Raw genomic sequence first — 72,089 nt, 5'->3', positions numbered from 1 at the left:
TTGTATATTGATCAAAGGATATGTATAGAAAAGACTGAAACATACACCGAGAGGGGTAGCCAAAGCTCCCAAACAAATCTGTACTTCATCTACACGTCCTTGACCAATAGATTATAGCACTCATTTCTGAGTACACCTAAGTTCCACCAAAACAAACATAGGCTTCTCTATGGTCTTTAGCCAATTACTCTTCTATTTTCCCAATCCAAAAACTATAATGCAATATTCAGCTAATCTAAATTGATGTCGTACCAGAATATGTGTGTGTGTGTGTGCGCGTGTGTGTCTATATATATATATATATATATATTTTCATTATACTGCCTTATCTATGTACCTCTCTTTGCTGAAATTCTTATCCGAGCTTACCAAAAATTGGATAGAATGGAGGGATTGCAGAAAGCACTCACCAATTGTACAGCCCCATTTCTATTTGTGCCTTCACCATTGCAGATAACATCCACAGTTGCCGCCTTGGAGATCAGGCACGGAAACATTTCCTTCCATTGATTCTAAACCACAAACCAAAAAATTATAAGGAAAATCCTCCATCAGAACACTGTCTCATCTATGCTTCTCTAATGCATCAATTAAAATTACAGTTCCCAGCAATTAATTTATCTTAATTACCACATCCATGAAACTTTGAATTAATCGTGGGAGATCCACAAACACAACTGCAGTCTCTCTCGATGCCTCAATTGCTCGCTTCGGTTGCCTGCTGCTGCCTTTGCTGGAATTCCGATGATCACTAGCAAACTCCTTCATATACTCATCATAGTTGAGAATCTCCCTACCAGTCTCCACACTTCTGACCCAAAGTGGCTCCCCTGCTGCAGTAGCCATCCTCTTGAGCTCTTCTGTCGCTTGATTAACCATCTCCATTATTCTTGGCTTCTCAAGCCCAAATATCCCTGTGTAAAAATCCAAAGAGCTTCTGTTCTCTTGGTTGTTTCCGGCTGAGCATGAAGAGCTTGGCGATGCTGTTCCAGGAGGGTGTTTACCTGCAGCAGCTCGGAGTTTTTCAACCTGCACAAGAAGTGATATATATCAACCTGCAGAGTTTCAGTGTGCACACGTATGCAAGTGCATATCTATGTATATGTATAGATTTTGATTTGAACCTCTGCTTTGAGTCTGGCATTTTCAATTCTGAGATGTTGTTCTTCAGTTGTGAGGGAACCGTCTCGGGTGGTGGTAGCAAAGCCACAGTTGGGACAACAAGCCTTTTGAATAGTTTCTCTCATTGCTTTGTTTTCCTCTCTTAGTTTTTCCATTTCAGATTTTAGTAGAGAATTTTCGTGGCGCTCCTGTATGGCCTGCAAAACCCCATGCATGTATATATCCCCCTCATTCACATTAACAATCCAGTAAATGAAAAAAAGGAGTGTTCAAGATCTCTCCCTCTCACACACAGTCTCTTCTTAGTCAACCAAACCATGCTTACTTATTTTCATGCTGTCCTATATTAAAATACTATACACAGTATATACCACATAATATCAAAAAAAAATACAGAAGCAAGAACTTTCATTGACTGACTAGCTAGGTATATATTACCTATGGTTGAAAATGCTTATACGCACGCATGCATACAGACAAATAGAAAAATAAATTAAGTACCTTGATTTGGGTACGGCGGTTTTGAAACCAGAACTTGACTTGCCTAGGAGCAAGGCCTAATTGTTTGCTCAGTTGCTGTCTTTGCTTCTCATCTGGATGGGGTGACTCTTTAAACAGCCTGTTCTATATTTAAACATTCCCCACGTAAATAATTAATTAATTAGTTAATTAGGAATCTAGGATGAAACATTTTAGTTATATTGAGACGATGCATGGGGTTCAACAATGACACACTTGCAGCTAGCTTTTCATCTAAAAAAAAAAAAATTAAGCAAGCTGCATGCGGAGATGATTATACATACATGTGAATATGTATGTGTATATGTTTATGTATATTTATGTGTGTATCGTCTGATATAAGCATACATGGAACTAATTTTTGAAAGGAAAAAAAAAGAAAAAGAAGTTGTGATAAGAAATTTTCAAGGTGCTTTTAGCTTTTTAATTAACCAATCTTTGTCTTCCTTTGTTTCGTAGTGTGCCATCAGTTAAGTTTCTTAAAACTTTGGACCGAAGACAACACGATAAAGCTCTCGCCTCCATTAGGTTGATAAATGACAAACACAAACAACCCATTCCTCATTAAACAGCCAATTAATTGATCTCCCCACCAAACTCATAGTGATCTTACCATTACCCCAAGTTTAACGTTGATCCCTTAAAATATATATATATATATATATATATATATAGAGAGAGAGAGAGAGAGAGAGAGAGAGAAGCCCAATATGACTTTTTTCTGAGACCATTTCTTTTCCATGCACCAACCGCACATTAATGAATGTACTTCCACTGTTCTTCACGTGCACTGCTCATCCTATGGATTGAGTCAGGTCGGCTGTTATTCTGGGTTAACCCAGTATGCAACTAGAGAGAGAGAGAGAGAGAGAGGAGAGAGTTTCCGTACGCTTCCATTTCTCTGATTTGCTCAGCAGTGTGCCTGTGATACTTCTTCCTCTTCTTCTTCTTGCTCTTATCACCATCCCCATCCTCGTCATTCTCTCCTTCACCATCAAAATCATCGTCCGACCTCGATCTCGCAGGCCCAGAGTTCTCGCTGCTAATCTCCACAGTATCTTCTCGCCGGCCACCGCCTCCGCCTCCGCCTCCGCCGCTTCCTTCATCCCCTTCCTCCACCTCTGTGCTGGTGGCCGCAGCTGCTGCCGCCGCCCCGGCATCCCGAAAAATACCAGCCTTCCATCAGAAACAAGATTGACATAAAAAAACATTAGCATATGAACAAAACCCATAAGGATACGCCAGAAAATGAAGATATAGAAAGAGTAATACGAGACTGAGGGAGAGAGCAGGTGAAGCGAAGAAGTCTTTGGTGCGGGAATCTGGAGTAGGGTTCGACATGTCGACGCCCATGGCAGTTTGGAGCCTTTCCACCACGCTGAGGCTGTGCTTGTTTTAAGGCACACCTCTTCCTCCTCTCTTAGAGAGAGAGAGAGAGAGAGAGAGAGAGTGGGGTCGGCTTGATTTAAGGATATAAAACAAACGATGCAACTCTATTGTTTTTGTGCGTATAGCAGAGAGAGAGAGAGAGAGAGAGAGAGAGAGGAGGAGGAAGCTAAAAGGGCTGGTAGGAGTTGACTGTTAGATATTAGGGAACAGATGGGGGAATTCGAAGACTCAACTAACTTTTAGAATTACAAGTTGACTCTCTCTCTCTCTCTCTCTCTGTGCTTTTCTAGCTCTTCCTCACAACGGTTTTTTCAGTTCTGGAGCTAAAATGGCGCGCAGCTGGATTAGCCAGGGTTCAGCAGAGCCTAAACATGGCTAGCTAGCGGCTGGCTTGCCTCATAAAAGGCTCAATTGCAGAGTAGCTGGCTAGCTAGCTAGAGTGTGTTTGGGGGCACCTACTTTTTTTGTGCATTAATTATATTGCGGTTATGGCAATTAGTATTTAGAGCCAAGGTGACCGTTTGTCCATTAAACAATGACTTTGGGAGAGACTTGGGTGGGTGGGGTTGATATTCTCAATTTGTAATTTTACCTTTCGTTAATTAGTAAAACTATAAACATGCCCTACACTGTTCAGTGAGATCCAGAATTGGATTAGCACTTTTTGCAGAGGAACATGCATGGTTTCTTCTTGATTCAGTCCCTAGTCTGGGGAAGCCACCCAACCTCATCCCACATAAAACCACAAAGACTTCCCCCTCCATATTATGATCCGCTTATTAAATGGACGGGTTTGAGTTTATATGTTAGTTACCCGTTATTAAAAGAATCAATTCGAACCAAAACCCGTTTAACCCCACCTGTTTATGACCCGCTCAAACCTAACGTGTTAACCCGTTTTTCCACACCTATTATTAACTTACAAAAGATGAAGTAGTTTTCGATATGCAACTTTTTGTCATATTGCTCTTAAAATACCATTATTAATGGATAAATTAGTAAATTAATATTCCTTAAAAATTACGTATAGTTTCTTTATTATTTCCCAAAAGTAGTAAATTAAGGTAGTATAGTGTACATAATGTGCATGTACAACTAGTGTTTATCTATAGGAGCTTGTTATTGAAAGTGGCATCCTACTTCACTAAAGTAAGTAGACTCTCAATTAAATATTATTTATTATAACTAAAGATATTCAGGTATCTGCATAATACGATATGCTGACGTATAATCGCATGTGAATGCGTAAAAATTATGTAATAAGTTTCCTTTCTAAATAATAAAATATAATAAATGGTATAATCTCTAGAACCTTTTTAGACCTATAAAACATATTCAAATTACTTTTAATTAGTCTATGTATATTTGTCTTGCCCTACACGTGACATTGTCCATTGCATGTAGCTACCTTCTAGATTTTTACATTTCACAATACCCTTTACAAGATTATTGATTTTGTTGTTCCTTACATACTTGACATTATACAATGTACTTATCTTTTTACCCCTCCTTGATTGTTGGCATTTCCCTAAGTATCCTACTACAAGATAATATAAATCTCCTTTGTCTTGAAAAATATCGATGTAAGTCAATGGATGTCTACAAACTTTTCTACATTGGTTTTAAAATTTGAATAATATTAGTTATAATTAATTTAGCTATAAATGAAAGTGGGAATGTTCGTCTCTTTCTTATTTTCATTGAACTATAAATGAGAGCGGCTTAAATCTCAATACCCTTTGAATCAAAATAGTGGTGATTTTATGGATGACTATGGGTGTCTAGTTTTGTTCATTATATAACGCAAGTCTTGACCTAATAATAAATATTATAGTTGCATTGGGAAGCATGAATTTCAGACCTTCGATTTCGATTTGAGTAGATTTAGACAAATTTTAATGCAATTTTATATTACATCTTATCAAAATCCAATACAAATCCAAATCTAAGGTCTCTCAAACATAGGATATGCGCTTTTCAAATCCTAATATGGTGTAAGAGTTGTGTGCTGGTTGTTTAATATCACAATTCTCTCAAGCACATTAATTAAAATACAATATTAAGAGTAGTTCATTGGTTGTACTTATCCTATATTTTTTGAAGAAGTGTTGAATTTGAATTTTTATTGAATTTAAATAAGATGTAATATAAAGTTATATTAAAATTTGTTCAGATCTGCCTAAATCTAAATTCAAGATCTAAAATTCATACTCCTAAACATAGTGTTAATATATTTACATAGATTAAAAAACCTATATATATATATATATATATATATATATATGACTATTTTTTTCTCTCTACCTATGTGTGAATTCCTTTTTTGCACTATTTAAATGTTCTTTTATATATATATATATATATATATATATATATATATATATATATATATATATGACTATTTTTTTCTCTCTACCTATGTGTGAATTCCTTTTTTGTACTATTTAAATGTTCTTAGTTATATAGGACAACTATTCTCTCTCTCTCTCTCCCTATATGTGAATTCCCCCTTTTCTTTTACACTTTCTAAATGTCCTTAATTATCCTTCATAATTATCCTATAAGATAATTAAGAACATAAATAACTCTATTTTAACAATATGATAACGTAATATCGATTTTTATTATCAATCATAAATTTTTATAAAATCTCTACTTTTTCTTTATAAGATTGAAAAGCTCGTACTAAACTTAAACTATATGTCAGGAAGTAATTCACCCACTATATCATTTTCCTTTCCTTTTCTACCCCTCTTAAGATTCAAATTAATATGTTAACTTGCTAGAAAAAGAAAAAAAAAAAAAAAGTAAAAACATTATCTTTTCTTATTTTAATTATTTATTTTCAAATCATTTTAATATAACTATATACTTAATATACAAATGTTCATCATATGTGAATCTCACTGTTTTTTTTATAAAAAAAAAAAAAAAATTTAATAATTTTTGGAACTAAAATTAGGGGAAATCGGCTAGGCTTAGCTAGCGAAGTCATCCTCCAAGAGATGGAAGGAAAGGTCAAACCGTACGGTCAAGAGAGAGAGAGAGAGATCAAACATGATAATGTGAAAATGAGAAATATCACTCCGCTGCAATCCCACTTTTATCTTATTATATATATATTACTTGTAATTGTGTGTGTCTTTATATCATTTAAAGGATTGAAATTAAGAAAGTGAATGCAAATGCAATTAATGCATTTGCCTCCAAGTTTTTTCCCAAAATTTCAAAACAATTTTTTCAAAACCCTAAACACTCATTTTCACCCTTTTTGACTATTTCATGCAAGAGTTAGGGATTTGGATTCAATTCAATCAACATTGACATCAATCAATGACAAGCTAATTTATCATAGATAAATATACTCTTATGCTGTGTTTGGAAGTATGAATATCATATCTTTTATTTGAATTTGGATAAATTTGAATACATTTTAATATAATTTTATATTTCATCTTGTCTAAATTCAATACAAATTCAAAATCAAAATCTCTCAACACGGGGTAACTCAATACTGGGAGTTTGGATTTTAAATAATAATTTGAATTTATGTAGAATTTTTTTTTAAAAAAAAAATTAATATAGGATTATACTAAATTGCATATAAATTCACACAAGGGTGTGACTTTGATAGTAAATTCAAGATTCTCCTTGTTAAATGGGTAGAATTCGAGTTTTGCGGTTATGACTTTCAATTTGAGAAGATACCTTAGCAATTAGGTAGACAAGAGTAGAGGAACAGACCCATTATTTCGATGGATTAGTCCAGCATACAAAAGACTTCAGACATCGTTTTTTAAAATAAAAAATTCACACAAATACAAATTCAACTGGTGAAATTTATGCTTTCAAGCACAATATTAGTAAAATTGTAGTAATAATAATAATAATAATAATAATAATAATAATAATAATAATTTTTAAAAAAAAAACAAAAAAAAAATATGGAGAAAAATCAGCCAGCCTAATAGGCTAACACTATGTAAATGTGCTACAAATCAATTATGTCTACATCAAATGTAGACTTAGAATTTAGGATTTCGATATTTACAGTCTCGAGTTCAAATTTAAAAATAAAAAAATTAAAATTAAAATTAGAAAGATAAAATAAAATAAAAGGAGATGGTTCACCTCTGATTGTATAATCCAGAGCCAATGAGCCTTGGGTAGGAAAAAAGAAAAAGAAAATCATGATACTTTGAAGAAAATAGCATTTAACTAATCTTCTCCTTAACCAGCACCACTAATTATTATTAATTGAGAAGCTGGCAACCCAGCCAATGATTTCACACTACTGTTAGTATTGGCAAGGACGCATTTGGGTGTGCCAAAAAGCATTGATTAGGGCTTAGAAAGCAACGTTCGTCTTGCCTACCCCAGAAAAGAAAAATGCAATGGGTTTTCCATATGAACCAAAGGGTTTGATTGGGGAAATGTTGCTCTCAACGTATGAGGAATGGTAAACCCCTTCTCACTCGTTCCTTTCATTCAAAGTATTCCAAAGCTTATGTAAATTCAAAAATTTAGATCACAGTTGATTTGCGAAATATATGTTCTCAGGAATAGATTAATTGCGATTACTTGTACATTAAATTATGTTGTTACTATAAAATAGATAACAATATGAAACATTTTATGAGTATTTAATAAGGGATAGATAAGAAATCATTATTCCCAAATTTCATTATGGAAATGTCTATTCTTTTCTTTTTATATGTTGAATGAAATAATTAGGAATATATAATAACAACTATTCAGGAGTGAACGTCATGGTGATGCATCAATATAGGGAAGTCAATAGTGCGGCTGATTTTCTTACTAAAGAAGGAGAAATGAGAAACAATGTTCTACCACGTTAACTGAAAGGTATTCTCCGGATGGATAGGTTGTAACGACCTGCTTATATACTCATATAATATAAGCATAATAAATAAAATAGTCAACCCGAACCCGTGGGTAACAAGGACACATGTCATTGACAGCGGAAACTTAAGCAGCAGTAAATATAAATCACATTCTCAAAACCATAAAATACATAATACTAAAGTTAATTATAATTCATCACGTTCTGCATTTATATACAATCTCCAAAATACCCAAAAACACCAAAAAGTATTTCCTAGAATCCTACAATAAAAATCATTGATCCTAACACAACACTTGCCCTCCGAGCGGGTAACTCAATAAACTCAACGGCGGCCACGACCCGCTGGTCCTTCTGCGTTTCCTGAAAATCATTTAATATTCGGGGGTGAGACACTTCTCAATAAGGAAAAATAAACTAAATATAGAAGTGTGGCAACATGAATACTTAATGATAATATAAATATACAGTACAATCTTCATACCAGAAATCATTCATCATTTAATAACTACAAAAACGTATACTTTCATATTTCTAATAAATCATACTAATCATAACTGTCTGATATAACTAATAATACTAAAAACATACCCAAGATAAATAGTTAGCTGATGTCATATATTACCCTCCATGACGGATTGTGCAGCCCGAAGGCGGAACTCGACAATGGCTGGCCGACCACTACCGAGTCAAAAATGTCTGTAAGTACGATGGGCCTGTTGCACCCTGGTCTGGACTACTAGGTGGACGTCTACACTCTACACTGAAAGCCACATCGATTATCCATCTCTCACCCCCTCGTGGGGTGGTTAGCACCAATTTGATCATAGGTATCTGATCTATAAGCTACGGTACCGTACTCCTGAAACTGAACTAAACTAATATCCGGATTCTGACAACATATAGTACATGATAATATAACATTTAACATAAATAGATTGATAGCATTTGTATAATTTCATAAATACGGCCTCGCGCCCAAATTATACGTAAAACATGGCCTCGCGCCAGCTATCAATCACGGCCTTGCGCCGAATATCTCATACATATCATTCTGAATAATAAATCAATTATCATGTATTTTCAACATCATTTTGTACTGTAATATTTCATATTCCTGAAAACATGCTTCATTCATAACATAATCATATCATAATACTTCTCACGTAAAGTAATATTCATGTCATACATTTGCTGCATAAAATCATACTTTATATTCTAAAATCATAATTTTTGACATCTCATACATATATATACATTTCAACATAATAGCAGTATTTTCCCTAAATGTGTATTTCCTTCATAATATACAAATATAAAACATGTTTTCCTGAAAATAAATTTACTGATAAATAATAATAATTTGTATGGAAAATAATTGCTTTAGTTTATTCCCTTACCTAATACTGAAAAGAAACCCCCCCTAAAAATCTACTCATTCTGCACCCGCAGGGTTCCCCGAGCAACACTCTGAAACCAACAATTCACAAAACTAAATTTCAATATTTTTACGTAAGTATCATTTCCTATAACTACGAAAAGATCAAATTTGACATAAAAAGTTTTACCTCAACCTAGGGATGAATTTCAACTCGCTTCCACTAACGATCCGCTTTGACAGATTTGGAGAGAACTTCCCTAAGAGCATCGTGGTGGCTTCAGATCATTGATCCGACGAACAACGGAATCGAAATTGAGGAGAGGGGAGAGAAAAATCGAAGGGAGAGAGAGAGGGAGTGATTTTTCTTAATTTCTGCGTTTAAATCTGAGTTTTGGGTTATTTATACGACTAGATTCGTCGACGAGACACGTCATCTCATCAATGAGTCCTATAGAAAGTTCGTCGACGAACCTACACCTTTGACGACGAATTTCAGATTTCCCCAAAATCTTCTCTCGATATCTTCTCGTTGACGAAACTTGTCTTCGTCGACGAGACCCTCTTATATCCTCGTCGACGAATCCCCTGTGTTCATCGACGAGGACCTGATAAATTTTCTTGGTCATTACATCTCAAAATGCAACGACGTCGATGAATGCGAAGCGTTCATCAACGAAGTCTGCTGCCTCCTTCTGTTACATTTTCCATTTCCCTTCCTCTCTATTATTTAAATATCATTATTCTTCGAATCATTACATAGGTGGAGTCTCATTTCCATTCGTCATTAGTCCAACTCTAGAGTTTTGTTTGGTGAATTTTGATTTGTTTTTAGTTGTGCTTATGTTTTTGTCTTCTTTGTTAGTAATATTTAGTTTTGTTGTCCTTACTTGGTTGGTTGCTAGTGTTGTTTTTTGGAAGGTTTTGTTTTATTTTTCTGTAATCTCCCTTTTACTTATCTTGTAACCACGGTATTCCTCCGCCAAAAGTGAGGGTATATTAATAAATAAATAGAGGTACCACCCTTTTTAGCAAAAAAAAAACCTATTCTCTTGATTTACAAAATTTAAACTATATTTTATCTTATTTTAATGAATAACTATTCTACCGAACCAAACAAGTCATAAAATTGTACGACTTACATGTCTCGGGTATTTATTATCTTTACTAAAATTGTGTCACATAAATAAGTAACATCACACAAACTCAGATGGCAAAAACATGACATCACACAAACTCACATGATATGATTTTCGCAACAACAAAAAATATACACACACGCAGAGATCATCGAAACTTTTTTAAAAAAAAAATAGACTAACTTTGTGTGTTTTTTATTTAACAGTTTGAATTTGTGTTCAATTTAATAGTTTAAAAGGTTACAATTAAAATTTTAACAATTTAATTTGGACTATATTGGAAACTTTAACAAATATTAGAAAAAATGAAAATAGACCAAATTAAAAAATTTTAAGTTTAATTATTAAAAAAAAAGTGAAAAGATTAAAATATATCGAATATCAATAAATAAATAAAAAATCAATTTTAGAGGTCATTAACTTTTTTTTCATTTTTAGTCATATTAAAAAAATTATTTTTATATTTAATAGCATTTTATATAGAGAAAAATGTCAAGTTTATTTTTATTTTCTTTTTCTTAAAAGAAAATCATTGATCCAAATGGAGGTTAAGCATTTAATGAATGTTAATTTGTGTTTGGTATCGGTTTTGCAAATACCCTTAAAAACAAAAAATTAAATTAAATTGAACTTTACAGATTGCAAAAATCAACTATATACAAATGATTTAAAATTGTGTTTGAGAGCATGAATTTCGAACCTTAAATATAAACTTGTGTAAATTTTAATAAATTTCAACACAATTTTATATTGTATCTTATCCAAATTCAATACAAATCTAAATTCAAGTCCTTGTTGCATTTTCTTTTCACCGTAATCTCTTTTCAACCACAACGTCCAACTGCATTAATAACTGCGAACTACGACAATAAGCACATGCTACACTACCAAAAATGCCATGTGTGGAAAAAATAACTACGACACGAGCAGCACAAATTGACTCTAAAGGATAAGAGACGGCGAGGGAAAATTATTTTTCTAAAAAAAATTGGAGAAGATAATACACATATCATTAATTGGTACTAGTACGATTCAACTCCATCCATGATTCAATTTCTGATGCCATTTACAAAGCTTCTATACGACTCAATTTCTTTTCCCATGTGTGGGTTCTTATTTTTAAGAAATGGTAGTTAGGAATGGTAGATAATATGGAGCCATCACATGAATTCTTCAGCAAGCAAAAAACTGAATTTATTTATTTGCATTTCCTTGTGGATATGTCTCGCCACTTCTATCATTTCTTTCACCCTGCATTCCATATACCTTTTAGAATATCATTTGAAGAAAGCAAAATAAAGGGAAACCAAGAAATCTGCAAGAAGAAAGAGGTATCTTGCTTTATTTTCAAGTCTTTTCTTCTTTCTTATGGAAGAAGGTTTTTTTGGGTCCCGTAACCTCGAAAATAAAATTAATAATAATAATAAATAAATAAAAATTGGGCAGGAGTTTAGTAGAAGGTGAGAAAATTTTGAAGGTTTTAAGGAGTGAATTAAGGGTCAAAATTGTGGTGATCAAAAAGGCTACAGAGAAAAGTTGGGCAACCTCAAAAGAAAAGAGAGGGGGGAAAAGGGGGGGAGGTGTTAAAAACCATAACTTTAAACAAAATGGTGTAGACAGAAAGTAAAAAAGGTGAAGACTGCAATCAGCCATCATGTTAGAATTGGAAAATTGACCATGCATAAGCACATTTGCAAAAAGCAGAATTTAGAATAAAGGATACATCAAAGTTTTATCAAACATACAATAGCATAAGTGCATAACAACACTCTTCTAATCTTTTATAAATTTGTATTGTGTTTCTTCTATTATGTCCATACACAGATAAATGCAAATCTGAATACAACGTCCGAAATTTGGGTTTCCAAAACACAACCTTAATCTATTTCCTTAATCTTTTTACAAATCACATAATTAATTTGCTGTCCAGCTTTTTGTTCTTTTTAGGTGGTCTAATTTTCCTATTTTGTTACTTTCCTTTTGTAAGAACAGAAAGCATGAAAAGTGATTGCAATAGAGATTATTAATTTAATGAATTAAGCATCTTAAGGTCATTTGTTTCTGTGGTTGCTTCTCATTGTAAATGGGTAACAGTAAAGGTAGAATTACTCAAAGAAGAGCATAAGCAGACCAGATTATGTAAAGAAATGGAAAAGGATAAATGGCAGACATGCCATGACCCCACCACTGGATCTTTAATTTAACCACATTAAAGCTTTACACAGAAAATCATGCTGTTTTGATCATCAGAATCTAACTTGGAAATCCTAATGTAAGCCACCAAACTGAATGCTAAAGGCAATCTCATGAAGCAAAAGAAATTAATTTCTGGTCCATTTCTAAAATCTTCAAAATATCATACATTATGAATGAACATATTTCAATACTGCAATTGGATAGGCTAATATGATAATTAATTAGATATTTCAACAAATAAATCCCAACACGAAAGGCAACCAACATGGAAACTTAGTGCCAGATGGTCCGTTCAACCAATGACATGTGGAAAAATCATACACTTAGCAGTGTCTAAAATTAACACGAGCCTCGTAGGATCATATTTTTGAGGAACGGGGTCCGAGTTCTTATCCAATTCTGGGAGACTGTTAGCTGTTGAAGAGCAGATGAGATGGTTGTTTTGGTAGTCAGGTGAAAAGCTACCACCAAACAAACCTTAATAATGAAATGAAATAAATGCAAATGAATTTTTATGGAGGAGGTTCTTCAAAAGAGACTTAATGAGTATCTGTACACTTTTATGTCACTCATTCATGAATGCCAATTGCTTTACACTGAGGTCCTGTAAGTTACATAGTGGGAATAGATTCTCCACCTCTCTTTGTCCATTCCTAGTAATTGAACTAATTAAGAAATTTAGATTCCCCCTCCCTCTCTCCCTCTCTCAAAGTGAACACGATTAGACCTAGAGAGAGAGAGAGAGAGAGAGAGAGAGAGAGAGAGAGAGAGAGCCCTACAAATAAGAAAATAACTAATCACAAGGCTCTGTATATTAGTCACATTATACTAAGACACAACACATGGAAACTTTACAAATTGCAACACATCTCAGCAAATTAAAACTCATTTTTATGCCAAACCCAAAATATTTCATATTTCAACAATCGTAAGTAAAAGAAATATCCATGACAAATGCAATCATCTTTGTTGTATGCATAGATTTCAGAGTAAATGTTGGCTGCAGCCCAACCTTTTGACAGTTCAAACGACGACCAAAGAGGCATGCAGAACACATCCACCAGTCCACAACTAACTCTCTTTTCCATGCCCGCGTGTCCTACACATTTCCTAAATCAGATAATTCTAATTGCATAAGGAACACAAATTTGTTTCCTTTTTAATGAGTATATTCTTTCTATTTAAACACTGCTATTATTTAAGGTGACAAATCACCAACCCATAATTTTATCCCCACAAACAAAATCTTAGTATAAAACAGTAACTTAAATATAAGAGGAGAGAGAACTGTAAACATCACAAAAAGAATTTTATTTGAAAGGCAACTACAACAGCTCACGGTGGATGATCAGATATCTCAACTGTGCATAGGTATTAATAAAAAACAATAACAAATTAGCGTAACATCAACATATAGATAACCACAGTTGCTAGATAGACTAGAAAACCAGTATCACCATGCCTAGATTTGAAAAAGGTGTCAATTGAAAAAAAAATTTTGAGATTAATACACAGCAAAATTCACCTCAAATCCAGTACAAATTACCCACTCCCTCCTATGTAATTTAGCAACTAAAGTCATTGATTTTACAGAGTCACAACCATAGATTTTATAGTTTTGCATGCCTTCCCAATTTAACCAAGAGTTACCAAAAAGCATTAATACCCTAGCAATCTCCACTTCCAAAAAGATATTTTCAAAAAATAGTTCCAAAAAAAAAGACTTTTCTTCTTTGTTCCCATCCAAAAAAATAGCACTTGTAGATTTCGATATCTTGGATTTATTATGTAAGCTAAAGGAGAAATTGAAGATGATGTAATGCATAGAGTTAAAGTAGGTAGGGTAAAATGGAGAAATGCTTCAAGTGTGCTTTGTGATCGTAGAAGACCCTTAAAATTAAAAGGGAAGCTTTATAGAACAGCTATAAGACTAGCTATGCTATATGGATCAATATGTTGGGCGGTGAAGAAACTATATATCCAAAAAGTAAAAGTTGCCAAGATGAGAATGCTTAGATGGATGAGTGGTATAACATTGAAAGATAAATTAAGGAATGAACATATCCGCGGTAAGGTAGGTGTAGCTCCTATAGAAGATAAGATAAGGGAGGGACGACTCAGATGGTATGGACACTTGCAACGTAGGCCACATAGTACACCAATGAGGAAGAGTGAGTTAGTTACTGTGGGGGGCAGTAGAAGGGGTAGGGGTAGACCTAAAATAACTTGGAAGGAGATAATGAGTAAGAATTTAATATCCCTAAATATGTCAAAAGAAATGGTCAATGATCGCATAAATTGGTGGAAAAAGAATTCATATAACCAACCCCAACTAGTGGGACTTAAGGTTTGGTTTTGTTGTTATTGTTGTTGTATTGATTTCTTGTGAAGCCAACTAAGTTATCCATATGAGAGTACCCCTAACAAGTTATATAGAAAGTGAACCTAGCATTTAAAACTAGCTTACCACAACTAAGTAAAATATATAAGCATACCCCTAAAATTTCATACTTCAATACAAAGCATACAATGCTCCAGTTCCCATTCCCTTGCACATACCAAAGCAATATGCATTCCAAGTGGCATTTTTCTAATAGACAAGGACCATGTAAATGGAATAGAAGTCAAGACACAAACATAACAAGAAGGAATGATAGACCTATCGGAAACAAGGCACAATCAAAGAAAAAAAAATGATCCAAATTCCAAATGGATATTTAATTCTCTACGGTGCAGCAAGCATCTAGTATTGCATGTTAGCTAGTTTGTTTAGTAAACCTTGGTTAAGACTTGACAAATGATTATATGAATTTTCACCATCACATATCCAGGCAACATATGAAAATTTGGTCATCTTTTCAAAGACAAATGGGTTTATGAGAAATGGTTTCATTTCTTCAACAGCAAGTACAAATTAAAGTCCTCATTATTAGCTACTAGTTATACAGTGTCAGAATAAATAACAAGTTTCTTACTGAACAAGGGACCTCGCCTATAAGCCTATTATAATCAAGGATTCCTTCCATGCCCCTTCTCAAGCCAATAACAAAGTGCCTTCTGGCTCAGTAGGAACACTAGCTACACACTTAAAAAAGGCAAATTGGGTGCAACTTTTAAGGAGGTAGGCAGATGGAAAAGAGCACCTGATGCAAGAGGTGGAAACAGTTGAGAACAAAGTAGCAAATGGGTGTGCAACAAGTGGGAATATGTTGAACAGTCAAGAGTTTGAGCCAAATTTTGAACAAATATAACAAGCATTGTTGCATTTTGATGACCTTTGTAGCACTAGCAGTATACTTGGCCAGGTTAAGGATTGATTACAAGGATAGGAATACAAACGATAGTATGTAACATGTCGCAATGCCAAAGGTATTTGATATTAGCTTCTAAGAGATGAACACAATTAAGAGTGATCAAATGAGTGTGTTGAGAAGCAAGATTATGACAAAGCAAACTACGTTATATGCACAGTGTAACAGTCTTGGGCCCAACTCCGGTGAGGTAATGTCTACTTTAGTCCACTAGCCTCACAGATTTGTCCTATAATAGGTGTCTCACATAGTTGGAGTCCAAACCATCCTTATAAGCACAATATTTCCCTGGTACACATCCGATGCAGGACTGTGACATTCTCCCTCGTCTAATCTTTGACATCCTTGTCATAGTGCCTCCAAGCAAGGTCTCACATGATAGTACACTCAAGGTGGCTCTGATACCAAATGTAATAGTCTTGGGTCCAACTATTGTGAGGTATCATCCGCTTTGACCCACTGACCTCATGGATTTGTCCTATAACAGGTGTCTCACATTGTTGGAGTTCAAACCATCCTTATAAGCCCAAGATTTCCCAAGTACACATTCAATGGGGAACTGCGACACATAACATTGTGGTTTTTCATATGAACAATTTAGAAATTAGAGATCCCCTAGAAAGTTTGATTTTGTTTGGTTGGTTGCCTTGGATAAGTTTTTAACAATCTGACATCCTAAAGCGAGAAAAGGAATGTGGCTCATCCATGCATATGTACTGCAGAGATCTGAAAGTAAAAGGATCTCTCTCTCTCTCTCTCAAAAGAAATTTATTCTAATCCATTTCAGAAATCTTCAAAAGCATGATACATATAAATGAACATCTTTCAACATTGTAATACAATAGGCTGCTCTGATAACTAGTTAGATATTTTCAATCACTAAGCCAACGCATAAATCTCAACAAGACACCTGACCCGGATGGAAATATAGTGCCATGTGGTCCATTAAGTCCATGATGTGGAAATCCATCCACTTTACAGTGTTGAGAACTGAGCCAAATAAGGATTCTTCAGACTGACTTCTTAAGCATAATTACATAAACATAGGACGGTGCTTTCTTAAGAAAGGGTATCAAACTTCTTATCCAACTCTGAGACTGTTGGCTGTTGAATAGCAGATGAAATGGTAGTTTAGGAAGTCGGGTGGAAAGCTACCACCAAACAAAGCTTAGCAATGAAATGAAATAAATGCTAATAAAATCTCATGGAGGATTTTTAAAAGACTTAATGAGTATCTGTACACTTTTACAGCACTCATTCATGAATGCCAATTGCTTTCTGCTGAGGTCATGTAAGTTCCAAAGAGAGAATAGATTTCCACCCCCATCTGTTCCTTCCTAATAACAGAACTATTTAAGAAATTTAGATTTTTTTCTCCCTCTCTCAAAATGCACAAAATTAGACCAGTAGAAAAAAAAAACTATATATTATAAAATAACTATTTGCCAGGCTCTCTTTTTATTGTCACATCATAGTATCATACTACAGTCATACTAATACAATGCATTGAAACATTACAAATTGCAACTCATTTTAGCAAATTAAGCTCTTCACACAATTGAATTTTTTTTTCAAAATTAATACTCTTGAAACTGAATCATTTTATAAAACCCAATATGGATGATTAAAAAGCATAACTCCCAGCTTGAATACTTCCCTTCAATTATTCTCTGTTAGTAGTAATGTCTATCTAGAGCTTGCATTATTTAAATTGTTCCTTTTAACCCTTGCTTGTATAACCGAATTTCATCCAAATTATACACATAACTAAAAGAAAATATTCATTAAGGAAATTGTCCGAGTTCAATGTTGCCATCTAGTGCAGTCAACAATTTCATTTTTACAAGCTAAATGTTAGACCAAACCAAAATATTTCACGTTTCTACAATCCAAACAGTTTAAGTAAAAGATTCACCCATAACAATGCAATTCTCTTTGTTGTCTAGATTTCAGTGTAAATGTTGGCTGAAGTCTAACCTTTTGACAGTTTAAATTGATGACCAAAAAGATCAGGGAAAAATACATCTGCCAGTCCACAACTAACTCTCTTTCCCATGCCCGAGTGTCCTACATATTCCTAAGGCTGATTGTTTTATTGCCATGTAATATGAATTTTTTTTATCTCAAAGTACAGTCTCTCTGTTTAAACACAAAATAAAATTTAAGGTGAAATTTCACCCTATAATATTATCTCCACAGACAAGATCTTAACATAAATCATGAAGTTTAATAAGGAAAATACAAAGATACCTACAGAATAAATTTATTTGAAAGGCAAGCAAAACAGTCCAGGATGGATGATCAGACATCGCAACCATGCACAGTTCCTAATACAAAAGCAATACTGGTAAGCATAACATGAATACGTAGAAACTCAAAACCAGAACCGTGCACAGTTACTAATACAAAACAATAACAAATATGCATAGGATCAACATTAAACAGAAAAAATACGGCAAAAATGCCATCAAATCCAGAGCAAATTTCCCCAATTTCTCATAAGTAATTTATCAAATATAGTTCTTGATTTTTTTTTTTTTAACCAAAAGAACAAGGAGGAGAACAAGAAATCCTCCTTAAAACATACAAGAAAGAAAAAAATAAAATAAATCAAAACAGCACCAGCCAGCCAATCACACTACAAGACAGAAAACAAAAACCCTTTGAAACAACTGGCTGCAAAAACCCACAAGGAGGCCAGATACTGAATCCTATCCCAAAGACCAATTGAAGACATCCTCTTCCCCATAAGAACACGAGCATTCAATTCCAACCAAGCCCCCCACAAAACTGCAAAAATAGCAAACCTCCGCAACACTGAAGCATCTTTAACCCTTCCAAAACCTGAAAAAGAGATAGCCAACAAATCCTCCACCAACGCCAGAAACACCCAACTCTCTCCAAATGAGCCTAAAAGATTATTCCACACCTCCAAGAAAAGGAAAAATGAAGGAAAGATTCTGAATTTTCAAAACAAAGGGAACATAAATCCGAAGATAAGGCCTTGAGAGGCCTCTAACTCTGCAACAGATTGTTAGTGTTAACTCTATTAAGAAAAACTAACCAAATAAAAGCCTTTATTTTATAGGGGAATTTAGCCTTCCAAATGGATCTATGAAGCGGGAAAGACAAACTTTTTTTTTTTTTTTCTTGTGTTAAATGCTCAAAAAAAGAATTACAAGAATACTCCCCAAAAGAATCATGAATCCAAGAACAATAGTCTCTCTTTTTGGAAAGAAGCCTACCATCCAACAAACTTAATAAGGAGGCAAGCTCCAATACCTTCCCATCATTAAGAGCCCTACAAAAATGGAAATCCCAATATAAACCAGCCCCATTAGAAATAAAGAATGAAGAAATAGATTCATTGTGCAAAGAGGACAATCTAAATAGGGGACGAAAGATGAGAAAATTGAAGAACCCCCGACTCAAATGTCTTCCCAAAACCAAAGACAATACCCATTTCCAACTATAAAATTTGTATAAGGATTAACAAGAGGATATAACTGTGAAATACTCTTCCAAATTTACTTCTAATAACTTTGTGCTAAAAGGGAAGACTCCTTTAAGGGAACATACGACAACCTTTTTTTTTTTTAGGTAAAAGAGGGCGGCACCTCCTAACTTTATTAGAAAACCCCTCACTTATGGTGGAGGAAAACCATGGTTACAATTTTGAGAATTTGGGACAACAAAAGAAAAATTCCAAGACCCTAAAACTAACTTAACCAACATAAACCAAACCAAAAAACCAAACACCAGCAACCAAAAAAAAATAAGAAACTAAACCACTAAAAGTGTAATAACACAAATCATCATGAGCACAAAGAAGGAAAACCCAACAAGTCCAATCGAATCATTCCCCTGACTTGCTGAGAAAGATCATCTTGGCGACTATATGATCGAGAAATACCAGATTCACCCTGTTTGGCAAAGAAATCTGCACTTTTATTCGCCTCCCTGTAAACATGTTCCACTTTGAACTGTATGCCTCTTAATGCTAGCATAAGTTCTTCCCACAAATCAAATAAGTTCCAAACCGAGCACTTTCCAGAATTTATCCACTGAACCAACAAAGCAGAGTCACATGCAATATCCACTTGATCAAATCCGAGATCTTTGCACAGATTAATCCCTAAAATAATCGCCTTCAATTCAGCCATGTTATTTGTTTCATAACCCAATAATGAGGAAAAAGCTGCTTTAAATAAACCTTTTTCATCTCTTATCACGCCTCCACCACCACAATTCCCTGGGTTACCTCTACAGCTCCCATCCACATTCAATTTAACCCAACCTATCCCAGGTTTACACCATCTAACTACACGAGGAAGATGAACCCCCACATTTTTTACTTGAATATCCAAAGCACGAAGGACTGCAATATCCGTGCAAGAAGCAGGTGCACATTTATTTAACTTGTCTGAAATGGATCTCAGCCAATATTTAATATCCAGCCACACAGTTCTCACCGAATCATGAATTGATTCCATCCTGACTCTACATCGACAAGTCCAGAGTCTCCAGATGATGAGACTAGGTATAAGACCTACCAAAATGCCTAATTGTGAGGCCCGTCTTGCACAACTAAACCAGACATTAACTCTGCCTTTCCAAGTACTCGTTGCCATACAACTAACACCCAATGCCACTGCTGCTTTTTTCCATTCCTCCTGAGCAAAAGATCCGGTGCAAAACACATGGTCTAGAGATTCAATCTTGGCATTTGAACAACAATCACATCGAGAGGCCATCTGGACACCTACTTCTTTAATACGAGTATCAACCGGAAGACAAGCAAACCAAGGCTTCCACATACAAATTGACACCCTTTTTGGCAACATAGGATGCCATATCCATTTTGCAATTGAGAATTCCTCTTTATGCTCCCTTATAATTTCCCGAGCACTTGCTGTGGTGAATTTCCCATCTGTTGAAGGTTCCCAAATTACTGTATCTGGACCCTCCTTGCAAGAAATAGCAGAGTTCATTACTTCCTCAGCTTGATCTTCACCCAACAGATCCACTAATAAATCAACCCATCTCTATCCCAACAATCTCGAGTTCGAAGCTTATGGTTACTAATTTCGTGAACCTTAGCACAAAGGGGGCTGGAGGCTAACCAACGATCAAACCAGAAAGAAGCCGACCCTTCTTTAATTCAAACACAGACATGCTCTAAAACTTCAGGAATCACACGAACAATCGATCTCCAAAATCTGTTTCCTTTCTCTAGTTTCATTTCTCTCAAGTGGTGTTTCTTATACAAATACTTGGCTTTAAAGAATTGAGTCTATCCATAGTTAACAATCTCCACACAAACTTCATATGCAATAACTTTTTTACCTCCTCCAAATCCCTAACACCCAAACCACCCTCACAAGCAGGCTTACATATATTAAACCAGGAACACCAATTCCTTTTCCTTTTGTCATTTACTCCACTCCAAAAAAATTTTGATAACATAGAATTTATCTTTTTGAAGACAATAGTAGGAATGTCCAATACCGCCAATTGATAAACCGTCGTTGATGATAATACATGCTTAATTAAAATTAGGCGGCCCCCTTGAGATAAAAGCTTAAATTTCCAACCCACTATCTTTTTCCTCAATTTATCAACTAGGGGCTCTAAAATATGGGCCGTAAGACGATCCGAAACCAAAGGAACACCCAAATATGTAGCAGAAAAACCTCCTTCCACAAAGCCAGTCGTCCTTAACAGAGATCTCTTCCGAGCAAAAGCAATTCTCTTTGACAAAAAAATACTTGACTTTTCTTTATTTATCAATTGACCAGACCAATCCTCATACTTCTTCAAAGTCTTAATAAGCATTCGAATGGAACTTCTCTTGCCATTGGAAAAAATAAGAATGTCATCCGCATAGAGAAGGTGAGATACCAAAGGCGCCCCACGAGGATGATAGTAAGCCCCTATCTTATTCTTCATAAATTTTTTCTTTAGAAGCCAAGAGAGAACTTCCTGTAAAATAATAAATAGATAAGGAGATAAAGGATCTCCTTGGCGAAGCCCTCGAGAAGGTTTAAAGAAACCTTTATAAGTGTCATTCATCATAATGGAGAACCAAGGAGAGGAAACACATTTAGCCACTAAACCACAGAATCTTCGTGAGAAACCAAAGCTTTCTAGAACCAAGTTTAAAAAATCCCAATCGACCCTATCATATGCCTTAGCCATGTCCACTTTGATTATTACATTTCCACCATTAGACTTCTTATGCAGAGAATGAACCATTTCTTGTGCCAAAAAAATATTTTCAAATATACTTCTACCAAGAATGAAAGCTCCCTGTTTCGGAGAAATCAAAGTAGACAATAAACCTGTCATCTTTGCAACAATAATTTTTGAAAAAATTTTGTAGATAACACTACAAAGACTAATAGGCCTAAACTTGTCAAAACTCTGAGGATTCTGAACTTTTGGGATTAAAACAATGTAAGATGCAGAATAAAATCTAGGAAGAGGGGACCCAGCAAAAAAATCTCTAGCTGCATCGATCACGTCTTCTTTTACAATATATAAGCAATCCTAGAAAAAGCCGAGCCAAAACCATCCGGACCTGGGCTACTATTTCTCGGGATAGAAAGAATAGCATCCCTTATCTCCACCTCAGACGGTTCACGACAAAGATCAATATTCTCCTCTTCAGAAACCATAGGAGATATTATATCAACAACGTTAGCTGTTCGATTGGGTCCTACACCTGTTAAGAAAGTTCGAAAATACCTTACTGCACCCTCATGAACAGCTTCCATAGAATCCAACACTTCTCCATTTGAAAGTTTCAATGAATGAATCATAGTTATTCCTCCTTTGGTTCACAAATGCATGAAAGAACTTTGTATTGTTATCCCCCGGCTCCAACCATTTCTTTTTGGCTATCTAAGAAATACGAAACTCCTCCCTCTTTTCCTATGCTTCCAGCTCGAGTTTAGTAAGAAAAAAATATTCTTCCATTTCTAGCGAATACCCTTCCTGAAGCTGAAACTCTAGAGCCTCCACACTTTCCTCCAATTTTTTAATGTTCTGTTATACATGTCCAAAAACCTGTTTGTTCCAGTTTCGAATTGCAACTTTCGTATGTTTCAATTTACCAACAAGTCTAACAAAACCCAAACCATGAGACTCCTCCCTCCAAGCTTCCTCCACGCAAGACTTAAAAGACTGGTGCGTGCTCCACATATTCTGATACCTGAAGGAAGAAGGACCATACCGATGCAGATTTTTATGAAATCGAATAATCAGTGGGTTATGATCTGAAGTCCTCCTCTTTCCATACTCAAAATAATTATTTGGCAAAACTGGAGAAGATTCGAATTATAGAACACCCTATCCAGTTTTTCCCAACTCCGAGAATTACCGCTGTGACCATTACACCAAAACATGTTGCCATTACCAACCAAATCCATAAGACCACACTTGTCCAAGCAATTGTTAAATTCCTCCATAGCCGATAACGGCCTCATATGATCACCAATACTTTCCGAATCTGAACGGATAATATTAAAATCTCCCGCCACTAACCAAGGGAAATCATTCCTCTTTACAAACTCCAAATCATTCCAAAGTTCCCAGCGATCTATTTGACGACATTTAGCATAAACAAAAGAAGCCAAGAAAATTTGGTCCACAGAACTAAAAATACCCGAAATAACTTGATCAGACATATGTTGTAACTCAAAGTGCACTTCCTCTTCCCAAAATATCCAAATTTTACCCCCCACTGAAGCATTCGCACAAAAATTCGGAAAATTTAGAAAGTCAGCCCATTGCGACATCAGACTTTCATCAAAAAATGGCTCTGAAAGAACCAAAATAGAAGGTGAAAAATTCCTCATTAACTTATGTAAACGATTTTTCAACATGCCTAAACCCCGCACGTTCCACACTAGAATTGTATTAATCATAAATCAAGTTTCTTTGGACGGGTAATAACCCGTTGAGACTTCTTCTCACTTTGCCCATTAATATCCTTCAACTTAACAATCGGAACATGTAAATCATCATCCGAACAAAAGCCTTTTTCCAAAGGGAGTTTCTCTAAATTATTTGTCTCCACCTCCCTATCCGATTCACAACTATGTGGGACACACCTGGCCATGAAGGTACACTCTTGTTCCAAAATTTCTGTAACCATATTACTAGACGTCATCAACTGATCACGCACTACTATGCCATCTTCCACTATCAGAATATCAGCGTCAGGAGCACCCAAGACTAGTTCAACACTCTCCTCCCTCTGCACAATCTCATACTGATTTATATTTCGCTGCAAAGTCTCCATTTCAAGCCTCGGATCTTCAGGAACAAACTCCCCCTCTTCCATCTCATGTTGCGGAACTGTCTCAACCACTGGCAAAATTTGTGATGTCATTGCACCCTCTTGAGCCTGAGCTCCCTCTACAGGTTCTTCAACAATGCATGGATCTATCAATTCTCTCTGAACTTCCTTCCCTTTATCCAATTTCTTCACACGCCAAACTTCTTGTCGATTTTCTTGTCTACCATATTCCGTATCCTTATTTCTATCCCCAATTTTTTGTTTCCTTTCACCCCCTCGGCATACCACCTTTGAATGCCCCTATCTATGACATTTCTCACAATAAAATCCTTGCTTTTCGTACCTCACTTCCTGCCAAATTTTCTGATTTGCAGAAACAACAATCGGGAAAGCATCCACCTGATCTGCCAATAAATCCACCTCCACGCACATTCTCGCACCCGTAACCCTAGTTCGATTAAGCGTAGCATTGTCAGTTCCCAAGTATCGACAAAACCTCGTGGCTAGAATTTGTAAGCAATCAGGTCTGTACATGTGCATCGGAAGACCAGGGAGAAATAACCATTGAGGGGCCAAGGATGGTTTCTACTTTAGCTTGAAATCCTTTGTCCATCGAAAAAGACGAAACGGAAATCTAGCCAAAATCCTTCCTTCACGAGACCATCCATGAAGAAAATCTCATTCATTCTTCATCTGAACTAGTACGTGAAAATCATCCATGAAACTAACAGAAGGGATCTCTGAAAGGCCCCACGACTTTATAATATTCAAACGGATAACATCAATGGATGGTCTAGATCGCAAAAATTTTAGAACCAACGCAAACCTAAAATCTTCTGCCACTTTGTTCATCTCAGCCTCCGAGAATATAAAACCAATATCTCCATCAACATCAACTGGGTATCTCATGGCTGATTTAGAATGATTCAGAGTACTGGCAGAAGAAAGCTTGCTGAAATTCCAAGTCCTGGAAAACTAGCAGGCGGCGATGTGGGCGACCGTAGTTGCAGCTGATGACTCTTCTCTCTGGCGAAATTCTCACAGCAGGAGGAGGCTCGGGAATTCTCCTCTGCAAATCCCGGAAACAACACCATCTGACTCTCTTCTACGAAACCTCAAAACAGCACCTAGTCGCTGTCGTCTCAAGGGTTGAGAGTCCCTTCGTTGTTGTCGCGAGATTTTTCGAAATCGCCGTCGTCCCACCACCGTCTTCGTAAAACTCCTCTGCAATCCCGAAAAAACCACCCTCTGCAACCTTTGCTTCGGTGTGCAGGGCCACAGAGAGCCAGATCCGAAGGAACGGCGACCACAGCTGGCACAGGTGACTCGGCAACAGCGTGGCCAGTGGTGGTCGCGCAACGGCGCGCAAGCTGTGGGTTGGGTCGTCGCCGCCGTTGCAGATCTGAAACGCGAGAGCTAGGGCTTCAAGGAACTTCCTTTCAAAGATCGCGAGAATGAACAGATCTGGTCTGACGACGGAGGCGAACGGCGAGGGCGAGAGCGACGACGAGGGGTATGGATGACGGCGACGACGTGCTGGGCTGACTGGGTTGCCGGTTGGAGGTTAACGGCGATGGCGGTGCTGCGGCTCTTTGGATTGCAGTCTCAGTGCCTTTCAACACACTTTTATTTTATCTACGACAACCATTTACCCATATTAAAGCAATGTTTTTAAACACCAACTTACCAAGAGCCAACACCCCCCCCCCCCTTTTTTTTTCCTTTTTTGGACCTACAATTCTACAAACAACCTCCCAACTTACCAAATGATCTTTATTCTCCCCAACCTGGAGCAAATAAAGCTCATGATCTTATCAATACTATTGTCTACCCTCACAGGTATCCTAAAGATAGGCAAGAAATAAAGAGGAATACTAGCAAGGCGAGACTAAATGAGTGTAATGCGCCCACCTTGAGAAGACAAAGCACCCTTCCACTCATCCAACCTCTTAGACACCTTCTCCACCACAAGATCCCAAAACCCAAACATTCGGGTTACCAGCTAAAGGCAGACCTAGATAAACCAGAAGCCAATCAAGAATACCACACCCAACTAAGAGGACAATTCCCAAGATATAGAAATATCCAAATTATACAAGCTAACCCACTCTTGCCCAAATTTATTTTTAAACAAGAAACCCACTCAAACAATTGCAAAATAGTAAGCACATTTTAAAAAGACTCCATATGATCTTCAAAAAAGAAAATAGTATCAACTAAATATAAGAAACAGAAACCCCCTTGCTTCCCACCCCAATCCCTCTCACAAAACCTCTCTTCACAGCTATGTAAACCAATCTACCCAAAACATCTACCACAAGAACAAACAGAAAGGAGAAAGAGGATCTCCTTGCCTAGCTGCTCCCCCCCCCCCCCCCCCCCCCCCCCCCCCCCCCCTCGGAAGCCTTGAACCAATATTTAGGCTCTCCATTAATAATAATGGAGAAGGAAGCATTAGATAACCATCCCCTGATTCAAGATCGTCATCTTTGACCAAACCCCTTTCTTAAAAAGATTTTATCAAGGAAGTTCCAACTTACTAGATCATAAGCCTTTTAAAAATCTTCCTTAAAAATCAACCCCCAATTTCTCCTTCTACGAACATCCTCAACAACATCATTTGCTACTAAAATAGCACCCACAATCTACCTATTCCCCCACAAAATCACTTTCAGCCTCCAAAATAGTATCTCCTGTCACAAATTCAGCCTCTCAGCTAAAACCTTTGCAATGATCTTATACATGATAGTCGCCAAACTGATAGGCTGAAAATCTGCAACTTCAATAGACCAAATATTCTTAGGCACTAAAGTGATAAAAGTTGAGTTGATGCTCTTACCCAAAATCCCATTAAAAAGGAATTCATTGAAGATCTTCATTGAATCCGCTCTAACAATGTACCAACAATCTCAGAAGAAAGCAAACCATCCAAACCCGGAGTCTTATCCCTCTCCATCTTAAACACAACTGCCTTTACCTCACTTTCCTCAAAAGGCCACTCCCACCACCTCATCTGATCACTACAAATAGGACTTCAATCTAACTCCTCACACATAGGGCCTATAAACAACCTTCTCAGTAGACAAATTAGAAAAAAAAATCTATGATCTCCTCAGTAATCAAAGAAAAATCAATAGTGATCTCTCCTCCCTTCAATTCCAATTTCCTAATTATATTCCTTCTTCTCCTACCAGTAGCCACTTAAACTTTGTCTTTCACCTCCAATTCCTCAATTCCCTTAAAATCACCTCCTTTATATCATTAATCATCTTTATCCTCTTCACTTTATCACATTCCAAAGGACTCCCCTTTTTTTTTTCTCTAACCAACAAATTAATCTCACCTAAATTGTTGTCTTTCTTCACTCTAAAATCCTCAAAAACTTCAATATTCCAGATTTTCAACTCTTCTTTTAGGCGCTTTAATTTTTCTCATAAACCTAAAACCTTCCCAACGCTTCTCAACATTCTCACTCGTGTCGCAACATGCCCCTAGCGGGCGAAGGTTTCCCTGGAACGGGTGAGGGGAAATAACTGCTGGAAATTGAAATTGAGTCCCCACTAACCAATTATTTACCTAGGTGCGGTTAGGAAACCTAATTACTAGACTAATCCTAGGCCAAGGAACCAGTAGTCTCAGTCTATTTTTACCAAAGTTGGGCTCAAGAGTTCAACTATGCGAGGAAAAGGTATCAACACCCCTTGCACACCCATTCTACGAAACAGTATCTAATCAATTATGAATTATCCCTAAATTGAATTTATTGATCTTTAATTAACTCCTTTAAAATAAAACAAACAAAAAAATAAATAAATAAAACTAAAAAAGGGAAATGGGAATTAGAGTTCGATTTAGGAATGTCTAATAAGACCTCTAAACGAGGGGATCTTGTTAGACAAACCCTCCTCAGAGCTAATACAGGTGAGGTCTGAAATACCTCTTTACCTTTTTTTATAATCATTGGGACACACCCAAACAAAAATCGGGAAAAATCACTCAATTTTGAGCAAAAGAGTCTTTAGAAATATCTCCAAAATTTTTTTAAAAAATTTATAAAAATTTTTCAGGATTTTTGAAGACTTTTCCTCATTTATTTCGGCTCAAAACAACTCAAAAATATTTTTCTACTGGTCCGAACCGAGTTTGGCCTAGTTAGGCTTGGTAGGCCACGTGTCCACCACAATGGGGACACATGGCGATCTCTCTTTTTCTCTTTTTTTTTTTAAAAAAAAAATTACTATAGCAAGGTGACGTCAACATGTCGTCACCTACCACATATCAGCCCCCCGTTATTTCTTTTTTTTTTTTTTTTTTTTTTTTTGAATTTACTGTAGCAAAGTGACATCAACATGATATCACATGCCACGTGTCATCCATCAGTTGGTCTTGAAAGTTTAGCCAAGATCACTGACGTGGTAGCAATCCGGGCGTCCAAAGAAAACAAAAATCGGATGGCTAGGATTGCTCCACGTCGCCCAAAAACACTCGTACAGGGTTGTGCCATGTGTCACCACACCACTATGCCCTCGATATAAAAACCTCCTTTTTCTCTTTTTTCTCCCTTTTTCTCATTTACTTTCTTTCTCCTCTCTGCGAACTCTCTCTCTCTACTCTCTCTATCTTCTCTCAGTTCTCTCTGCATCATCTCTCTTCTCTCAGATCCTCCCTATTCCATGGTTTTAAACAAAGGCCGCGATCATTACATAACGCTGTTACATAATGGTTTTTTGGGTTGCCGATACTGTTACACACCATGAAATCGGTGTGAAGAAAAATCACAGTCGTTGCGGCCATTACGAACCTCGACTGTTACGTAAAGGCCGCTACGACCGTTACGTAACCGCTATAGGACTGTTACACTTAAAAAAAATTATTTTATTTTTTACTTCTTCTTCTCACTTTTTCCCTCTCTTTCATAAATCATTCTCAATATACCATATGGCGAGAGGGGGAAAAGATTATAATGAGGATGACAATGATACAAAATTTACTATTTCTTTAAATATTCACAATAGATGCATTCATTAACAATTTGAAAATACTAGTTAGGAAAAAATTTTATTTTGATAATATTAGTAATGTGATATTTATGTTCTATATTTTTCAACTTCAATCATCTTTCTTTTCTAGCTATTTTATATTTGTATTATTTGTATGTCTTATGTGTCTAATAGATTAATGGAGTGTATAATTTATTTTGTTCTACAAATTAATTTAGCACACATAAGAATTTATCATAGTTAAGAACAATGAGAAGTATAAATGCACGCACACACATAATTTTTCTATGAATGATGGTTTAAAACAAATGTAAACTTGTTGCCCTTACCAAAGAACTTAGTTACTCGAACTAAATGATCCAAAATATACTAAAACTCTTTCTAAGAAGGGCTAAAGCTTAAAACATGCAAGTACGCTAATATGCACAAGGTTGTGCGTGCTTCAAAAAATTTCACGGCCATTACACCCGCTTTCCGTTATGTAACATCCGCTACTCCCGCTTACTGTTAAACCCGTTACCGTTACGTTACGCTACCCGCAATCGCGATTTAAAACCATGCCCTATTCTCTCTCTTCTCTTCTTGCATTGCTCTCTGCATCCTTTCTCTTTTCTCCGATCCTCTCTGTTCTCTCTCCTCTCTTCTCTCAATTCTCTCTGTTATCTCACTTATCTTCTCTCAATTCTTTTCTCGTTCTTGCAAATTTAAACCAAGAGAAAACAGGCAAAGGAGTTTAGGATTTAAGAGATAAGTTTCTTTTTTGTCTTTGTTATTCTCCTGTTTTTTTCTAGTTGTTTGTGAGTTTTTTGTGCTTTTTCTTTTGCTGTGTTGACTGTTGTGTTCATCTGGATTTTCTGGGCCTTTTCTTGGGAGCTAGTTCTTGACCTGGGTTTGGGTCGAACCTAAGTTAAGGTTGGGTTTGGGATTAGGGTTAGTTGGGTTGGAGGCTAAGTTAGGGGGATTGGGTCCAAGTCAAAATTGGTGTAAGCCCAAATGGGCTTGTGGTGACTTGGGTTGGGTCAAAGGGAGAGCTTGACCCATGATTGGGCTAAATTTCTTAAAATGGGTTCGGGCTATTAACTAGGCCAAGCCCAGATATTCCTTTAAAAATGGTTTAGGGCTTAAAAACAAAAACAAAAGAAAAGGGTTTTTCAGAATTGGGCCCTAGGCTTTTAAAAAAAAAAAAAACGGGCCGCCCCTCCCTTTTTAAAACAGTGGATTTGGGTTGGGGCCTTTTTTTAAAATGAATCTTGGCTCCCTTTAAAAATGGGCTTTGAGTTTTTAAAAGGAACTATGGGCTTTGGGCTTGGTTTTCAAAACAGATCCTGGGCCTGGCTTTTAGAACAATTTGGGCTGGGGCTTTAAAACTGGGCTTGGGGCTTTTAAAAAATGTGGGCTTGGACCAGAGGCCTTTAAGAATGGGCGTTTAAACTGGGCCTTGGGTTTTCAAAAAATGGATTTTGGGAACAGGCTGGGTTTTTAGAACCAGGCATTGGGACAGATTTTTTTCTTTTTAAAAAAAACTAGGCTGGGTCGAGGCATTTAAAACAGATTCTTGGGTTGGGGCTTAAAAATGGTTCTAGGCCTCGTTGACTTAAACTGTGTGGCTAGTTGACCTAAGTCCAAATTTGGACCTAGGTCCTGGTGTCTGTGGGTCACAAATGGGTAGGGGCTTGCTGAGTCAATGAAAGCACAAGATTTTTAACATTTAATGAAAGCATGCTACAAAAACACAAACACACATAGATATGAGCCTGATGCTAACCTCAAGCCTTCAACTCCTCCGGTTTTCTTGTCCAGGGTAAGTCTCCAGGTTGCTTTTCTTTGGTCTCAGCCTTTCCTCCTACGCAATAGGTCCTCTACTCTTCAGTTCTTCAGCAACCCAAACCTTTGGTTTGCTCTGGAGGGACTCAGTCTGCCCCTCTCTCAATCGAAATCCCCTACTGTTCCTCACTATACTCTCTTAATATGTGCGTATCTCTCAATTGCTCTTGTGCGTCTCTCAATTGCCTTGTGTTGTGTGTTTTCTCCTCTAGCGGAGGCCCCTATTTATAGGTTTAGGGCCTCGGCCAGCATTAACCAAATCAAACCATCTTAGGCAATAAATCAACCCTTTCCCCATTGCCTCTTTCCTTATCACCTACCTTTCCATGCGTATGCTTGCCTTTTTACAGAAAATTCCCATCCCTGGCTTAAGCCCATTGAAACCGGATTCCTTCTTGTTGATTTCCTTTCATGTGGATTTCAAGCAGATCAATTGATTTAGGGAACAACTCCTCCTTCTTTATTGTAAATCATTCAATTTTTTTAGAAACAAAATATTTGATTTTATTGCAGATCAATTGATTGGGAAGAAATCTCGTCCTTAATTGCTGATTTTCCTCTAACCTTTTCTCTGTGTGTGTTTGCAGGTGCCAGCAAGGGCATTTGGAAGATCCGAATATTCTTTGCACATTCTTTCCTTGTATTTTTGTATTCGGAATTTTCCTGTATTTACTGTATTTCTTTATATTTTTGGACTTTACCTGTATTTTTATATTTTCTGCTGTATTCTGGACTTTCCCTATATTTTTCCCTGTATTTTTGTATTTTCTGCGGTTTTCTTTGTATTTTGTAATGTACAATTTTGTTATATTCAGCCCCGAACAAAATGGGGTGTCTACAGCAAACATTCCTAACCAAAGATTGAAAAGACTTATGACAGAGCCACATATTTTAAAATCTAAACAGAGTTGGCCCCCACCTGAACTTGGTAGACTCTAAAAGAATAGGGAAATGATTCGACATTGGCCTAGATAAAACCCGCTGAGAAAAATTAGGAAACCCATCCTCTCACTTGTTAGAAAAAAAAAAATAACAAAACAAATAAAAATTTGAAAAATCATAGAAAAAGATTCCCCCATTCCCGTTGAACCTACGAAAAGCTAACTCCCCTAAAGCATCAACTAACACACCATAAAGAGGACAGGTATTGAATATTCTCCTAAACCAGCTGCCAATTCAATTTTCTCCCCGAAAATATCTGTGCATCACGCTCCAACCAAAGGAAAACAAATCATTACCCAAAGGAAAATCCCTCAACCCACAATCCCTAATAAAACTATCAAAATTCTTCATACTAGAGGTAAACCTCCCACACCCTTTCTTTCCCCTAGGGAATCTCATCACAATAAAATCTCCCCTTAAACCTAGTACACAGCACATAATGCATCCCAAAAATAAGGCCTAAGAACAGGTCTAGGAGGACCATAGACCAACAAGAACCAGCACTGGCCCCTAGCTTTCACTTCCAATGAGACAGACAATAAAAGAAAAAGGAAAAACCCACAAGATTATCTATTCTAACAACTGAACAAGTATCCATTATCTATTCTAATAACTGAACAAGTATCCCACAAGATAAGGATTCCCCCAACTTCCCATGAGAAGGAAGAACCTCCCACTCCTTAAAAGTAACCTCCCATATACTACGAATCACACAACCATCTACTCTCTCAAGTTTAGTTTCTAGGATAAAACAGTATCAGGAGAACTCCTATTCAGAATTTCTCTAATAAGACCCATTTTTCTTACATCCCCTAGCCCCCTAACGTTCCGACTAATGATTTTCATACTTTAACCAATTCCCCCCTTTACGTCTACCCTGACCCCCTCCATAATTCACTGAAGTAGCTAACTTAATTCAATTCTTTTTGCACCTTCCTTTTCGTCCTTCCTCACGTTACAGGAGAAACTATTACTTTCATTTCCTCATCCTCTCAAGGATTTTTTGAGGTTCCTGGTTGTCTCTCTCATCCGCTAATGAATTAATGGTCACAACCCCTCCCTCATAAGATGTATCCTTTAGGCACAACGAATTAAGAGTAGAATTTGGCAAGCAAGGAATGGGTAAAATACCTCTTTGAGAGGTGGGACGCTCTTGATCTTCCATGAAAAATTCATTCTCAGCCATAACTTCCTCAACAACAAAGCAGACTCATTAATAATTTGAGCGGGAAGACAAACTCTTGAAGGAATGATAGGCAAAACCCCTTCTTCAACTAAATTTTCGATTTGATTATTTGTGTTCTTCTACAAACGGTCAACACTAACCTGACCATCTTCAGGGTACATTCAGAAACTTCATCCCCTGCCTCAAGCTCTCCATATGAGAAACAATCACTTTAAGTCCACTATATTGTTAGATGGTGCCTCACACTGTGATGTAACCAAACCATCACCTGTCCCATGTTCTTCTATCAATTGATTCAACAATAAACCTTTATCAGACTCGCATAAGAGCTCCAAACCATCATCAGGCTAATAAAAGCTATCCTTTCCAACCTCATCCTGTTTCAATGATAAATATTTGTGCTGCTCATCCATTTGTTTCTTGGAACCATCCAAAGAAAATAAAAGAGAAGAAATGGCCTTTTGCACATGAATAGTCATCTGTAAATTATTAGATTGCACAATTTTTTCCTGCAAATCCTTCAATGCGACAATGCCCCTTTTGAGTATTATCTTCAACAATCCCTCATAAACATCCTTTTTGAGTATTATCTTCAACAATCCCTCATAAACATCTTTTTTCAAGCTAGCTGTTCTCTTCTACGGCAGTCACTTCTTTTACGTAAAATTGCTGCTCTGTTTAAGCAATAGGGCAATCCTTGCCCATCCCAATCTGTTCTGGCAATTGGTCTTCTTTAATCCTGGTAACTCCATCAAGTGTTTTTTTTTTCTTTTATCAACAGCCCAAATTTTACTCCAACTTTCTTTAGCACTCAGGCCATACTGGCTTACCACAGCCCCCTTCTTCACTTTCTTAGCCCCAATAGTTTAAGCCCATTACAGTAAAAACCAGAAACTAAAACTTCGACAGTTTCAGCATTACAAAAACTCAGCCCCACCTTGAAATCCCCTTCCCTTCCCAACATTTCATCCAACGATCAAAGAGAAACCTTGATTGTTCACAATCTGGTACCATCGATTTCGAACCACCCCCTCACTGGCCATTGAAGAGAATCCCAGATTATTCAAAGTCTGCTACCAGCAATTTCGAACCTTCCCCTCTCCAGCGATTATGGCATCCTTCGTTGGAGCTGATCAAAGAACCTCAGCGCCATGATACTCTTGTTTTCCTTGGCCCCTCACAAATTTGTGGAACCAGAATCAGCAGAACAAAACATCAAGCCTACATCCTTCAAAATTCTCTCTTCACACTTGACAAAAACCTTCAGAGCACAGAAGAGCTTCCACCATCCATCTGCATCAGAAGATTCAGAACCCTCTGGAAAACAAAGAGAGCTTCCAGAACCTACTTCTCCGTACCTATCCAAACATAAAATCTTCCCACATGTTCCACAATAGCTTTAGATGAAGAAAATTTCCTTCCACTCTAAGTGGTAAACCACCAATATTCTTATCCAACCCACAAAACCCCAGCTAAATATCCTGAGTCAAAAACCGCTGAAATCCATCATTTTTCATCACCAAAAAGGACAATCCCCACAAACTCAGTTATACAAATCAAATCATTCTCCAATCTACCAAAGTTAAAATCTTTTCTTTCCTCCTTGAAGGATGGTGAAAAACCATGAGAACCTCAGCTTCTGCTTCCTACAAATTATTAATATGGAGATAGGTTGAAAAGGTCAAATGAGTAAGAAATTTGGTACAAATCTCAGGTTTAATGGCTGAAGGGCTCAGGAAATTTTATTGGAGGAGATGAGAGAAGATCAGAAATAATGAAAGATGATTGGTGGTTATGAGAAGTGTTGGAAAGTGGCACAAGTGAACAATGGTGACGAGAGTTTATTTGAGTTCATTTGTTTTAGGAAATTTCTAGAAATTTTTGTCTTCACAAATGACAACAACAGCTTTTATAGCTTTGCATGCCTACACAATTTAAACTGAGAGTTACCAGAAAGCTTTAATACCTCTAATGTTCTGCACTTCAAAAAACAAATTTCCAAAAATGAAACGAAGGCAAAGATACAAAAGATTTCTTCTTGTTTCTTCCCTTGCATTATTTATTCAAAAAGTAAAGCACAAAGAATATAAACCTGAAAAGAGGGCACTTCAGGAAATGATAGCAAGAAAAGACAAAAAAAATAAAGATATCAGAGTAAATTAGAGTCTTTAGAGAACTAGGTATCATAAATCACTTGATTGTCAAAATAAAAGGTTATTGAATGTTTATAAACAACCTGTGCATTTTAAAGAAACCAATTTTCATTAGTTATCTAGTGAAGAAAGCAACCTATCCATTTAAAACTAGATTGCTTCTTCCAACTACATGATCAGTTCAAGCCCATCTCTACCTAGACATCAATTATAACAAAAGTGAACCTCTTTAAAACCAGCTGATTTGCTCCAGTTCTCATTCTCTAGCACATGAGAGCAATCTGCATTCCAAGTCAGATGTTTCTTAGAGATAAGGAGCATGAAGATTGGGATAGAACTCAAGAGACAAACATAGCAAGGTGCAACAATAGACCTATCAGGAATAAAGCACAAACAAAGAAAAATAGATTCTGCCAGACGGTATTTAATTATACACACTGCAGCAGACATCTAGTATGGCGTATTAGCTGGTTTGTTCACTAAACCTCAGCAAAGACTTTTTCAGCACCACATATGCAGGCAACCTACAAAACCTTGTTCATATTTCGGTGAAATGGTTTTATGAGACATGATTTCATCTCTTCAACAGCAAGTACAAATTAATGTCCTTGTTGTGACTTGTGAGCTATTGTGAAAACATTGTTGGGGAATAATAACAAGTTTCTCCCTGAGCAAGAGACCTGGCCTATCATCATGTAGATATCAACAAGACTCTGGTTCGCTATTGTTCAAACACTAACAATGTGGGCCATCTAACAGCAATGATTGCTTTGATGCCCCATACCAGGCTAAAGAGCAAAGTGCCACCTGTTTCAGAAGGACACTAAGTCACTAACTATACACAGAGGCAAATAGAATTGTCATTCTCAAGGAGCCATACAGATGAAAAAAGAGAACACCCCCCCCCCCCCCCAAAAAAAAAATGGTATCTTGTTTAGCTCAGGAGGTAGAAACAGTTGAGAACAAAGTGACAAATGGTAACACATGGGAATATGTCAAACAGTTGGACTAAATACTGAAAAAAGCTTACAAGCATGATTTCAGTTTGTAGATTATAGTTGGCCAGGTAAAGGCTTCAAAACAAAGATGGGATTATTAATGAAAGTATGTACCATGTGGCATTGTTTTCGGTATCTGATTGATTCACTTCTGAGAGATGTACACAGTTAATGGTGATCAAATGGATGTGACAAGACGCAGGATTCATCTAAAAGCAAACTTGGGCTCTTATTTTCCAATAAACCCTTCCCTCAGGTTTGCTAAGTTCTATATTCAATGCTGAGAAGTTTTTCAGCTGGACCTTTTAGAAGTAAGAAATTCCCTCAAAAAATTGATTTTTGTTTGGTTGGCGCCTTGGATAAGTTAAAAAAAGTTCAACACCTTCTGGCCAGGAAATGAAGATGGCTCATCTATGCAATAAGTACCACGCAGGTCCTTAGCAAGTGAATTATCATTTATCATAATTTTGGGCATAGCCACAAAAAGGGTGCAGGAGGGAAAGAGGCATATTATGGAGAACTATAATGGTGCTCTTTTTGGATCCCTTTTGAAGGAATGGCAACAGTCACAAAAAGACCACATCCTCCATGTTTGTTTAAAAGTTCATCCTGGTAGAAACTTGCAGGACTTTCGCATATTCCTTTAGCTCGTGAGCTGGGCCCAGTCATCAATAATTCAATACATCTAACACAGCCTTTTTCTTTTTTTTTTTTTTTTTTTCTTTTTTTTTTTTTTTTTTTTTTGCTTTCATACATTCATAGATTTTCAGGAGTATTTTTTGGTTCCCTTCTTGTATGTGAAAAAAAAAAAAAACAATTTCAATAATTAACAAAAAAAATGTGGAGATAGAAAATGTTTTATTTTTATTAAAAAAAATATAATAGAGAAAGGAGAAATTACAACCTAGATGAAGACAGGAAGAACTTAAAAAATAAAAAATAAAATTAACCAAGAAAACCCCTCTTTAAACCCTTTCCATCGTAGTTAGCACTTTGAATTAGCTAGTTCTCTTTGGTCCTTCTTCGTTTTACTTTTTTCACCATCATGACGAATTTCGTTACCTCCAAGACTAGACAGTTGTAAACCCATCTCATCCATCAATTGTTATGCTTCTAAATCCTTCCCATAAATCACCTCCACAGAGGTAGGCCAAACTCCATCCTTACACTAAGGCTTATTATCCATACCACCATCCTCAAAAATAGGAAACCCCTCCAGACCTTCCATCAGAGATGGAAGCACGATAAATCCCAAAAGTAAATCAGAAGAGTAGGAACCATATCCATATTGTTCCCAAATTTTATCCAAAAGCAACCCCCATCACACAAAGTCATATATTTCAAAAAAGAAGCCTCAGTAATAAAATTCAAAGTGTTCCATTAAACATAGAAATTATTTACCTCCCTAGCACTTCTCCAGATTTCTTTTATGTGATGGGAGTGAAATAATGATATGGGAGTAAAATAATCCAGCAGATTAGAATAGAATAACATGTGGATATACACTGATTGCAAACATAACAAGATTGATGACTGCGGTATGCTTTCCAGAATTATTGGATTTCATAAACAGAGAACAAGAATCATTTCCATTAAAAACAGCTTCTCAGAATTAACAGATATACAAACTATAACCCTTAGTCCATTCTAATGTTTTAGGTGATCGAGTACAAGGATTACCTGACAAATACCATTAAGTTATTCATCTGTATGTTTTTCTAAAGCCTGAATCCCCTCTGCTTCTTCTTTATCTCAAAGTGGATGATAAACTTCATCATTTCATCATAATAAAGAGTCTTTATTAGTGTCACTGGATGTCAACAAAGTGCCAAAACACCCAAGAGACCCCCACAAAGCAATTGCATTTCTTGCTGGCAAGAATTGGTAACAAATGGGTAAGAGACATCCCTATACTCGCCATGCCCATCTTCCTAATGCGTAGAAACTTTCAAGTCATGTCTCTGCATCCTCTGTGACTTCTAGTGGTAAAGCCTCCAGCGATTCCAACACAGGATCTCAACCATTGGTGTCTGCTTGTAGAGAACAATGGTGGCTGACTTGAACCAAAGATGACAGCAAACATAAGATTGAGAATAGATCGCATACAGAACCTGCACAATATACTGAAAAGTAAAACAAATGTAAGGCAATGCTCATAATTGAAATAGAAAATAAATATAGGTAAAAAAGGCAAAATTATTGACTCCCAACTTGAACTAAACACTGCAGAATTATAAAGGCAGAAAAGAAGTCCAAAATGTATTGTTCACCAGAAGCAGGAATGCCACTAGTCAATCATGGGACCTTCCAAAAAAATAACCAAGCCCCAATACCATATTAACTTATTGAGTCACCATTTAATCTAAAAGCTTATGCTCTTTAGCAAATGAGCTAACATTGTACAGATTTTAGCTTCTGGCACATCAACTGCAAAACTATGCCAAAGATTGCCACATTAATCAAGGAATACAGCACATATATCAATGGGACTCTGAGCAAATTATTGTACCTAGAAACTGGAGTAAAATTCAATACTGGAGTTGGTTGGGGAGTTATTGGATAGGGTGCTCTTGAGGAAGGGGTTTGGTGTTAGGTGGAGGCAGTGGATTCAGGGTTGTTTATCCAATGCTATTTTCCTGTGATTGTTAATGGGCAGCCTAGAAGATGGAATTCACGATGGTCTCCTCCCAGCATCCCCCCCCCCCCCCCCCTTTCAAGACTGAAAGCATGGGGATTTCCTTCCCTTCCCTTTTTTCTAAACCCCTATTCCCAGGAACCTTCTTCTCAATCTCCTGTCATTCCACCATCCATTCACAAAAATCAAACATCTTCACCTCTTGTTCCACCAATATTACCAGAACTCCTCCTCTACCATCAGAAAACTCTTTTCGTCAACCAGAAATTCCTCGCCCACCACCATTAACATTTGTCTACCACGCCCACCTCCAGAAATATCCAATATCGCCTCTTTAACCATTCACAAAACCTCTACACTTATATCCCTTGCGCTGTCAACCTTAAGTCCAGCATGTCCACTTCAGTCAAGATAGAAAGTTTTTTCTCTTTTTGAACAGATTTCCTTGTCGCAAGCTCTCAAAATATTAGAGCAATCTGGGAATAATTTCTCCCACTGTGTATTGCTAAATAATGAGGTCCAATGGACCTAGGAATAATTCTCAGAATGAAAAAAAAAAAAAAAAAACCAATTGGGTAAAGAAGAAGAAATTTTCAGGAGGATTTTGATCCATTCGATTTGTGTCAAACAAAATCAGACGGATAATCATTGTCAAGAAACTGATGCATTCTGGGGGAGGATTTTCTTTGAGAATTCCAGAGGGCAAGGAAGCTCAGGTTGGTGGATCTTCTGCAACTCATTGAAAGGAGATGAAAACAAAATACAATGGAGTAATCAGAAAGCTTTGTGTTTGTCTTGCAGGAAGTGTAGCTCTGTCGATATATAGAAGCGAGAATGTAAATGCCATGTGTATAATGGGCTGCCCAATGAACCTAGTTATGCAAATATAGTGAAGAATGGAACTGCTATTGATCGGAAATGGGTAAATTCCAGTGACTCTAGTCGATAAAATTTAGAAAGTTAAGCCCCTGAATTTGGAAAGAGAAAATTAGGGGGAGAGAGATTCTCAGGCATTAAAAATAGGCCCAAATCTTATTCAAATTTTGAAATTTTTTCCCCTATAACTACTGGACCAAAATTTGGGCTGAAAATATTGGAAGTGGATAGTAAGTTGTATGTCACACGATTTGGGCCTGGAGGACTATTTGAAGCTTGCTTTTCCAGTAGGCCCAAGAGAGTTTTAGTTTGGGTGGAAAAGAAAAAACCCAATAGAAGTAAAAACTCAGAACCAAAACAAGGATTTTGCTTGGCTGATAGGAGCTTGGGAGAGATACACCCAAGTGAGACAGAGTTAAAAGGCTTTCCAAAGATATCAGTAACTCAAATAGGGACGTGAAAATGCTGGAGAATTCGAAGGGCGGGGGGGGGGGAGGAAGAATCTGTGAAGACGGATAGATTTTTCCTTTTTTTGTAGCAAAAGAAACTCATTAATAGGGAAAGAATTTACAAGGATAGAGAGAATAAGATATCTCCCTAAGAAATCTGATTCAAACCAGAAAAAAACTAAACAACAAAAATCAAGCCAACCGGTTCCTCCAGTCCCTATTTAAATCCTGAAAACTGGCTTCCCTAAATATTCCAAACCTTACACACCATAAAGAAGCCTTATACTTTCTTTTCCCACACCAATGACCAACTTAACTTCTTTCCAGTAAAAATTCACGCATTATGTTCCAGCCTTAAGCCCCATAAGACTGCAAACTGGCTACACTTCCACAGAGCTGCCCTATCCTTCCTTCTCCCAAAACCAGCAAAAGAGACGACTAACAGGTCTTCCGCTGAATAGGGACAAACCCAACTCTCTTCCATAATACCATACAGTTTGTTCCATATCCTTCATGCAAAATCACAATGCAAAAAGGGTTGGGATGTTTCAGAATTCCTATAACAAAGCACACACATAATTGGAGAGAGAGCCTTCAAAGATCTCCTAATCGACAGCAAGATACCAGCATTAATTTTGTAAAGCACAACCAGCCAAGTAAAAGCTTTTATACTAGGGGGAACTTTAACTTTCCAAATAATAGGATAAATAGGAAAGGAGAATTGGAATAGGTCAAGAATTAATAGAATGATTTACAAGTAAAAACACCCTTGATTGATCCAAAGCCCAAGAACAAACATCCCTTCCCAAAGATAGGAAATTCTAAGAGACCAAAGCGCTATTCACATTGTCAACAAAAAATGATATAACTCTATTACGCTCAGAGCACAATCTAAAAAGACTAGGAAAATAAATGGAAAAAGGAACATTCCTAAGCCATGGGTCTTTCCAAAACCGAGTCCAGGAACCCCTCCCCGCCTCAAATTTAGTGTAAGAGGTGAAAAGAGATTAGATCTGGGAAATAGACCTCCATGGTCTTCCCAGGAACATCTCAAACTAGCATTAGTATCCCATCCATTCTTATCCAAGCCAAAATTACTTCATATAACTCTATGCCACAAGAAATTATCTTCTAAGGGGAAGTACCACAACCATTTAGCTAAAGGAGCAGTGTTTTTAGAAACCAAATTACCAAGACCCACCTAGGCTCCTTTTTGGACCTACAAACCTCCGCCCAGCTCACTAAATGATCCCTACGACTCTCTACACCAGATCACAAAAAATCTTCCATGAGTCTCTCAAGCTTACTAGTTACTAGCAATCCCCACTGGAATTTTAAAAACAAGTAAGAAAGCGAAATTCTAAAAAGACAAGCCAAAACAAGCATAATTTTAAGGTCTTAAATTTCGATTTCAACTCAAATTTCAAAGCTCCAAAAGTACGGAAATTTTGACTAAAATTTCGATTTCGATGTCAATTTCGATTTCGATTTCGATTTGAAAAAATAATGCAAACTAGTAGGAGAACATGGAATTCTTTTATGAAGCTTTAGAAATGATTAATAGACATAATAATGTAAGTTTTAGGACTAATATATTACAAGTAAATACATCTATGATGTGTATAAGGTGGAGAAGTTGTAATATAATATATGCGTCAAACATATTTGTAAGATAATGTACATTAAACATATTTAGTAAATCAGTTTTAATACAAATGAAATTCATAAATCATTTAAATATTTTTTATTATACAAATAACAACAATTTAGAAATGAATGGTAAAATAAAATGTTTTTGTAAGTTTATTTTTTCATATAATTTCAAAGGCACTTGTAATAATCATTTGTTTCGATAAAAATAAATTAAAAGAGAAATTTCATTTTACTCCTAAATCCCTCATTTGAATTCCCAGGAAATTTCATTACATAGTTCAAATTTTGATAAATTTCGCTAAAATTTCGAGATTTCAATAAATTCCAGATGATTTGTTGAGATTTTGATAGAAATTATGCAAGACAGGAATCGACAGCCATTTCGATTTCGAGGGTGACGGAAATCGGAAATTTTGACAATTTTGTGGAAATTTAAGACCATATAATTTCTACCCCCGATAGAGAAAAAGCCCCCCTTCCAACCATCTAATCTCTTAGTCATCCTTTCCCCTACTGGATTCCAAAAATCTGCCCCTCTAGGATTCCCTCCCAACAGAACCCCCAATTCAATCAAGGAAAAAACCAACAAACCACACCCCACATTTGCAGCCCAACCACTAGTTCTCTCAATGGGAATATTTAAGGCTACTAACCCACTTTTTCCTATATTAATTTTGAGCCCAAAAATCCTCTCAAAACTTGAAGAATACCCAAAATTCTCCTAAACAAAGAGCTATGGTCATCAAGGAAGAATATGGTATCAACTGAAAATTGAAGATAAGACACCATCACCCCGTCATTCCCCACCCCGAACCCTTAACCAACCCTCTATTAACCGCCCTATCCACCATACTCAAGACATCAGCAGCAAGTACAAAGAAAAAGGGAGATAACAGATCTCTCCTTGTCTAATGCCTCTCGAAGCAGTAAACCAAGAGTTGAGTTCACCATTCACAATAACCATAAACCACACATTAGACAAACAACCCCTAATCCACCTGCACTAATGCTCACCAAAACCCTTTTTCACAAAGACCTAATGCAGCAAGTTCCAACTCACTCTATCATAAGCTTTCTTTAAAATGTACTTTGAAAATGAACCCCTTCTTCTTATTCCATATGAATATCCTCCACTACCTCATCGGCCACCAGAATATCATCCAAAATTTGTCTCCTCCCCCACGCCAACCTATTAGCTAATATTTTAGTGATAATGTTATACACACGAGAGACAAGACTAATAGATCTAAAATCCTCAACTTTGGAAGATCTAGCCTTTTTAGGCACCAAGACTATAAAAAAGTTGATACTCTTGCTCAAAATCCCACTCCCATAGAAATCAATGAAAACTTACCACATATCACCCTTAACAATCTTCCAAAAATCTTAGAAAATAGCCATATCAAATACCCCTCCCCCCCTTCACTTCCTTCTCATCAAAAGGTCTCTCTAACCAGTGCATCTAATCTTTGGAAATAGGATCCCAATCTAGCCCCTTAATAATTAGTCTTTTGGATCTCCACTAAATATAAATTACAAAAGAAATTAGTAATAATAGATGCAATCAGATGTTGATCATTTGTGATCCTCTCGTCCCCTATATCTAGCTCTCTAATCAAGTTTTTACTGTTATTTCCATTAGCTAGCCTATGGGGAAAATAAAAAGGAATTACAATCACCATCTTTAACCCATTTGAATTTGGTCTTTTGCTTCCAACTCCTCATTTCTTGAAAAATAACCTCCTCCAGTTCATTTTTAATAGAGACTCTTCTAGCCTCCTCGCTTTCTAACAGAATAACCTCCTCCTCCTTTCTATCTAAATCTGCGAACTTGGCTAACAGGCTAGATTTTCTAATTCAGTTTTTCCATCGGCCATTTTAATTTCTTTATGAATCTAAAGCCTTCCTAGGATCTCTCCACTTCCTCTCCCCAAGAATCCCAAACCAAAGGCTTAAACATCACATGGTTAAACCATATGTTCTTAAAGCTAAAAAGGGTGGGACCCCACGACACCTTAGTAGACTCCAATCGGAACTAATCCTAGGAAGTGCAATTTGGAAAAGGCTGGGATATTCATCTTCCTACTCGCTAAGAAACAAAAATCTAGCCAATCTTAGCCACAACTCTCTGCGCCCCCCCCCCCCCCCCCAAAAAAAAAAAAAAAATAGAGCAAGTGAACGAAGCATTCCCCAAAGGGAGATCTCTCAACCTGCAAACCTTAATAAACGAATCAAAACTTAAGCATGCTCAAAGTGGTTCTTACCCCCCCCCCCTCCCCCCCTCCCCCCCGGGGGGAGGCTTCTCTATAGAGCAAAGGTCATCCCAAGAAGAGTTCCTCAAAGTAGGTCTAGAAGGCCCGTCAGTTGAAAATACCCACTAGTGCCGCTCCCTCTCACTTTGAATGAAATCAACAGTGAAAAAAACCTTGCCAGAGTATCAACTTTAGAAATAGAGCATGAATCCCATAAGACAAGGTACCCCCTAAGGCACCATACAAGAAAAAAAAAATTCCCATTCCCTACAGTGGCCACCACAACTAGTCTTTACTACACCCTCATCCAATGGTTCCAATTTAGTTTCCTTGATAAGGATGATATAAAGGGAATTCTTACTTAGTTTCCCCTTAATCAAACTCCTCTTCCTCAAGCTATCTAATCCTCTAACATTCTAGTTGACTATCTTCATAATCTAATGTGCTTACCACCCTTTCTAAAACCTTTTCCACCCCCATAGTAGTCAATTGATGACACCAAATCTTTTTTAACTCATTTGGGACTTTCTTTTTCCTTTTCGTATACTTCCTAGAACTCAAACCCAACCTAACCACATTCCCAATTGGATCTAGAAATTCCAATCCCAAGTCTTCAAGGAGTTTTTGCGGGTCTACGCAATCTCTTTCACCTCCCTTAGAGCTAGAATCACATCCCACCACCCCCCCCCCCTCGGGGCGGGAAAAATCCTCCCCATGGAAAAGAGTTACCAGAGAAGGCGTAGTGATGTAGGATAAGAAGCAAGGCCTTGGGAAGATCCTTGTTGGAGAATACTTAAGGAGAATCGAACCAATGGTTGTTGGGTTTAGTTAGTAGTTTATCATGTGTTTAGTATTAATTAGAATATGATTATGTGTATTTAGGGTTGTTTGTAATATTTATGTAATTTAGGGGTTTGTTTGTAGTTTCATGTAATGTTAGGGGTATATGTGTAATTTCAAGTTTTAGAGGCTTTCTTATAAATAGTGAGTGCAAGCCATGTTGTAGACAGTTATTGTTGAATTAGAATTAAAATTGAATGTGAGTTTTCCCCCTTGTATCTCCTCTCTCCTCTCTTCCCCTCCCTTCCTCTCTTCAATCTCTTCTAATTTTTCCCATGGCTGCAGATCCTTGATGCTACCCCTGCATCAAATAGGTTGGGTAGGAAGGAGAAGAATGCTTTTACTACTTTTAGATGTACAAGGGTCATCCAAAAAAAAATCAAATCCTTCCCCTCCCCCCCCTCCCCCCCCACCACAACAAAAAGGAACAACCAGCTCAGTTACAAGGTAGGGACAATATCTAAAACGAAAGTATTACACTCTCCATTTGCTACAAACTCAATTCCAGAATTACTTCCTTTTCTGCCCCATCCTCTTCAAGATCTGCATCAAAAGCTTCAAACAACTGATTCAGACCATCATTTCCAAAGTCAGCTCTCATCTGATCAACCAAAAGCTCCCTTTCTCTGACTCACGCAAACTACCCATCTCTTCTTATGAATCAGACGGTGCATCTTCTTCCATATCCCCTTCTAAAAAGCTGTTCATCGTCTCTATTGAAGCTGCTGTTGAAGGATCAACTTGTTCACAGTAAAAATCTTGGTGTTTGCTGATCGTGTAATCCTATTTTTTAATAGAGTACTCTTCCACTGGTTCTTGTAGTATTATCATACTATCCTCTGGTCTCTACCCAGCCACCACTTCCAGTCTAGCTTGTTGCAGTCAACCCTCCTCCATCTCAAACATATGCCTTGGTTGCTGCAGTTCTGAGTTTGGGCTGTTAACATTTGGGTCCTTATTTTTAGTGACACAAACAGCTTTTGTCTTCTTCTGCCCGAGTGGCCTGGGCCTCTGATTTTCTCGCATGGTATTAGGATGTCTAGTACCCCCCCACCCCCCCAAACAAAAAACCCTGTGCTTGTGCATTGTTTCCATTCCTGAATCCGTTCTTGTCTCCATTCTTGTCATTGAACCTCCTCTGATTGAATCAACAAAGAAGATATTCAGTGAAAGCCTCTGGAACACACTTTTCCCCTCTGTCTTTTCCTCTGGCCTGATGTTCGATGATCCACAGTCCGAGCACCTCCAGCTGCCACTGTTAGATTTGGAAGTCTCAACTGAGGTCGAGTGGTCAACGAGAGTTCCAACAAGGCAGCAAGAAAGGCCCTCCAACCCTTTTCCTAATCACCCTCAGGGATGCAAACATCAGGAATAAACTTGCTGTAATCTTTCTCCAGGCATATAAACCTGCCTCTACCATTTTCAAGAATCCGCAAACCCACAGTGCGTAGATGGATGGCTGCAACCTTTCAGCCAGTTTGGGAGAATCACAGATAGCATTGGAAGTCAAATCTGCTGCTAATTTTCTGTATATACCTGTGAATTCAAAGGAGCATGTGGAGATGGTAGAGAGTTCAGAGGAGGAAGAGTCTGACAAGAAGGATGGATGCAACCTTTTGACCAGTAAGGGAGAATCGCAAACAACACTGAAAGTTAAGAAAGGTACATCTGCTGCTAACCTTTCAACTCTCCAAAACAGTAATGATGGAGCTAGAAAATCCAGAGAATGCAGATAAGAAATATCTTGGAAAAAATTGGGATCATACAAAAAATTGGGGAAAATACAGAACAATATTCTAAGGAAAAACAGAGCTGCAAGCTGCCAGATTTGACAATGAATTGGAAAATTGGTATGAAAAAGATAATAATTTGCTCTCGGGAATTCAAGGATAGTCGTTTGATCCCTTCTAAACTGAAAGATTTGGAAAATTCAGAAGTTCCTGAAGATCTCAATAACTGTGTAGATGTTAATAAAGTGAAATCTCAAAGCAGGAGGTACTTTTGAAGGAGACAGAGACTTTTAATAGGTCAACTCATTCTGGACAAATGGGTAAGATTTTTCAAGCTTCTCTATAGGTTCCAGGAAATCTTTTTGATAAGAAGGCTTTGGCTGAGAAAATCATATGGATAATTCTTCTCATAGCCAATTTTTTCCGTTCTATGACTGATCTTAAATCTGGGATTGATTCTTCTATAACTTGCAATAAGTTAATCAATTTTGGAAAAGGTATATTACCTGCACCTGTGGTTGACCGTATTGAAAAGAATTACCTTTATAGCAATAGAGAATTAGATCCTATAGGAGGGACTTTAACTCTTGATCCACAATCCACTGGGAGATGAGAGGGACAGCCAAGATGCACAGGAGTTCTAGATAGGATGGGGTGTTCTGTTATTAATCCTTCAGGCCAGGCTGTTAAGATTGATGTTTGCCCTAGAACCTATGAAAGAAAAAGAAGAGGGTGGAGAAATAATTACACAAATTATCCTTTAACATAAACTATGGAGGGAGAAATGGCAAAAAGGCTAGGGACAGCAAGGTGACAGAATGAAGATCTTGAATTGGAATGTTAGGGGTCTAGGCTGCCCAGTAAACATCTTCAGATAAAAGATATCATTGTTAAGGTTGCCCCAGATGTTATGCTTTAAGAGTCCAAATTGGAGGGCGAGGATGGTTTTCTTGTTAGGAGTATTTGGGAGTCTAGATTCAAAGATTGGGGTGACTTTGACGACATAAGATCCACTAATGAGAAATTTTTAGGTTCTAGAATTACCTCTAGCATGAGGGATTTTGATACATTTATTAGGGAGTGTGATCTAAAATGATATTCCACTATTGAATGCCCAACTTACTCAGTTCGTTGATGGCACTAGGTCTGTCTACTAGGATTGATAGGTTTTTGTTTACCACTGACTGGGAAAGATACTTTTCCCACTCTTAACTCAATAAGTACTTCATAGAGTGGTCCCTAACCATTGTCCTTTGGTTCTTGAATCTAATCCTGTTAAATGGGGTCCTACTCCATTTAGATTTGAAAATATGTGGCTGACCAATCTTGAATTTCGAAATCAGGTCAGGAATTGGTGGGTGAGTGCACTGCAGAAGGTTTCTGTTTTATGAAAAGATTGAGGTATATGAAAGAAAATTAAAATTTTGGAATTTGGAGATTTTTGGTGATGTTCGATCTTTGGGGGGGGAAGGGCATCTTAAGGAAATGGGTGTGATTGTGATTGATACATAGGCTGAGGAATGACCTCTTTCTGAGGACATTGTTGACAGATGAGTCCAGCTGTCCAATGAGTTTGGACAAGTTTGTTTTTAGGGTAGAGATGAGTTGGAGACAGAAATCAAGAATAAAAAGGGTCAAAAAGGGGGATTGTAATTCTGGACTATTTCATTGAGTAACAACTAGCAGGAAAAAGAAGGAACCTTATTAAAGAACTTGAGGATGATATAGGAGAGATTATTAAGGATACTGATCATACTGGGTGTTTGATTACAGATTTCTATAGGAACCTTTTTCATGAGGAGGATGATGGAAGAATTATGGTTGACGGGTTGGGTTGGTGTCCTATATCAGCTGAAAAGGCCGTTTGGTTAGAAAGACCTTTTAAGGAAGAGGAGATTAAAAGATCAATTGTAGACACTTCATTGGGTAGCAACTATTAGGAAAAGAAGGAAACTTATTAAAGAACTTGAGGGTGATAGAGGAGAGGTTATTAAGGATGCTGATCATATTGAGAGTTTGATTACATATTTCAATAGGAACCTTTTTCATGAGGATGATGGAAGAATTACGGTTGAGTGGTTGGGTTGGTGTCCTATATCAGCTGAAAAGGCTGCTTGGTTAGAAAGACCTTTTAAGGAAGAGGAGATTAAAAGACAATTTTTGAGATGGATAGAGAAAATGCTCCTAGGCCACATGGCATTACAATGGCTTTCTTTCAGAATATTTGAGAGATATTGATGGGGGACATTCTTAAAGTGAATCTTGAATTCTTTGATAATGGAGTGGTAGGGAGTAGGAATTTTCTACTTTTATCACCTTGGTGCCCAAAAAAGTTGGCGCAGTTAGGGTCAAGGTCTTTAGACCAATTAGTTTGGTAACTAGAGTTTATAAGATCATGGCCAAGGCTTTATCCAAAAGATTGGCTACCATTCTGGAGGGCACTATCTCTCTCAGTCAGAGTGCTTTTATAGGTGATAGACAAATCCTTGATGCTGCCTTGATAGCTAATGAGGTGATTAAGGATGCTATTCGAAGAAATAAGACGGGAATTGTGTTGAAATTTGGCTTTCAGAAAGCTTATAATAGGGTGAGCTGAAGTTTCTTGGACAAGGTTATGGCTAGAAAGGCTTTGGCCCAAGGTGGAGGAAGTGGATTAGAGGGTGTTTATCTTCTTTGGTTTTTTCTGGCTTAGTTAATGGCGAGGCTAAGTCTTGGTTTCATGCATCTAGGGGTCTAAGACAAGGAGATCCCCTCTCTCTATTTCTTTTTACAATTGCGGTGGACATTTTGAGTACAATGATTGAGAGAGGTGTAGATAGAGGGTCGGTAGAGGGGATAAAGGTAGGTTATGAGTATTGCATCATTTGCATCTTTAGTTCGCAAATGATACTACTCTCTTCTTATCAGATAATAAGGGCTGCTTTTCCAACTTGTTGACTGTCTTACAGATCTTTGAGAATGCATCAGGGCTGATAAATTAATTTCTCTAAGAGTGGTCTGTTGGGTCTTGGTATTACTGTGGATTTTTTCGTTGGGCTAGCAGGGTGTGCCGTTTTGACTTGGCATTAGGTGTCCCCTCAGGTGGTAACCCCAATGCTCTACGACCCTGTTTTTGAGAGAGTAACTAGGAGACTGGAGGGGTGTAAAAGAGCATTCTCCACTTTAAGGGGCCATATTACCTTCATTTGCACTTGTTTATCTTCTATACCTTTGTATTAACGTTTTCTTTTTAGAATCCTTGTGAGATTGGCGCAAAGGCGTGAGAAATTAATGAGGAATTTCTTATGGTCGAGTAGGGTAAAGGGTAGTCAAGAACATCTTGTAGGATGGGAGACTCTGTGTTAGGCCTAAAAGGGAAGGAGGCTTGTGTCTTAGTAATTTGGTAACCAAAAACATCTCTTCAGTGGGGAAATAGTTATGGTGCTTTCCTTTAGAACCAAATTCTCTTTTGCATATGGAAATTCGAAATAAATTTGGAATACTACAAAACGGGTGGATGCTAAAGTGGGAATTAATATTACTTATTCGAGTACTTGGGAGTTTATATCCAGATTTATGATTATTTCCTTCCTAAAGTCCAGCCTTCAGTGGGAAATGGGGAACAAATTCGCTTTTGGGAAGACCATTGGGTGGGGGAAATGCCTTTTTGTATTATGTTCCCTCGTCTTTTTTTATTATCTAGTCTTCATAATACCCTTATTTTTGCTTTTCTTCTTTTGCAAGGAGATAGGCATTCTTGGAATTTCCATTTTTGGAGAAATCTTAATGAGAGAGAGATTAATGAGTTGGCCCTTTTGACTAGGCTGCTTGATTCTTTTCATGCTCATTTGGGTAATGACAAAAGGGTTTGGTGCTTAGACACTTCTAGGGAATTCTCTTGTAAATCCTTTTTCTCTTACTTGGCTCGTGACCCTACTGCAGATAATTTTTCTTTGCATCCATTGATTTGGAAAGCCAAAGCTCCCTCAAAAATAAAAGCTTTCAACTGGACTACAATACTTGAAAGAATCAACACCAATTATTAGCTTCGGAAGAGAAGACCTAATAAAGCCCGGTCATTAGACATTGTATCATTTGCTCAAGGATTGGAGAGACTTGTGCACAGTTGTTCTTCATTGTCCTTTCACAATGGCTATTTGGAATAAATTATTTGGTATACTTGGCGAAAACTGGGTTTGACCCTCCACATTGAAGGAATTTTGTACCATCACATCTAGAGGTTTTGGTAAAGGATAGGAAAGTCTTATGGTGATGCTTTGTTATTGCTGTTACTTGGTGTGTTTGGTTGGAGAATAATGCTAGAATATCCAAAGGTGTGGCTATGTCTAATAACTTGCTTTGGAGTAGAGTAGTTTATCTTCCATCATTGTGGGTGTCGCCAAATGGGAGCCTAGAGAATGGTTTAGATCTTTCAGGGGCCAAGGTTTTTTTTTTCATAGCAAAAGAAATTTTCATTAGTAGGAAAAGAATTTACATGAGGGAGAATGAGACATCTCCCGAAAAAGAACTAGAACAAAGCAGGAAAAAAAAACAACTAAAAAATGACAAAAGAGAAAGGATCAACAAGCCACAAATTTCTCCAATCTCTTGGTAACTCTGGGAAACCAACGCACTACAATTAGGCCAAATACTGGATTTTATCCAAACCAGCAGCCAATTTAATTTCTTCCCAGAGAATATCTGTGCAATACACTCCAGCCATATCCCCCCCCCCCCCAATAAGACTGCAAATATGCCTCACTTCCATAAAGCTGCCCTATCCTTCCTTCTACAAAGCCTGCGAAAGAAATGGCTAACAATTCTCCCACCGAAAGACATATCTAGCTCTCTTCACTAATACCACAAAACCTATTCCAAATCCTCCAAGAAAATTCACAGTACAAAAGAAGATGAGAAGCTGTCTCACAATTCTTGTAACAGAACACACATACATCAAGAGGGAGAGCCTTCAAAAGTCTCATAATTTGCAGCAAGTTATTAGTATTTATTTTATTAAAATAAGCACAACCAACCAAGTGAAAGCCTTAATTTTGGGGGGAACCTTGGCTTTCCAAATAATATGATACAGTGGAAAAAAAGAATTAGAATAAATCAAGAATTCAAAAAAAAAGATTTGCAAGAACACATGCTCGATTGATCCAAAGACCAAGAGCAAACATCCCTCCTCGAAGAAAGGTTGCTCACATTCAATAAAGATAACAAAGAAGACAACTCCACCATCTCCCTATCATTAAGAGGTCTCCTAAAATGGGGATTCTAGGAACCAAAGGGCTACTCAAATCTCCAACAAAGAAAGATATGGCCCTATTTTGCTTAGAGTTCAACCGAAATAGATGAGGGAAAGAAGTGGAAAAGGGTGTGTTTCCCAGCCAAGGGTTTTTTCCAGAAACAAACGCAAGAACCCCTCCCCACCTCAACTCTAGCGTGAGGGGTGAAAGAAGGATAAATCTGAAAAAAAATGGACCTCCACGGACTCCCCATTAAATTAACATTGGTATCTGACCCATTCTTAACCAACCCAAACTTACTTCTTTTTACTCTATTCCAAAGGGATGATTCTTCAAGAGGGAAGCGCCCTGTCATTTAGCTAAAAGAACCGTGTTTTTAGATACCAGCTTACCTAGACCCAGCCCTCCCTCCTTTTTTGACCTACAAACCTCTCCCCAGCTTACGAAGTGGTACAACAAACCACAAAAAAGTCTCTCATAATTCTCTTAACCGTGCTAGCAATCCCCAATACAATCTTAAAAATAGGCAGGAAATACAACGGAATGCTAGAAAGGCAAGCCTAAATCAGGGTTATTCTTCCCCAAAAAAAAAAAGAGCCCCTCCATCCATCCAATCTCTTCATCACCCTCTCCACTACCAACAACAACAACAACAAAACCAAGCCTTAAGTCTCACTAGGTGGGGTTGGCTATATGAATCCTTTTCCGCCAATTTATGCGATCATAGACCATTTCTTTTGACAGATTTAGGGATATTAAATCCTTACTCACTATCTCCTCCCAAGTTATTTTAGGTTTTCTCCTACCCCTGCCCCCCAACAGTAACCAAGGACTTAAATTTCGATTTCGATGGAAATTTCAATGGTCTCAATTTACGGAAATTTTGATTTCAATTCCAATTTCGATTTCAATTTAAAGAAATTATGGAAATTTATAGTAAATGATGGAAATTTACAATAAAACTTTAAGAAATATTAGAATAGATGATTATGCTTAATATGGTATCAAAATACATTAAAAAAATGCATATATGACAAGTTTCTAGTGTGTAGGATATTAAACTGCATATCGCGAAACAAACTATGAACTGAAGAACATTCAAATGATTATAAAGTTTTGAAGCTATTCCTTTAAGATTTAAGGCAACAAATTATCATTTAAACAACTACATTTTCAATAAAAATTATACATTTAATGATCTAATACCACATGGACTTTCGTGGTGGCTCAAAGTCATCTCTCCTATCCCTATCATTAGGATTTCGAGATGACATATATTGTTTACAATAATCACTCCATGTCATATAATTTCCAAAATATTGAGTATAGGTGTACATGTGTTGTTCATACTCCTCCGTAGTCATCTGGTTCATGGCAGTTTCTACTCAGCCAAAAGATCTTCGTGTGCTAGGATTTCTTCTTGCAGGTTCTACTTGTTGTGTACGTCCATAGGATTGTTTTGCATTTGCATACTGGTCATACTCATACCCATATTCTTGACCTGTTTGTCCATACCCATAGACATGTGGTTGCCAATTTCCATATTATTGTGCCTGCTCATTTGCATGTGAAAACGGTTGGCCATATGTAGATTGTGAGGAGCTGTTCTGTGTAGATTCATAACCACCATAACTATTAGAGTCGTGCTCTGTTCCTATACTCATAGATTCCATACTAAGGGAAAGGTATCCTCTTCTATTTGATGCATCTTCCCTTTTCCTTTTCTACGACTGTACTGCCTATCAACTGGACATGTTTCTCTTTGTGGACCCTCATCTTCTAGTTGGGAAGGACGTGTATATTCCACTTCTGGTCTATAATCTTGCCATCCTTCATTTCCTCCATAGTCCCCACCATCACCACCTTGCCCACTACTACCGTCGGGGTTAGATCCGTCACCACCAGCATAATCATCATCATTATCATCACCACCACCAGAGGGCATAGATGAAGTTCCATATCTAGATCCAAGATTCATTTGAGAATCATCACTACTAGATATTACTTCTTCTACCATTACCTGATTAACATCGATGCCAAAGTCATCTTGTGCATGCTTGGCCATTTGTGGATGGGGACTTCCGTTTCGTTCATCAAGATGAGATGGCCTAATCCATTGAAAAAGTGGATACTCATCCTCATCACCCAATTCAACTGATATGTCAAGAAGGTCCAGGGGATCTTGTTCAGCCACTTTGTCCATTTCGGCCTCCATATCTCTTATTCGAAGCTTCATGTTGTAATAACAAAAAACAAGCTGCTGAAGTCTGCTGTAGGCTAGTCTATTTCTTTGCTTTGTGTGAATGAGTGCAAATGTGCTCCAATTTCGTTCACAAGCTGATGAAGATGCGGTTTGTGACAAAATGCGCAATGCTAGCTTTCTTAGGACTGGAGCACTTGATCCATACATCATCCACCAATCAGCTGTGCAAGATGTTTTAAGAACACAAGTTAGTATTTACTACTTAGTAGATTGTACTTGAAGTTTGTAACTTTGTATTGTACATTTATATAAAAATACTTACCAGGTGCCATGGTTGCCCTAGCTGCTTTAGCAGCTGCTTCTCCAAAGCTTCTTTTAGCATCTCAAAATATAATAATCTAAAAAAATATATTGTTATTGAATAATTAAACATGGATTAAGACTTATTTTATTTAAATTTTATTTTAAAAATATACCTCATTTCCAATTTGATCCAGGCCCGAGGAATGTGGCTCAAGGGTGTTCAAAACTTTGTGAACTGCATCAAGAAAATAAGGATCTTCCCCAACACCTTCTTTGTATTGACATTTTGGATTTAAGAAATAAGCTGCCAATTAAATAAAGTAAAATATAAATATGTAATAAGTATTTTGCTATATGAATTTCTTGAAATTTATAAATATTTTATACCTGCTGCATGAAGAGGATGTTAAAGGGTTCTTTCCCACCGGTCATTGATGACTTTGAGAACCCATCTTCCACTTCTTGCACCTATTTCAATGGCCTCTTTAATCACCCTTATTGCTTCAAACACAACTCCTAATGTTGGCCACACTTCACTGTCAACTATACGCAATACTCGATATATAGGCTCATAAATGTTACAAACTTTTGCCACTCTATCCCAAAATTGATGGTTAAGAACTGTACTTTCAATTTCTCTACCCATTTTTGTTCGACTAAGAGCATGCTCAGCCCATTCATCAGATGTGAATAGAGATTTTAAACCTACTCTTTTTTTTTGTAGGCTATCAAGTGCAATGTAGTTTGTAGCAAATCGTGTGGCCCCTGGACGCACAATATCCCCTTGACAGTGCTCCCTCATTTTAGCAAGCAACCATCCATGATTATATATAAAATTAGTGATCTGTCTCCCCTGCAAGATCACTATGCTTATTTCCTCTCTTTTTCCGATCTCTTCAAAAATGAGATCAATACAATGAGCGGCGCAAGGAGTCCAATACAAGTTGAATTTTTTCATTAATTTTAGACCCGCTTTCTTGTAGGCACTACCATTATCGGTCACCACTTGGACAACATGTTGCTTTCCTACCTCTTGCACAACATGTTTTAATAAGGAATATATGTATTCATGGTCTTTTATTTTGTCAGAAGCATCTACTGACTTTAGAAAAATTGTGCTTCCTTTCGAGTAAACCATGAAATTTATGATGGATAATTCTGTAGGGCCTGTCCATCCATCACACATTATAGTGCAGCCATACGTGGCCCACTTTTTCTTCACTTCTTGTACGTGGTCTTCCATTTCTTTTACCTCTAAATCAAGGTATTTTGATCTGATTTCATAGGGTGTCGGTGGATCGACTCCCGTTCCAGCTGATTGGCAACCCCATACCATGTTTTTAAAATGAGGTGATTTTGCCTTCTCAGGTGGAACATTATCATATATAAAAAACTTCGAAATCAACCTATTCATTTCTTCTTTTATTTTACCTCCTTTGAATAAATTTTTCAAGTTTCTTTGTTTTGCTGCATCTGACTTGTAATGTTGAGAAGGCTTTGAAATATATGGCTCTATCTCTGGCTCTCTCACACTTTGAGATCGCCTCATCTGAGGTTGCCCTGCACTACTACCAGCCCCTGAACTGCCTCCTTGTTGCCTACCTACAAACCTACGAGATTGGTCTCTTTCCCATTCCGTCTGTTTTGAAGCATAGAATGCTTGACGATATGCAGACCTTTCATAGGAAGAAATGTCAAGCGGGTATGCAATATCGTCAACATCATCAACTTCATCAATTTGTTGTGATTGCATCAAGTTCCCACGCAATTCATTTTTTATTTGATCCATTCTTTCTATTTTTTTGGCCTTAGCTGTTGTTTTTCTTTCTAAAACAATTCTCATTTCCTGCTTAACTTCTGGAGGTACTTTGTCGCAGAATTTTATATTATGCTACGGGTCGTCATTTGCTAGGTGCATTTTTAATCTTGTTACACCACCACTTTTCATTTGTATTCCGCAGTATTTGCAAATAAATCCATTCTTGACATTGGGCATCGGGTATCCATGTTCCTATGCTGGATCTTGTTTTCTTCCTTCAGACATTTTTGTAGATAATTTTACTTTCCTACAAGGTAACAATGAATCAAAAATTAGGTGTTAAATTAGTCAACAATTTTAAAAGAAAATTATTTGAGATGTTTTATTATCAATATAATCTCAATAAATAAGACAAACATTAAAATATTAAATTAAATTTACAAAATTTAATGATAATGTACAAAATTATCAATAAATTATGGAAATTAAATTAGTCAAATAAATGAAATAATTTAAACTATATTAAGCTAATAAGTACTTTAATTTATTTAATTACTAGGCTATATTGATTAGATGTTAAATTACTCTAAATTTATAAAATAAAATAAAAATTATTTGGATGTTACTCTATAATTTTAAAATAAAAATATTTTGATGCTAAATAAAGATAGATTAATTAATAAGAGAAATATTAAATTATTAAATTAAAATTACAAAATTAATGATAATTTTTAGAAAATTATTATTAAGTAATAAATTTTTAAAATGAATATATTTAAATAAATGAAATAATTTATTAATTTATACTATAATAAGACAATAATAGTAAATTATTCTAATTTTATTTAATTATTAAATTTACTAGTTATTAACTAATTATTTATCATACATTTATACTAACTTATTATTTACTATACTAGTAAAGTAGTAAGTAGTAACTAGTAAGTTAGTAACATTAACTAAGGGGTAAATAGTAAATGGGAGAGGAGGGCATTGCTGTAAATATATTGGGGGCAAGGGGGATTTTGAGTAAATGAAAAAACTTAAGAGTTAAGACATCTTATTTAAAATATAAACCAGCCAGGCAGCCCTTTTATTTTGTGGAGCTGCTGCTGCTCGTGGAGGGAGGGGCGACAGAGGCTCCAGACTCTCGTCCCTCGTTTCTCGTCTCTCTTCTCTCGGTTTCTTGCTCGCAGCTCTGCGAGAGCCTCGGCAAAAAGGAAGATTGCAGGCTGGAGTTCTTGCGGCTGGCTGTGACTGTGTGTGACGCTGACAACGATGGAGGTGGAGGGTGAAGCCGAAGTCTAGAGGCAGAGGCTCGAAGGGCTGGCAGGAGGGGATTCGAAGGCTAGGGCTTTTCGGAGTTCGAACTTCAAAGGTGGAGGCAAGAGGCAGCAGAAATTTGGAATCTGGGGTTTTTTTTTTTTGAAGTTTGAAGATGGAAGAAGAAGAAGAAGGCTTTTGAGAGTTTGAGCTTGAGGTATGTATCCGAATGCATGTTAATTTATAGAAATAATTTGTGTAGTGGTCGATTGAATTATTTGGTTGAATAATGGATCTGCAGAGTGCAGAGTATCTCTGCGAGATTTTTTTTTTCACTGTATAAGCTCACGGGTTTCACAACGTGCACAATCACGTGGGAAAAGGTAAAAAAAAATATGAGAATACTCAGAATAGTGCTGAAATTCCTCCCTCCAATTTATTTATTTTTTTCTTCCACATGATTTCCAGGAAATTTCGGAAGAACAGCCAAAATTTTTGAAATTTTCGAAATTTCGAACGAAATTTGCTGAAAGCTCGAAATTTCGGCGAATTTTTTCAAAATCGAATCTGTCTCTCAATTTCCTTTCGGGACCCCTCGAAATTCGAAATTTCGGTCGAAATGTTGAAATTTCGACCGAAATTTAAGTCCTTGAAAGTAACTAACTCACTCTTCCTCACTAGTGCACTATGTGGCCTACGTTGCAAGTGTCCATACCATTTGATTTATCCCTCCCTTATCTTATCTTCTACAGGAGCTACACCTAACTTACCACGAATATGTTCATTCCTTAATTTATCTTTCAATGTTATACCACTCATCCATCTAAGCATTCTCATCTCTGCAACTTTTACTTTTTGAATATTATGCTTCTTCGTCGCCCAACATTCCAATCCATATAATATAACTGCTCTTATAACTGTCCTATGAAACTTCCCTTTCAATTTGAAGGATATTCTACGATCACAGAGCATACTTGAAGCACTTCTCCATTTTACCAAACCTGCTTTAACTCTATGCATTACATCATCTTCAATTTCGCCTTCAGCTTGCATAATAGATCCAAGGTATCAAAATCTACAAGTGCTATTTATTTCTTCATCATCAAGTTAATTTTGTCTCCAATATTCCTCCAATTACTAAAATTACATTTCATATATTTTGTCTTATTTCTACTTACCCTAAAGCCTCTAGATTCCAAAGCTTCTCTCCATAATTCTAACTCAGTCACTACTCCGTCACTAGTTTCATCAATTAATACCATATCATCTGCAAACAACATACACCATGGAACCTCCTTTTGAATACTCTTAGTCAATTGGTCCATCACTAAAGCAAAAAGATAAGGATTCAAAGCAGATCCTTGATGTACACCTATGGTGATTGGAAATTCTCTAGTTTCTCCATCTATAGACCTTACACTAGTCATTACTCCATCATACATATCCTTAATGACATCAGTATACCTACTACACACCCTTTTTTTCTAAAACCCACCATAGAACTTCCCTAGGTATCCTATCATATGCTTTCTCAAGGTCAATAAATATCATATGCAAGTCCCTCTTCTTTTTCCTAAACTTTTCCATTAATCTTCTTAAAAGATATATAGCTTCTGTGGCAGATCTCTCAGGCATAAAACCAAATTGATTTTCTGAGATCTTCGTTTCTAACCTTAATCTTTGTTCAACTACCCTTTCCTATAGTTTCATCATATGACTCATAACTTTAATTCCACGATAGTTATTACAATTTTGAATATCTCCTTTATTTTTGTATATAGGTATTAAAGAGTTTTTCCTCCATTCATCTGGCATTTTCTTAGTTTTTATAATTGTATTAAATAAATTAGTTAACCATATAATTCCATTATCACCTAAGCATTTCCACACTTCAATTGGGATGTTATTTGGTCCCATAACTTTCCCATTTTTCATCTTTTTTAGTGCAAACTTAACTTCATTAACTCTAATTTTGCGAATAAATCTCATATTTCTAGTCTTTTCCTCATTTGACAATTCTAAGTTTAAGCCTTCTATTTGGTTTTCATTAAACAACTTACTAAAGTAACTTTGCGATCTTTATTTAAAGTCTTCGTCCTTAACCAAGACAATATCGTCCTCACTTTTTATACATTTTACGTTTTCTAAGTCCATACTCTTCCTTTCTCTAGCTTTAGCAAGTTTAAATATATCTCTTTCCCCTTCTTTTGTATCTAATCTATCATACAAACTATTAAATGATCTGTATTTAGCTTCACTAATGGCATTTTTTGCATCTTTTCTTGCCTCCTTATACTTTTCAAAGTTATCCTTGTTTCTACATTTTTTTCACGTTTTATACCAAATTCTTTTTGTCTTTATGGCTTTTTGTACGTATTTATCCCACCACCAACTTTCTTTGCTATTTGAGAATCTTCCCCTTGATTCAATTAAAATCTCTTTCGCTATCTTTTTAATAAAGCTAGCTAATCTACTCCAAAGAGTATTTGTATCTATCCCATCCTCTATAGTCCAATCCCCATCTTTGATCATTTTATCTTTAAATTTTATTATATTTTCTCCTTTTAGGTTCCACCACCTAATTCTCTTATACTGGTTTATTTTATCCTTTTTCTTCCATTTTTAACACACATATCTAACACTAAACTCTATGTTGTATGGTTAGACTTTCACCTGGAATAACTTTACAATCCTTGCATGATAAACGATCTACCCTCCTAGCTAAAAAAAAAAATCTATTTGACTTCTATTTTATCCACTTTTAAAGGTTATTAAGTGTTCTTCTCTCTTCTTAAAGCAAATATTCATTATACTAAAATCATATGACATAACGAAGTCTAAGATCATCTCCCCAGGCTCAATGTTGTCTCCATATCCATATCTTCTATGTATCCTCTCATAATTTTTATTATCACTTCCAACGTGTCCATTCAGATCTCCTCTTATAAATATTTTCTCAGTCCTTGGTATGCCTTGTATAATAATACTATCCATATCTTCCCAAAATTGTCTCTTAAGATTTTCTACTAAGTCAACTTGAGAAGCATAAGCACTAATGATATTTATTATCTCTTGTCCTAACACCATCTTAATTTTTATAATTCTATCCCCTACACTATTTACATCAACAACGCTATCTTTTAATTTTTTTGTCTATAATAATTCCAAAAATCCATAACTCTAGGATTTCCCCACAAAGGAACCCTTCAGTAAGTCAATGGCCAATACAGAATGCCACACCCCACTTCAATAGCCCACTCCCTAACACGCTCCACGGGTATATTCAAAGCTGCTAAACCACTCTTCCGCATGTTAATTTTAAGACTATACACCCTCTCGAAAATTTGGAGAATACCCAAAATTTTCCTGAAAAAAAGGACTACAATCATTAAGGGAAAAAAATGGTCATCAGCAAAATGTAGATGGGAGACCACCACTCCCTCCCTTCCCACTTCTAGACATCTAACCAACCCCCTCTCCGCAGCCCTATCCGCTATCCAACTACACACATAAATTACAAGGACAAATAAAAAAGGGGATAATGGTCACCTTGTCTAATGCCCCTCAAAGCACTAAACCAGGATTTCAGTTCACCATTCACAATCACTGAGAACTACAATTAGACAAGCAACCCCTATCCAATGAGGCCAACACTCGCCAAAACCCTTTCTCGAAAGAACTTTATCCAAGAAGTTGCAACTCACTCTATCATTGGCTTTCTCGAACTCTAATTTAAAAATGAACCCCCTCCTATTATTCCTACAAATATCCTCCATCACCTCATTGGCCACTAGATAGCATCCACCATTTGCCTCCCTCCTACAAATGCACTTTGGGTGTGAGAAATAGTATCACAAGCACCACACAACCTCTTAGCTAAAGCTTTAGTGATAATCTTATACACACTAGAGACGAGACTAATAGGTCTAAAATCTTCAACCTCAATAGATCTAGACTTTTTAGGCACCAAGGCTAAAAAGATGAATTGATGCTTTTGCTCAAATCTCATTACCAAAGAGTTCAATAAAAACTTTCAGCAAATCGCCCTTAACAACCTCCCAACAATCTTGGAAAAAAGCAATATTTAGATTTAAGACCATCCCAAAATCTAACCCCCCCCCCCTCCCCCCCTCACTTCCTGTCGACAAACGGTCTCTCTAACCAACTCTTCTGATCTGCAATTATAGGATTCTAATCTATGCCCTCTAACATCAGCCTACAATGGTCCTCAGAATACAGGTTCTGAAAGAAGTTAGTAATAATGGAAGGACTCTAACTCCCTTATCAACTCCCCCGCCCCCCACATCTAACTCATTAAATTTCTATTCCTCTTACCATTTGCTAACCTTTGAAAGAAAGAAGAGTTACAATCACCATCTTTAACCCATTCAAATTTGGGTCTTTGCCTCTAACTCCTCAATTCCTAGAAGATCACCCCTTTCAACTCATTCTTCAAGGATAATCTTCTAATCTCCTCTCTATCTGAGAGGTTTAGTCTCTCCTCCTTCTTATCCAAAAAAGCCAACTCACTCATAAGTCTAGATTTTCTAATTCTAAAACACCTCTTTATTCCAAACTTTCAGCTTCTTCTTCAAACATTTCAATTTTCATGAATTGAAAACCTTCCCAACCCCTTTTTGTTTCCTCTCCCCAAGACTCTCTAGCCAAAGGCTTGAAAGTCACATGGTCCAACCACATATTCTCCAACCTAAAAGGATAGGACTCCATGCCACCTTACTAGATTCCAATAGAATAGGAAAATGGTCACATATGATAATAGTGAAAGTACTTTGAGTAAGGTTCAGAAACTCGTCCCCCGACCCCTACAAAATAAGAATCTATCCAATTTACTAGCCATCACTCTTCCCCCCTACCCCCACTCCCCCAATAGACCAAGTAAAAGAAGCATTCCCTAAGGGGAGGTCTCTCAAACCACAATCCCTAATTAATGAATCGGAGTTTTGCATACTAGCAAAAACTCTGCCACCCCCCCCCCCCCCCTTACGGGAATCTTACCATATTAAAGTCACCTCCCACAATCCATCTGGGGGAGCAAAAGCCATAAACAAAGTAAAGTTATTTTAAGAAAGAACTTCTACGAGGAAACCCACCACTACCCCCTCCTTCTCACTTCCATAGAAAGGGGAAAAAGCTTTGCCAATGTGTCCGCTCTAGATACAAAGTAAGAGTCCACATGACAAGGATACCATTGGAGGCACCACACGAGAGCAAATTACCAATCCCTACAATGACCATTCCAAATACTTTTAACAACAACCCCCCCCCCCCTAGGTCTACTAATTCCAATTCTTGGATAAGAATGATATCCGAGGAGTACTCGACCAAAACTTCCTTAATCAGTTCCTTTTCCTAGCGCCCCCCCTCCCCCCCCAAATCCCCCCCAACCCTCTAACATTCCAACTATCTATCTTCATAACTTGAGACGCTTTCCCCCCTTCCTTAACCCTTTAGCTCCCCTGTAATTTATCAACGAAACAAGGTTTTTTAGCTCTTTTTGAACTCTCTTTTTCCATCTCTCATATGTCTAGTACTTAAACCCACCCCCACCAGATTCCCAACATGGTCTAATAATAATAGACCTAGGTTCCCAAGGAGTTTTGTGGGTCTTGGTTGTCTCTCTCACCACCCTTAAAGCTAAAACCACAACCCCCCCCCCCCCCTTTTAATAGAATCTTCCCTTCGGCATAATTTTTTTTAATAGCAAAAAAAGACTTTCAGTAATAGATTGAGAATGTACAGCCAAGAGAATAAGACATCTCCTTAGCGAAATCTAGAAAAATCTAGATAAAAAAAAACATAGAAAAAAAAAAGGGAGCAACTAAAAAAAGCAAATACAACCGGCAAAAACTAACTATTCAACACATAATGTCAATTGCATTGAATACCAAAAAAGATCACCCCCTTAAAATTCCCTTGCCCCACACACCAAAGAGAAGTCAAATAATGTATCTTCTTCCCAAACTAGCAAATACAACGACTTCTTTCCAAAAAAAATACGTGCATTATTCCTTTGGCATAAAGCTACTGAAGAAAGAATGTGTTGAGAAGGATGAGAAAGGATACCTCTACTAATTCTAGATGGACCAATGTCCTCCGTGAGAAGATCACCCTTCCCAAAATCAAACCCCCCCCCCCCCCGACACCACAAGATGGAATAATTGGATTAACCATAGGAGAAGTATTGTGCCAAAGGCTAGGGTAAGAAGACAAAGGCCCCTTATTGTATAAAGCTAACAAATGGTTAAAATTATTATTAATAAAATTTATAACTACTTGAGCATTCTCAAGATCCGGCTGAATACAATCTCTGTCTGATTTATGTGGAATCTTTGCGAAACTTACACCTTAAAAGGACCCCTCAAACTTTCCACTATTATCTTTAAACATTTATTTTAAACCCTGCTCTTTTGTGGCTTCGAGATCGGCTCTCAGCTGAAAGACCAACAATTCCTTTTCAAATTCAGCTATGCTGCCCATATCTTCTTTCGAGTCATAGAACAAATCATCTTCTTCTTCCCCCTTTGGCCCATCAATATCACCGCCCGGAACTGAGAAAAAAGGAGAGAACCAATTGCTAGTTTCGATATGCTCCTTGCTGTTTGAGTGGATCTCTGCTCCATTGCATATAATCTCTAGGCCTTCACTAGCCATAAAATCTTCTGAACTCTGCTCAACCAAAATATCCGAGCTCGCACATTCTATTATGCCCCCTCCCACCACAACTACAGTCCTATATTGTTGCATTTCTTGGAGTGGACTCTTTTCGATAACTCTTATTGGTCCAACGGTTTTGTTTTTGATGATCCACATTGACTTTGATTTCTTTAGCCCATGTGTATTGGGCCTTTGAGTGGTCGGCCTAACTTTACCCAATCCTTTCTTCCCCTCAAGTGACCTATAAATTTTAAAATATTTCCTTGTTTTCTAGTCATCTTGTCACATGGAATTAAGATTCCTAGTAGAAAAGAATCCTCCCAATCCATGTGATTGCTTATAGTTTCCATTCCTGATTCTGCCCTCGTCCTCAGAGCTCCTCTGGTTACGTTGGCAAAGGAGATATTCGCCAAAAGTCTCTGGAACACACTTCTCCTCTCGCTCTTCTCCTCTGGCCTCACATTTGATGAGCCACAATCGCAGCATCTCCAACTACCATTGTTGGTTTAAGAGGACTTGTCTGTGGTCGATGAGAGTTTCAATAGAGCAACGAGAAAGGCCCTTCACCCGTTTTAATAATCTCCCTCAAGAATATGTAGTCCAAAGAAATACTTGTTGTAGTCCTTCTTCAAGCATGCAAACCTGCCTCTGCTAATTTCAAGAATTTTCAAACTCACACTACTCACTGCCTTTTTGAAACTAGCTCCACCTCACATAGCACCCCAGCCATCTTTAGGACCCAAATGAGTTCCTCCCTCTCAAAAACAATCTACGAAACATGCCTTCCTGCATATTTTGTGATGTGATAGGTCAGCATCCAAGCGAATAATTGAAATCACTTTCCTCACAGTTTTAAAGGTTGCAAACTCTCTCATCCCTATTTCGAGCATAAGCAAAACGGCAAGGAATGTGGGTGGCCAAATAATTAGGAGAGGAAGGTTTGATGAGGGTTGGAATGGAGGCTTAGCAATGTTCTAGTATGTGCACAACCTCTCTAGTGGTCAAAGGTAGGGTTTTGAGTATGGCGAAGGTATGTAGTTGTAGGGTAGGCCTATTGTGTTTGATTTCTAGAAAAGAGGGACTCCCAATGATCACAAAGGAGAAACCAATGTAGAATGATTGTCAAGCAAGACTTAGCAAAAAACAGAAGAACGGTTGTCATTTGTCAAGTAGGGTTCAATTTCGAAATAAACGACAAGATGATATGCCTGATGAGGAGGGTTAGGAGGAAGGGTGAATGATCTGGAGAGGATGTTTCCATGCTCAAGGGCTCAAATTGTCAAATTGCCAAGAACCTCGAACTGACCTCTATTTGCCAAATTGTCAATTCTTGAAGGTTCTTTAATTCTACAAAGTGGTATCAAATAGGTTCCCTAGGCTTTTTTTACCAAATAATAAATGAAGACATATTAAGAGAGGAAGATAATATTCCCATCGCTTCTTTCTTTACTTTTTTTTTTTCATTAAAACAAGAACTGTATTAAAGGAAGAAAGAAGGATTACAATCAAGAAAATAGAAAAAGGGAAAAAGAAAAAACCAAGAGAACAAGATAACCTCTCATTAAAACAAAAAAGCAATTAAAAATAGAAAGTAAATATAAAGCAAATCAAGAGAGTAAAGCCAGCCATCATGCTACATGTTTTCTAAAGAAACATGCCGGAAGAATCCATTTGCCTAACACCAAAGAGACTGCAAAAAGACCATTTTTCTCCAAAGCATATTATGAATTGGCAACCTCTATAAAGATTTTGGCATTTTTTTACATCCAAATGCACCAAATAATCGCTAGCATGGTACACCACCATAAAAATTTCCTCTCCTTTCAAAAACATGTTGGAAGACAGATCATGAATGCTGCCCTTATTGCTAATGAAGTTGTTGATTCTTATCAAAAGGGAGAAAAAAGTGATGTGGTGTGTGAGCTTGATATGGAGAAAACCTTGACCGCATCAATTGGAATTTTCTCCATTACCTTCGAAGGAAAATGGGCATTATGACACAGCTTGATTGCTCAATGCATCAAACTTCAAGCATCATAGTGCTCATAAATGGTTGTCCTTCTAATTTCTTTCTCCCCTTAAAAAGTTTAAGAAAAAGGAGATCTTTTGTCTCCCGTCTTGTTCATTGTGGTGATGGAGGTGTTGAGCTTCTGCTGATGAAAGATACCAAAAGAGGATTCACTAATGGTCTCAGAGCAGGCAAGAATGGAAGATCCATGGAAGTGTCACATCATTTGTTTGCGAATAATACCATTATTTTGTGTGAAGGAGACCCCTTCCATATTCTCGATCAACAATCATCTCGGGCTTGAAAGTAAATCTTGGAAAAAATGAAATTATTCCAATTGGTGATGGTACAAGAGGGCCTTTCCTTGCTGACCTTCTAGGATACAAGATGGGATTTTTTTTCCCCATCAATTATCTTGGCCTTCCTCTCAAAGTCAAATTCAAAGATCAAGGAGTGAGGGACCCCATTATTGGAAGGTTCAAAAAAAGATTTGGTAGGATGGAAAAGGAATTTCTTGTCTAAAGGTGGCAAACTCATGTTTATTAGAAGGACCTTGACAAACCTTCCCTTCTATTTCATTTCTTCCAGCTTCAGTTGCAAGAGGCTTAAAGGAATTCAAAGGAGGTTCTTATAGGGACGTCTGGAAGCAGAGTTCAAATTGCAACTTGTCAAATGAGGAATGGTCAAACAATCCATTTGCTCAAGAGGCTTGGAACTGAAGTCCCTTCACACTTTCAATATAACACTCTTGGGAAATGTATGGAAATTTATTAAAGAGAAAGATCATCTTTGGCAGGGTATCATTGCTTCCAAACACGGGTTAAAGCATAATGAATCGATTACTCAAGTTGGCAAAGGACCACATGGTGTAGGGGTGTGGAAATTCATTAGGAAAAGGCTGGAATGACTCTTTTGATCCTCGTAACAAGAACTTTGGCAAGGATCTTATAAATGCTTCCCACCAAGCTGATTGGACGAAAATTCTGGACATTGATAGCTCCCATTTCTCTTTGGAATCAAGGTTTAAAAAGTGGCAGTAATACTGCTCAAAAATCTTCCTAATATAAAGAATTACTCAAACTTAAGAACTCCCCATTTTGACTAAAAGGAAGACAAAGAGAAACCATCTGGGTCAAGTACTTTATCCCCATTGTAATCTCTAATGGCTTGAAGGGTTTCTGTTTTTACAAAGGGTCTCTCCAGCCACTCTATGGGGAAAGAGTGAGAGATCTAAAGTAGATACCATCCACCATATGTCGCCATTCTTCGAATTCAGATAAAGGAATTCATAGAACCCATAAATGCTCTTTTTGATTTCCTCTTCCTCTATTAGGGTGTACTCCCTAATATCAATGTTGGAGATGGTACTCAATCTGCAATGGGCATTCGTTGTCTAATGGAAGAACCTAGCGTTCTGATCGCCCTCCTTAAGCCATTAGGCTCTATATTGTCTCCAAGAAGTCACTTCAAGGCAAAGGTCAATTCTTTCTCGGGTGACACTCTTTTGGCCCTTTCGTTGGCATTAAGCCCTTGATCCAGCTCCTATTCATCAAGATCCTTGATTCCATTAAGAATAGCATACTTTTTTGCTTGGATATCTCCAAAGGATCTTTTTTTCCACGCCTTTAGCTTTTCTTTCAGCCCCTTCAATTCCGATGCTAGAAGAAAACAATCTTCCTTTGACTCACATTTGGAATACGACTGCCCCTAAAAAGGTTTTTTTTTTTTGCTTGGGAGGCAACACATGTAAAGATCTTAACCATGGACAATATGCAGAAAGGGGGCTGACAATCATCAACAAGTGCTCCCTTTGCACGGTTGATTCACAATCAGTTGAACATATCCCCCTTATTGCACCTAGACAAGGGACCTTTGGAATATGGCTCTAACCATGATCAGACAAAGGTGGGCTACTGTCATCTCAATGGAAGGCGAGCTCTGGGAATGGAAAGGGATTCAAGCAACCAAGAAGAAGAGAAAGGCTTTGTCCCTCATCCCAATTGCAATTTTCTAGTGTGCTTGGAAAGAAAGGAACAAGAGAGTGCTCAAAAACTCTATTACACCACTTCAAACCAGTAAAGAGCAGTAAATTACTGCAGTTTCCAGCTTGCGTAGTAGGATTGTAGTGAATGATCATTATGTAATTTTAGATTTTTGTGACATCCTGCAGGAGGGATGACTCTATGAAATCTGGGTTGGCATCCCCTTGATGTCCTTTTAATAAAATCCTTTGACTGATTTAAAAGAAAAAATAAAAGTTACACTCCTTTCTCTTATCAAAGCCTCCAAACGTAGTAATACAGAAGCATTGCAATGATATGGAACACACTCCATTGTCTCCAAATATCCCAAATAAGTTATTCCGAATTCCCCAGGATAAAGGACAATTTGTATGGTCATCTCATGTAAATTGACAAAGAAGTTACCGTACAATTCATGACAAGACCCCCAATATGACACAAATTTGCCATCTTTAGCCAATCACTTGAGCACAAACATATCATTCGCGGTTTCTTTTTATCCGCGGCACATACAAGTCAAATCAAAAGGCATTCAAGTAAAACAAGGAGTAGGCTAGTCATAATTCATTGCCTTTATCAGTCAAGACCTAGAATCATGCTTTCGAAACCATGTGCAATACTTACAATACGAGAAATTACTGCTTTTTCTGTCCAAAAAATGCGGAAGTACACGACAATTTGCAATACTATGAACACAAAATTCCAACTCTTATGATCTGACAAGAGGTAGATACCCGAGAATGAGAAGATGACAATAGAAGGAATTCCATACCAGCATCCATTGATGCTCCACCGCTTCGCACCCCGTATATTGGACGTGTCCGGGGACACCTCCTTTGACACTGAGGAACCACTGGAGCCATCGGCCACGGCAGAATCGCCGCGCCGATCAGTCGCCGGGAAAATGATAAACCAGCTGACGGGAACGGAAGCAAAAACGGCAAGCCTGAGAGATGCTGTAGACGCCGTTAACATATGTAGTCGCCGTTAAAAATGTCAAAGCATTCAAAGTAAGTAATGACTCATACAACAACAAAAAAACCAAACTTTAAGTCCCCACTAGGTAGGGTCAGTTATATGAATCATTTTTTGTCAATTTATGTGATCATGAACCATTTTTTTTTATAAATTCAAAACTATTAAATCCTTACTCATTATCTTTTTCTAAGTTATTTTAAGTCTATCCCTACCCCTTATACTACCCCTCACAATAACTAACTTACACTTCCTCATTGTCGTACTATGTGGCTTACGTTGTAAGTGTTCATACCATTTGAGTCATCCTTCTCTTATCTTATCTTCTATAAGAACTACACTTAAATAAATTGTTAAAAACATATTTTATGACAGTGTCAAGTAATAGTTTGTATTTTATGAGGTCATAAATAAAAAAAATATAAATATAAAAAATAGTGACATACAAGTATTTTTCACAATTATAGTTTTTGGAAAAAAAATTTTACAAATAATTTATGTGTCATTCTACGCATTTAATAAATATGTTTTACTACAAAAAGTCTAAAGTCAAATTTACAGTCCTCTGTGTGGCAATTTTTATATTGTCACTATACCCTTATTCATTTAAAAGTAAAATTACACCTAACCATTGATAATGATAGGAGTCTCTTCATATTTATTTGAGAGATTAATCATTTGCTTCTTTATTTTCCGTATCTCTTGATTTTTCTTGATCCATTAAATCATTTTTGTTAGGAACCTGTGAGCAACCAGAAAGATGTGACACCAGAAATTTAACGTGATTCAGTCAATATTAACCTACGTCCACGGAACACACACCACAAATTCACTATTCTCTAAAAAATTACAATTCTCACACTCTCTCTCTCCCTCTCTTCCTCCTCTCTTTCTCCTTTCTGCTCTCTGAGCTTCTCACTTGTGCATATTACATTCCTCAGCTCTCTATTTATAGGGCTGGTATTTAAATCAATATTTAATCACAATTAAATATAATCAATCACAAATGGGAGATTTACAATCATGAGATAAATGGAGATTAATTGCAAAATGTGTTCCAACTCTTCACGCGTCCCCAGCTTCTGGCTCTCCTATCTCCAGCTACAATAATCTCTCACTTGGAGACGGAGACGCCTCCTTAACCAGTATCATGAATAAATGATGTGCTCTAAATATATCTTCAAGCATAAAGACTAACAGAAGTTGAACACAACTTCAGCTTCTCTGTAGTCACCACCTTCCTGTCTGCTCGATTCCTGCGGACTAATATGATGGCTATCAGCTTCACAACTGGTGCAAAGATATCGGTATAGTCAATCCCTTCCTTTTGTTCGAAGCTTTTGACTACCAACCGAGGTTTGTACCTTATGGAGCCGTCATGCTCTTCTTTGATTCTGTACACCCACTTATTGTGAAGGCCTTTGGGCAACTCAGTTAGTTCCCACGTTCTGTTGGAGGTGGGGGACTTCATCTCATCCTTCATCGCAAGCTCCCACTTGCTCGTATCTGCCACCTGACATGTTTCATCATAGCATTCGGGCTCTCCTCCATTTGTAGGAAGTAAGTAATCAATATATCTTCTATTTGGTACATGGGACCGAGTAGATCTCCTAAACACCAGAGTTGGAGTAGGAGACGTTGGTGCGATGATCTGCTCCACTGGTTCCTCCACCTAAGGATTCTCAACATTCTACCGTTGTGTCCCGCCACATTTTGAGTGGACTAGTTCTAGTCTCTTCTTCTTTGGGGCACGGGTGTTTATTTGGAAACTAACCATCTTCTGTTTCTCGACTATACAATCCTCACAGATGTCAATCTGTACTGACTGTAGACCACTCAATTTTCCCTTTAAGTGCATCACCCTGAGTGCCTTATCGCTCATGTGACTGAGTCGTTGGTGCCAGATGTTGTTGTCGTCATTTCTTGCAGCAACGGAAATAGACATGGAGGCATTGGAGGTTAGAAAAAGTGTTCCACTTTTCTTACCTCGCGCAATTGTTAGTACACCCTTTGAAACTTTCCATTCATCGCCAATGAATTTCGTCGTGTATCCCTCATCTGCCAACTAACCAACTGAGATCAAATTCTTTCTCAGGTCTGGAATATATCTGACATCCTTCAGCTTCCATACTAACCCGTTTATATTGATCTTCACAACTCCCTTGCCGGTTATGTTGCAAGGTTGATCGTTGCCAAGGTACACCTTACCAAAATTACCTGGTCTGTACTCCTCTAGGCAATCTCTACTACAAGTGGCATGAAATGAAGCTCCGGAGTTTAAGACCCAGGACTCCTGCTTGCTCTCCAAAGAACATATCAACATCTCATCATTTTCGGAAGCAATATTTGCTTCTATCCTTGCCCTCGTCTCATATTCTTTCTTCTGACTCCTGTACTGGTTCTTGTAATGACTAGTTTTTCCACAGTTCCAACACTCAATAACTTTTGTGCTCTAGGAACCTGTGCCCTGAGTACCTCTGGGATTTCTGGATTTAGACCGTTTGGGCCTAGATCTGCCGCGGTTGTTTGATCGTCCATGCCTGTTTCCTCTACCTCGACTCTCAATGTTCAAGGCTAAACTCGAAGTGGAGCCATGGTTCGACTGCATTTTGATTTCCTCCATTAAAATCATGCTGACGACCTAATTGTATACAAGCTTTGATTTTCCTACAGAGCTACTGATGGCAGTAACGACACTATTCCAACTTTCGGGCAACTAACTGAGAGTCAGTAGGGCACGAATCTTATTATTAAACGTTATCCCGATTGAGGCGAGTTAATCCGACAACTCATTGAAATTATTCAAATGCCTGCTGAAACTTTCACATGTAGACATGCTCATCGTAAATAGTCTTTTCATGAGATGTACCTTTTTTGCAGCTGAAGGCTGCTCGTA

At 37.2% G+C, this 72,089-nt stretch overlaps 2 protein-coding genes across 5 annotated transcripts in view; both read right to left on the bottom strand.

Moving 5' to 3' along the window:
• LOC131157211 (homeobox-leucine zipper protein GLABRA 2) overlaps positions 1-3,170 on the bottom strand; it is a 5,848-nt gene extending 2,678 nt beyond the window's left edge. Inside the window, exons 1-6 of the mRNA XM_058111193.1 lie at positions 2,914-3,170; positions 2,531-2,817; positions 1,624-1,741; positions 1,125-1,319; positions 631-1,029; positions 411-512 (exon numbers count right to left, since the gene is read on the bottom strand). Coding sequence (XP_057967176.1) covers positions 411-512; positions 631-1,029; positions 1,125-1,319; positions 1,624-1,741; positions 2,531-2,817; positions 2,914-2,994 — 1,182 coding nt within the window. The 5' untranslated portion in view covers positions 2,995-3,170. The remainder of the gene's footprint in view (positions 1-410; positions 513-630; positions 1,030-1,124; positions 1,320-1,623; positions 1,742-2,530; positions 2,818-2,913) is intronic.
• Positions 3,171-18,111: 14,941 nt separating this feature from the next.
• Positions 18,112-69,256, bottom strand: LOC131158381 (uncharacterized). 4 transcript variants are annotated; one of them, XM_058113220.1, is made up of 2 exons: positions 68,991-69,214; positions 18,112-18,245 (listed from the first exon to the last, which is right to left on the bottom strand). In XM_058113220.1, the coding sequence occupies exons 1-2, from the start codon at positions 69,191-69,193 to the stop codon at positions 18,182-18,184; spliced, it is 267 nt and encodes an 88-aa protein (XP_057969203.1). In that variant the 5' UTR covers positions 69,194-69,214; the 3' UTR covers positions 18,112-18,181. The 4 variants fall into 4 exon arrangements, with proteins under 4 accessions (XP_057969203.1, XP_057969200.1, XP_057969199.1 ...); XM_058113217.1 differs by lacking the exon at positions 18,112-18,245 and adding an exon at positions 37,868-38,434 and having other exon boundaries at positions 68,991-69,256; XM_058113216.1 differs by lacking the exon at positions 18,112-18,245 and adding an exon at positions 37,868-38,446 and having other exon boundaries at positions 68,991-69,225.
• Between the last annotated feature and the right edge of the window lie 2,833 nt (positions 69,257-72,089).

Source organism: Malania oleifera, chromosome 6 (assembly GCF_029873635.1).
Source record: "Malania oleifera isolate guangnan ecotype guangnan chromosome 6, ASM2987363v1, whole genome shotgun sequence".
Lineage (NCBI taxonomy): Eukaryota > Viridiplantae > Streptophyta > Magnoliopsida > Santalales > Ximeniaceae > Malania > Malania oleifera.
The sequence above is the reverse complement of the archived record's forward strand: the minus strand, read 5'-3'. Positions and strand labels throughout refer to the sequence as shown.

Excerpts from the sequence above, each read along its gene's own strand:
- LOC131158381 (XM_058113216.1), bottom strand. The coding sequence starts at position 69,193 with ATGTTAACGGCGTCTACAGCATCTCTCAGGCTTGCCGTTTTTGCTTCC. Across the intron at positions 38,447-68,990 it reads TGGAGCATCAATGGATGCTG|TATATTGTGCAGGTTCTGTA; the intron begins GTATGGAATTCC and ends TTTACTTTTCAG.